Here is a 72,089-nt window from a genome sequence, read left to right as displayed (position 1 = left end):
TATAGATATATATCATAACTTGTTGAAGGTATTAGACACCAAAAAAGAAAAAAAAAGTAGGTAGAAACTGGTAGAAACCCTTGAAAAAAGGGAAGAATTCTAGGTGAGACCCATATTTAACTAGCTTTTCCCTCTGAAGGTATTCCCAGTTTGCTCACAGCATCTGGATAGAGCCCAAGCAGAAAGCGGCAGTCTTACTGGATTGACAAGCTGAGGTAAGAGTTCTGGGTTGCCAAAGCAGTTGGAAATTGAGGGAGAAATTCCCCAAAAGGAAGCAATTACAAGGGGAAGCTCTCAAATCTGTATCCTCACAATCCTTAGGTGAGTCCTAAGCTGCAAAGGAATCTAATAGAAAACAAGAGCTTGGAGGCTAAAAGAGTTAAACATAGATTTCAGTAACTGCCCAGTACTAGGGAGAAAAAAGTTTACTCAAGTTACAGAGGGTTGGTAAGAACCTTGTGTTTTCATTGAAACTCCAGGAGGACCACATTAGGGATAAGGACCACGTCCCCAGACTAAGAGTTATGCTGTAGAACAAGAGCAAAACTGAAATAGATCTGCTCTCACAAAGCCTAAAACCAAGTCTCCACAGAATCAAGATGATTCACCAATAATTAAACTACTGCTAGAAGAAAACATATACTGATTCTCTACATCACACAGTATATAATAAAAAATTAACAGACATGCCAACAAGCAGGAAATGTGTCCCATAACTAATAAGAATCAAAATCTGTTAAGAGAAGATCCAAAATTTATCCAGATTAGAAATTAGCATCCAATGAGTTTACAATAACTATTATAAATATGGTAAGTTATAGGTAAAAATAGGAAAAAGTAATGAAAAGAGAAGAAATTTCAGGAAAGATGCCAAAACTCTAAAAAGAAGTAAATGAGAACACTAAAATAGAAAAATACAATGTATGAAAGAAGATTTTTGTAATGGATTAACAACAGACTGGTACTACAGAAGAAATGATCAGATGATTTGAAGAAATAAAAATGGAAATCATGCAAACTGAAGGAAGCATTTCATTTTTTAAAAATGGAAAAGCCAAAATGATAGGTGGAACACTATCAAAAAGTTTAACACACATAACAATTAGTCCCAGAAGTAGAAGAAGAAAAAAGGGAGCATAAAAATATTCAAAGAAATATTGGTTGAAATTTTTCCAAATTTGACTTAAACTATCAGCCTATAGATCTGAGATCCTCAGTAAACCTAACATAGGATTTATGCAGAAAAAATAGCACCTCAGTATATAATAGAAATAATGACTGATTACTCATCAGAACCAGTTGAGACCAGAAGACAACAAAATGACATCTTTAAGTGATAGAAGAAAAATCTGTCAATGCAGAACTCTCTATTGAGCAAAAATACCTTTCAAAATAAAGGCACATAGATAAAAGCTGCAATCGTGTTCATCAGCAAGAAATACCAAAGTAATTTCTTTAAGCTGAAGGAAAATGTCTGGTGAAAATACAGATCTACAGCATGGAATGAAGATCATTGGAAATGATAAATAGGTAAATGTAATATATTGTTGGTTTTCTTTTTTTTACTTTCAATTCCTTTAAAAGGCAATTGACTGTTTAAAGTAAAAATAAAAACAATGTGTTGTGTTATTAATAACATAAAGAAGTAAGATGTATGACAGTAAGAGCAGAACAGACTTACACTGTTGAAAGTTGTATATTCAAGTAGACTGGGATCAATTAAGAAGGCATATTATAATTCCCTTGCCACCCATTAATAGAAAAAGGTATATCTAAAAATCTACTAAATGTGATAAAATGGAACACTAAAACTAACCAATTACCACAAAAGAAAACAAGATAAAATAAAGGAACAAAAAACAGAATGAAATAACAGAAAGCAAATAGCAAGAAGGTAGGCTGAAAGCCAGCTAAATTAATAATTATATTAAATATAAATAGAACTACTAAAAAGCAGAGATTTTTTGACTTGATTAAACAAAAAGCAAGATTCAACTATATGGAATTTATTTTATTTTATTTTTTTCAATATATGAAGTTTATTGTCAAATTGGTTTCCATACAACAACCAGTGCTCATCCCAAAAGGTGCCCTCCTCAATATCCATCACCCACCCTCCCCTCCCTCCCACCCCCATCAACCCTCAGTTTGTTCTCAGTTTTTAAGAGTCTCTTATGCTTTGGCTCTCTCCCACTCTAACCTCTTTTTTTTTTCTTCCCCTCCCCCATGGGTTTCTGTTAAGTTTCTCAGGATCCACATAAGAGTGAAAACATATGGTATCTGTCTTTCTCTGTATGGCTTATTTCACTTAGCATCACACTCTCCAGTTCCATCCACGTTGCTACAAAGGGCCATATTTCATTCTTTCTCATTGCCACGTAGTACTCCATTGTGTATATAAACCACAATTTCTTTATCCATTCATCAGTTGATGGACATTTAGGCTCTTTCCATAATTTGCCTATTGTTGAGAGTGCTGCTATAAACATTGGGGTACAAGTGCCCCTATGCATCAGCACTCCTGTATCCCTTGGGTAAATTCCTAGCAGTGCTATTGCTGGGTCATAGGGTAGGTCTATTTTTAATTTTTTGAGGAACCTCCACACTGTTTTCCAGAGTGGCTGCACCAATTTGCATTCCCACTAACAGTGCAAGAGGGTTCCCGTTTCTCCACATCCTCTCCAGCATCTATAGTCTCCTGATTTCTTCATTTTGTCCACTCTGACTGGCGTGAGGTGATATCTGAGTGTGGTTTTGATTTGTATTTCCCTGATGAGGAGCGACGTTGGGCATATTTTCATGTGCCTGTTGGCCATCAGGATGTCTTCTTTAGATAAGTGTCTATTCATGTCTTCTGCCCATTTCTTCACTGGGTTATTTGTTTTTTGGGTGTGGAGTTTGGTGAGTTCTTTATAGATTTTGGATACTAGCCCTTTGTCCGATATGTCATTTGCAAATATCTTTTCCCATTCTGTTGGTTGCCTTTTAGTTTTGTTGTTTCCTTTGCTGTGCAGAAGCTTTTTATCTTCATGATGTCTCAGTAGTTCATTTTTGCTTTTAATTCCCTTGCCTTTGGGGATGTGTCAAGTAAGAAATTGCTACAGCTGAGGTCAGAGAGGTCTTTTCCTGCTTTCTCCTCTAGGGTTTTGATGGTTTCCTGTCTCACATTCAGGTCCTTTATCTATTTTAAGTTTATTTTTGTGAATGGTGTGAGAAAGGGGTCTCTTTCAATCTTCTGCATGTTGCTGTCCAGTTCTCCCAGCACCATTTGTTAAAGAGACTGTCTTTTTTCCATTGGATATTCTTTCCTGCTTTGTCAAAGACTAGTTGGCCATATGTTTGTGGGTCTAGTTCTGGGGTTTCTATTCCATTCCATTGGTCTATGTGTCTGTTTTTGGGACAATACCATGCTGTCTTGATGATGACAGCTTTGTAGTAGAGGCTAAAGTCTGGGATTGTGATGCCTCCTGCTTTGGTCTTCTTCAAAATTATTTTGGCTATTTGGGGCCTTTTGTGGTTCCATATGAATTTTAGGATTGCTTGTTCTAGTTTCGAGAAGAATGCTGGTGCAATTTTGATTGGGATTGCATTGAATGCGTAGATAGCTTTGGGTAGTATTGACATTTTGACAATATTTATTCTTCCAATCCATGAGCATGGAATGTTTTTCCATTTCTTTATATCTTCTTCAATTTCCTTCATAAGCTTTCTATAGTTTTCAGCATACAGATCTTTTACATCTTTGGTTAGGTTTATTCCTAGGTATTTTATGCTTCTTGGTGCAATTGTGAATGGGATCAGTTTCTTTATTTGTCTTTCTGATGCTTCATTATTAGTGTATAAGACTGCAACTGATTTCTGTACATTGATTTTGTATCCTGCAACTTTGCTAAATTCATGTATCAGTTCTAGCAGACTTCTGGTGGAGTCTATCAGATTATCCATGTATAATATCATGTCATCTGCAAAAAGTGAAAGCTTAACTTCATCTTTGCCAATTTTGATGCCTTTGATTTCCTTTTGTTGTCTGATTGCTGATGCTAGAACTTCCAACATTATGGTAAACAACAGCGGTGAGAGTGGACATCCCTGTCATGTTCCTGGTCTCAGGGGAAAAGCTCTGTTTTTCCCCATTGAGGATGATGTTAGCTGTGGGCTTTTCATAAATGGCTTTTATGATCTTTAAGTATGTTCCTTCTATCCCGACTTTCTCAAGGGTTTTTATTAAGAAAGTTTGCTGGATTTTGTCAAAGGCCTTTTATGCATCGATTGACAGGATCATATGGTTCTTATCTTTTCTTTTATTAATGTGATGTATCATGTTGATTGATTTGCAAATGTTGAACCAGCCCTGCATCCCAGGAATGAATCCCACTGGATCATGGTGAATAATTCTTTTTATATGCTGTTGAATTCGTTTTGCTAGTATCTTATTGAGAATTTTTGCATCCATATTCATCAGGGATATTGGCCTGTAGTTCTCTTTTTTTACTGGGTCTCTGTCTGGTTTAGGAATCAAAGTAATACTGGCTTCATAGAATGAGTCTGGAAGTTTTCCATCCCTTTCGATTTCTTGGAATAGCTTGAGAAGGATAGGTATTATCTCTGCTTTAAATGTCTTGTAGAACTCCCCGGGAAGCCATCTGGTCCTGGACTCTTATTTGTTGGGAGATTTTTGATAACCGATTCAATTTCTTCGCTGGTTATGGGTCTGTTCAAGCTTTCTATTTCCTCCTGATTGAGTTTTGGAAGCGTGTGGGTGTTTAGGAATTTGTCCATTTCTTCCAGGTTGTCCAGTTTGTTGGCATATAATTTTTCATAATATTCCCTGATAATTGCTTGTATCTCTGAGGGGTTGGTTGTAATAATTCCATTTTCATTCATGATTTTATCTATTTGGGTCATCTCCCTTTTCTTTTTGAGAAGTGTGGCTAGAGGTTTATCAATTTTGTTTATTTTTTCAAAAAACCAACTCTTGGTTTTGTTGAAATGCTCTAGAGTTTTTTTATATTCTATATTGTTTATTTCTGCTCTGATCTTTATTATTTCTCTTCTTCTGCCGGGTTTGGGGTGTCTTTGCTATTCTGCTTCTATTTCCCTTAGGTGTGCTATTAGATTTTGTATTTGGGATTTTTCTTGTTTCTTGAGATAGGCTTGGATTGCAATGTATTTTCCTCTCAGGCCTGCCTTTGCTGCATCCCAAAGTGTTTGGATTGTTGTACTTTCATTTTCATTTGTTTCCATATATTTTTTAATTTCTTCTCTAATTGCCTGGTTGACCCACTCATTCTTTAGTAGGGTGTTCTTTAACCTCCATCCTTTTGGAGGTTTTTCAGACTTTTTCCTGTGGTTGATTTCAGGCTTCATAGCATTGTGGTCTGAAAGTATGCATGGTATAATTTCAATTCTTGTATACTTATGAAGGGCTGTTTTGTGACCCAGTATATGATCTATCTTGGAGAATGTTCCATGTGCACTCGAGAAGAAAGTATATTCTGTTGCTTTGGGATGCAGAGTTCTAAATAGATCTGTCAAGTCCATCTGATCCAATGTATCATTCAGGGCCCTTGTTTCTTTATTGACCGTGTGTCTAGATGATCTATCCATTTCTGTAAGTGGGGTGTTAAAGTCCCCTGCAATTACCACATTCTTATCAATAAGGTTGCTTATGTTTATGAGTAATTGTTTTATATATCTGGGGGCTCCGGTATTCGGCGCATAGACATGTATAATTGTTAGCTCTTCCTGATGGATAGACCCTGTAATTATTATATAATGCCCTTCTTCATCTCTTGTTACAGCCTTTAATTTAAAGTCTAGTTTGTCTGATATAAGTATGGCTACTCCAGCTTTCTTTTGGCTTCCAGTAGCATGATAAATAGTTCTCCATCCCCTCACTCTCAATCTAAAGGTGTCCTCAGATCTAAAATGAGTCTCTTGTAGACAGCAAATAGATGGGTCTTGTTTTTGTATCCATTCTGATACCCTATGTCTTTTGGTTGGCGCATTTAATCCATTTACATTCAGTGTTATTATAGAAAGATACGGGTTTAGAGTCATTGTGATGTCTGTATGTTTTATGCTTGTAGTGATGTCTCTGGTACTTTGTCTCACAGGATCCCCCTTAGGATCTCTTGTAGGGCTGGTTTCGTGGTGACGAATTCCTTCAGTTTTTGTTTGTTTGGGAAGACCTTTATCTCTCCTTCTATTCTAAATGACAGACTTGCTGGATAAAGGATTCTCGGCTGCATATTTTTTCTGTTTAGCACACTGAAGATATCATGCCAAGCCTTTCTGGCCTGCCAAGTTTCAAAGGAGAGATCAGTCATGAGTCTTATAGGTCTCCCTTTATATGTGAGGGCACGTTTATCCCTTGCTGCTTTCAGAATAAGCCGAGAATAAAGGATTCTCGGCTGCATATTTTTTCTGTTCATCACATTGAAGATCTCCTGCCATTCCTTTCTGGGCTGCCAAGTTTCAGTAGAGAGATCGGTCACGAGTCTTAAAGGTCTCCCTTTATATGTTAGAGCACGTTTATCTCTAGCTGCTTTCAGAATTTTCTCTTTATCCTTGTATTTTGCCAGTTTCACTATGATATGTCGTGTAGGAGATCGATTCAAGTTATGTCTGAAGGGAGTTCTCTGTGCCTCTTGGATTTCAATGCCTTTTTCCTTCCCCAGATCCGGGAAGTTCTCAGCTATTATTTCTTCAAGTACCCCTTCAGCACCTTTCCCTCTCTCTTCCTCCTCTGCAATACCTATTATGCGTAGATTATTTCTCTTTAGTGCATCACTTAGTTCTCTAATTTTCCCCTCATACTCCTGGATTTTTTTTATCTCTCTTTTTCTCAGCTTCTTCTTTTTCCATAATTTTATCTTCTAGTTCACCTATTCTCTCCTCTGCTTCTTCAATCCGAGCGGTAGTTGTCTCCATTTTATTTTGCAACTCGTTGATAGCATTTTTTAGCTCCTCTGGCTGTTCCTTAGTCCCTTGATCTCTGTAGCAAGAGATTCTCTGCTGTCCTTTATACTGTTTTCAAGCCCAGCAATTAATTTTATGACTATTATTCTAAATTCACTTTCTGTTATATTGTTTAAATCCTTTTGGATCAGTTCGTTAGCTGTTCGTTAGCAATCAGACCTGATGTCTGCCCCCAGCCCACCGCTGGGGCCACAGTCAGACTGGTGTGTGCCTTCTCTTCCCCTCTCCTAGGGGCGGGATTCACTGTGGGGTGGCGTGGCCCGTCTGGGCTACTTGCACACTGCCAGGCTTGTGGTGCTGGGGATCTGGCGTATTAGCTGGGGTGGATTGGCAAGGTGCACGGGGGCGGGAGGGGCAGGCTCAGCTCACTTTTCCTTCGGTTGTCCACTTCAGGTGGGGCCTTCGGCACCGGGAGGCAGTCAGACCCGCCGCCGGAGGGATGGATCCACAGAAGCACAATGTTGGGTGTTTGCTCGGTGTGAGCAAGTTCCCTGGCAGGAACAGGTTCCCTTTGGGATTTTGGCTGGGGGGTGGGCGAGGGAGATGGTGCTGGCGAGCGCCTTTGTTCCCCACCAGGCTGAGCTCTGTCTTCCGGGGCTCAACAACTCTCTCTCCCGTTGTCCTCCAGCCCTCCCGTTCTCTGTTCTCCGAGAAGAGCTGTTAGCTTATAACCTTCCAGATGTCATGTCCCACTTGCTGTCAGAACACACTCCATCCGGCCCCTCTGCTTTTGCCAGCCAGACTCGGGGGCTCTGCTTGGCCGGCGGGCCGTCCCTCTGCCCCGGCTCCCTCCCACCAGTCCGTGGAGCGCGCACCGCCTCGCCGCCCTTCCTACCCTCTTCTGTGGGCCTCTCGTCTGAGCTTGGCTCTGGAGACTCTGTTCTGCTAATCCTCTGGCGGTTTTCTGGGTTATTTAGGCAGGTGTAGGTGGAATCTAAGTGATCAGCAGGATACGCGGTGAGCCCAGCGTCCTCCTGCACTGCCATCTTCCCAGGATCCCCCAACTATATGGAATTTATAACAGATACATTTTAAATTTAAAGACATAGAAGTCAAAAGTGAGAAGAGGAAATGGTGTATCATGCAAACATTAAGCATAAGATAGTTGGTGTTATTATATTACCATAATACAAAATAAGCCTTGAGAAAGGAGAAAAAAGAGGGTCATTTTATAATGATAAAAAACAAATTTACTGATAAGATATAGCAATCCTAAATTTGTATTTACCTGTAAACAAAACTTCAAAATACAGCAACAAAAATTTCCAGAACTAAAGGGAGAAATAGACAAACCAATAATCAAACTTGGAGGCATAAATATCCCACTGTCAAAAACTGTGGCAACTAGATAGGAAAACTCAATATTATGGAACAGTATTCAACAATGGAACAAGAATTTGAACAACATTATCAACCAATTATGACATTATAAAACACTACAACCAACTAGTGCAGAGTACAAATTCTTTTTAAGTGTCTAATAATAGTCACCAAGTTAGATCATGTGCTATACCATAAAACATATCCCAGAATATAGAGTCCAGAAATAGACCTGCACACATATGGTCAACAGGTTTTCTACAAAGGCAATCAATGGGGGCAAATCAATGGGGGAAGGCAACTCAATGGATAAAGGAGATTTCTTTTCAATAAATGATGATGGAACAAGTAAACATATGTTTGGGAAAGTGATTTTACTCCTACCTTATAAAAATATGAATTCACAATGAATCATAGGTATAAAAATGAATTAAGACATATATTTGTAGAAAAAATATAATATCTTCATAAGTATAGTGTAGAAAGATTTCTTATAACAGAGATAACAATAAGCATAAAAGGAAAAAAAATAAGCTGGACTGCATCAACACTAAATATTTGTGCTCATCAAAGGGCACTGTTAATAATGAAAAGGCAAGCCACAGAGTGGAAGAAACACTCACAACACATATGTCTGACAAAGAAGTCAGATCTAGAATATGTAAAAATGTTACAAATCAGTGACAAAAGATAAAGAACCCAATAAAAATGGGGAAAATATTTTTTTTAAATTTTTTAATGTTTATTTATTTTTGAGAGAGAGAGTAAGTGAGGGAGGGGCAGAGAGAGAGGGAGACACAGAATTCAAAGCAGGCTCCAGGCTCTGAGCCATCAGCACAGAGCCCGATGCGGGGCTCAAACTCACGAACTGTGAGATCATGACCTGAGCTGAAGTCGGACACTCAACCAACTGAGCCACCCAGGTGCCTCAAAAAATGGGCAAAAGATTTAAGCAGACACTTGACAAAGAGGATATATAAATGGCCAATAAGCACATACATACCAAGGCTATCAACACCATTAGCCACCAACAAATTAAAATGATAAATATCACAATATAGTTCTTCATTCCCACCAGCAAGGGTATAAAGATTGACAAGAAAATGTCCACAAGGATGTGGAACAATGGGAAGTTTCCGATATTGGTGAGTGTGCACGCACTTTGGAATACTGTTGGCAGTTTCTTAAAAGTTATGCATATATCTAACCTTTTACCCAGCAGTTCCACCTCAAAAGAGATGAAACGATGTCCACCAAAAGACTTCCTCAAGAATTTTATAGCCACTTTATTCATAATAACCCCAAACTGGAAACAACCAAGTTTTTATTAACAGAATGGATAAAACAAATGTTTCTATTTGTATGACTTCACAAGAGAATACCATTCAGCAACAAAAAGAAACAAACAACTGACACATGCAACAATGTGCATGAATCTAAAAAGCATTATCTTGAGTTAACTAAGTCAGACTCAAAAGAACACATACTGTATAATTCCACTTATTAAAAAGTTCAAGAATAAGAATATTCTCTGGATATGGAAATCATAACAGTGGTTGGTTGTCTCAGAACAGAAGGGTTGGAGGTGACTGGAAGGGGCACAAGGAGGCTTTCTGGAGCAATGAAAATTTATATACATTCATTGGGATGGTGGTTACATGGGTATACGCATTTGTCAACATTCATTTTTCTGTGTACACTTGATCTGTGCATTTTATCATACATAAACTTTACCTCGAGAGAAACTTAATATGAATGAATTTATTATATCCTTACCTGTTAGCAATCTTTACAGCAATGCTTCTCAAACAGAGGTAACTTTACCCTTCCAGGGGACATTTGGCAATATCTGTGGACATTTTTGATTATCACAGGTAAGGAGTTCTCTAGTGAGTAGAGGCCAGGGATACCGCTTAAACAACCTATAATGCACAGGACAGCCCCCACAACAAAGAATTACTCAGCCAAAAATGTCAATAGTCCCAAGGTTGAGAAACCTTGCTTTATAGACAGAAGTGAAAGGGGTCATTTGTAGGGATATTCCATACATGAATATAAGAAAAAGTGACTTTAGTGAAGGGGAAAGGGGCAACACAAAACTGTGAGGCAGGGGTGCCTGGGTGGCTCAGTCAGCTAAGTGTCTAACTCTTGATCTCAGCTCAAGTCATGATCTCATGGGTCATGAGACTGAGCCATGAGTTAGGCTTTGTGCTGACAGCATGGAGCCTGCTTGGGATTCTCTCTCTCCCTCAATCTCTCCCACTTCCCTGCTCCCGCACGTGCTCACTCTCTCACTCTCTCTCTCTCTTTCTCCCTCAAAACAAATAAACTTAAAAAAACAAACAAACAAACCTGTGAGTCAGATTTAAATGAGGTTGAGAAGACAAGAATGAAGAGAAAAAATATTTTAAATAAAGATGGTCCGTGATAGAGGATACAAATTCAAAAGGTTGATAAAAATCCAATTGATGAAAAATTATAAGGAGGAATGAATATAAAGTAGGAGTGTGTTTTATTACATATTAAGATATGTGTGGTCATTTATGAATGTAAAATATAGGGAAACAGGGAATAGAAGCAGCGGGGAAGCCAGATGAGAAGTGGGCGCTAAGGAAATGAGAATCTGATTTATTGTGTATCAGAGGAAACACAAAAGGCACAGATCAGGCCCAAATAAAGAGACAAAATAAGATATGAAAGTTAAGGATACTGATTATATAGTACATAATGATAGAGAGAGGAGCACTCAAGGACATAGAAACATATGTTCATACCCATGGAGGTAATTAGAGCCTGATCCCCAAGGCTCAAAAGAATGCCTCCCTCTTGCACTTAGAATATATCTAACTCTTATCAGCAGGATGATTTCTGGGTAGGGTGGAGAGTGACCCAGCTGGCGGCCAATTTTATTTCCCACTCCCTCTCATCTACAGGCTGCTGAGTCTTATCAAAAAAAGCTGTTTCTGAAAACAATTGCCTCAAGGGCACAAGGAGAAGGAAGCTATCCAGTACAGTGGGTAATTACTTTCCTACCTCCTTGGCTCTGTGGAGCAGGAGCAGTATAAATTAAGAAACAGCCAAGAGGAACTTTTCTAAAATTGACATGACCTCACTTCATGCCAAGATAGGAAACAAGAAGCAAGAGCATGAAAAAGATAAAAGGAAAAGAAAGAGTGGGATAAAAAATAGAAAAGTAAAGAAAAAAATTAGAAATTTAGAGTAAAGAAGAGAGGACTCTTATGTCAATATGTTAAGTATTTCAAAAGGATGGTCTTTAATCCAAAATTTTTATTTTTATGTATAAACTTGTTTCAATTACAAAAGTAATACATGCTATTATAAAAAGTACAGATGGTTAAGTAGGATGTGATAAAGTAGACTTGAAATAAATAAGCTTATTCCTTTATTAAAAGAAATTTGAGTAGTTCAGTTTCTTGCTATTATAAAGTAGACTTTTAGGGACAGTTCATATTAACCTTGTGCATATAATCTTATGAGTTTGTCCCTTTCAAGTGTAATCCCATGCACCTGTGTGAGTATATTTGTAGGGTAAATTCCTAGGAGTGGAATTGTTATGTTGAAAGATACACACACTTAAATTTTGATCAACATTTCCCTTCAAAGCAGTTATACCAATTTTACTTGCATCAACAGTATATGAATACCTGTTTCTTGATGGTCTTATTATTACCATTACTAAAAGAGGTAATGAACTAGGAGTTGGAGGCAGGAGTCATATTGGGGTCCTATATGGCAAACACCTTAAAACTGACTCTTAAGTTCCATATCCTTACAATATACTTTGGTCATTCTTACTTGATACAATCTAATTTAATGCTCCAGCTTTCTCTATCCTGTTAGTTTCTCTCCTATCTCTCCCCACAAGGCTAAATTTGGGGTAAGTGGGAGAGAAGGTGAAGTGTAAATAGACTTTGTTTATTAAACAAATTTTATGTGCCAGGCATTGTACTAGCTGTGCGAGCTAGTGTTGTGTTTATTTTGCTTTTATTTTCAGTATTCAAAATACCAGTATACCATAGCAATGTCATTTAAAAAAGTAGATTTGATGCAAGAGATAATATTAGAGAAAATTTAGGTACTACAGAAAAGACATTTTATGATAATGATATAACAACCCTAAACTTATATTCATCAAATAACAGCTTTCAAATATATAAAGCAAAAATTGACTGAACTAAAAAAGAAGAAGAAGAAGAAGAAGAAGAAGAAGAAGAAGAGAAAAGAGAAAGAAGAAAATAAATAGACAAATTCACAATCATAATTAGAGATCTTAATACAACTCTATCAATAACTGAAAGAATAGACAAGAAATTGATAAGAATAAAGAAGATCTGAATAATGTGGTTAACCAACTTGGCCTAACATATTTAGAATGCTATACCTAACCACAGAATGCCCATTTTTCTCAAGTGCCCATGGAAGATTTTACCACAATAAACCATAATCTGATTCAAAAAAGAAGTCTCAACAAATTTCAAGTATTTAAATTTTAGAGTATATTTTCTGACTACAGTGAAATTAAGCTAGAAATCAATAATAGCTTAATTATAGAATTTCCAAAGGTCTGGGAAATTAAGCAACATATTTCTACTTGGCTCATATGTTAAAAAAGAACTTAAAAGTTAGAAAATATTTGGAACTGAATGATAATTAAAATACAACACATCAAAATTTCTTACATGATGAAATGAAAGCAATAGAAGGAAATTTAAGAAAGAAATACTATCGGTTTTAGACAAACTATTCTGGAGAATAGAAAAAAAGAGGAAATTTGTTCCAACTCATTTTTTGAGGCAGATAGCTTTGATACTAATACCTGGCAAGGACATTACAAGAAAGGAAAAGTATAGACCAATCTTTGTCTTGAACATAGATGCAAAAATCCTAAACAAAATATTAGCAAATTAAAAGGATACCACATCATGATCAAATAGAATTTATACTACAAATATAAGGTTGATTTAACATTGAAAAATCATTGTAAGTCACCATGTTACCATAACAAAGAAGAAAAATCAATCACCTCAATAGATGCATAAAAAGCATTTGATAAAATTCAGCACCTATTCATAATTTTAAAAAAGAAAACTCAGGGAACACCTGGGTGGCTCAGTCAATTGAGCATATGACTCTTGATTTCGGCTCAGGTCATGATCTCACAGTTCGTGAGATTGAGCCCTGCAATGGGCTCTGTGCTGCCAGCATGGAGCCTGCTTAGGATTCTCTCTCTCCCTCTCTCTGCTCTTCCCCTGCTTGTGTGCTCTCTCCCTCTCTCAAAATAAATAAGTAAATGTTAAAAAAGAAGAAAGAAAACTCAGAGCAAACTGGGAATAGGAAACTTTCTTAATCTGATAAAGATATCTATAAAATATCTCTAGATAATGGCATACTTTATGGTGAAATATAGAATGCTTTGCCACCTAGGATTGGGAACAGAAGAAAAGATATCCATTCTCTCCATCTGTATTCAACATTATACTGGAAATCCTAGCAAGTGTAATAAGTGAAGGAAACAAAGTAAAAGACCTAAGTTGAAAAGAAAGAAACAGGTTCTTATTCATAGGTGGCATAATTGTACATAAAATCCAAAAGAGTCTAGAAATTATTAAAAATGAGAATTTAGCAAACTCACTGAATATAAGGTCAATACATAAAAATCTCTTGTATTTCTATACACCAGCAATAAACAAGTAGGAAATGAAAATTTATAAAAATACCATTTAGGATAGCTCACCCCCCAAAACAACCTAGGAGTAGATCTAATGAAAGATTAACAAGACCTCCACCCCGAAAACAATAAGATATTGTTGAGATCAATTAAATAAAACTTAAAATGAGACATGCCATGCCCATGGATTGAAAGTCTCAGCATTATAAAGATGTCAATTCTCCTCAAGCTGATGTATAAATTCAGTGCAATCCTATCAGACCCAACAGATTGTTTTTTCATGGAATGGAAAAGCTGATGCTAAATTTTGTATTGCAATGCAAAGGACTTGCAGGAGAAGTTAAGATGGCAGAGTATTAAGGGGATCCTAGGCTCCTTTCATCCCTCTCACACAGCTAGATCAGCATCAAATCCTTTTGAACACCTAGGAAATCAATCTGGAGATTAACAGAACAATCTGCATAATTATTATTTTTTTATTTTTTTTAACGTTTATTTATTTTTGAGAGAGACAGAGTGTGAGCCAGGGAGGGGCAGAGAGAGAAAGGGAGACACAGAACCCAAAGCAGGCTTCAGGCTCTGAGCTGTCAGCACAGAGCCCTGTGCAGCCCGAAACCAAAAACCATGGGATCATGACCCGAGCCGAAGTCGGTCGCTTAACTGACTGAGCCACTCAGGCACCCCAATCTGCATAATTTGAAAGAGAGACTATTGCAGCTATGTGGTTTGAAGAGGTGAATTAGGGGACAGAAGAGCCACGGTGTCAAAGAAGAGAAGGAGCAGTTTTTGTGGAGGAGAAAGATGAGAGAGAGAGAGAGAGAGAGAGAGAGTGAGAGAGAGCAGCACATTGGGTTTGTATAAGAAAGCACTCCTCCTGAAAGCAGCTAGAGAAAGAATGAAAACACCACAGGGGACTGCATAAGAAAACTGTTCCCCATACCATTAATAGGGAAAAAGGAGAGGGTTTCAATACCAGCAGTTTTTTATAAACAACAGAGTACAGTCTCAAGTTTCAGAGGTCAGCCCCTGGTGGTGCTCTAGTGAGGAAATAGGGTGGAGCCCTGGGAACAGGTAGCAGTCCAGTTGGAGGATCCCTTGGGTCTCCCAGGGAGAAGTAGCTCCCCTGCGTGGAGTGCATCTGGTAGAGGTGATACAGCCTCTCTACAGGCAAAAGACCCTTTGGGCAACATCAAGCCTCCACATTCACTCATATAGAAATAAAGATCCCAGCTGAGGGCAGCAAACCCTGGCACCATCTATGTGTTTCAATTTACCATAAACTCTGAGCCACTGCCACTGCATGGTGGGATAGCTGTTTCCTGGGACAAGCTAGCCACAGCGTGGTGAGAACCTCCCCCATAAAATCACTGCAGGTCCAAATCGTGGGGGTCTCTGAAGTGCGGGGTTTTAAAACACAGCCACCCAAGATAAAACTCTGGAGAGAGGCACTGTCTGGTAGGCTGACAGCTCGGACACAGATGGGAAATGTAGGGAGCTGATGGAACTGGGGGACACAGGAGGGGTGACTGATCACACATCAATAAGGATGTGAATTTCCTCCTCTGGAGACTAAAGAGTGGGGTAAAGCCATTTTCACCACAGCCTGCCAACACTGATTGACCCCAGTGTGCTAAGGAGTGCCACCAAGTAGAGATGGAGCTGTTAAACCAAGCCCCTTCAGGCACATCTCCAGTAGGGTTAATGGACCTGAGAATTAGAGCAGCAGGCTCCTCCCCCAGAAATCCAACACAAACCCCTTGAAGGCATTAAGTCTACTGATCATAGAGTACTACAAAATTGCAGCTCTAGGGGAAACTGGATGTAGCTTCCTTTGGGTTTTTTTGTTTGTTCATTTGATTGTTCAAATTTTTGTTGTTGTTGTTGTTGTTGCTTCTGTTTTTGTTGTTGTTTTCTTTTCTTTTGTTTCTCAGATACAGAAATGGCAAAATTTTTTATTTCTTTAATTTTTAATTTGTTTTTCTTCTTTTCTCTTTTCTCCTTTTTCTATCACGCTTCTTTTAACAAGCAGACCAAAACACACCTAAGATCTAGCTTCCTTTATGTGATTTTTTTAATTTAAAAATTTTTATTTTATTCTATTATTATTGTTGTTGTTGTTTCCTCCTCCAAAATGACAAGACATAGGAATTCACCTCAAAAGAAAGAACATGAAGAAATGATGCCTAGGGATTTAGTCAAGGCAGATATAAGTAAGACATATGAACTAAAATTTAAAACAAGCATACTAGTTGGGTTTGAAAAAAAGGCATAGAAGACACTAGAGAATCCCTTTTTGCAGAGATTAAAGAACTAAAATCTAGTGAGGACAAAACTAAAAATGCTATAACAAAGATGAAAACCCAAATGGAAGTCATAAAAAAGAAGATGGACAAAGCAGAAGAGCAAATTAGTGATACAGAAGATAAAATTATGAAAAATAATGAAGCTGGAAAGAAGACAGAAACAAAGATCAGGGACCATGAAGGCAGACTTAGAGAACTCAAGGACTTATTAAAATGGACTAATGTTCATATAGGAGTCCCAGAAGATAAAGAGAGAGAAAAAGGGGCCAAAGGTTTATGTGAGCATATTAGAGCTTAAAATTTCCCTAATCTGGGGAAGAACACAGACATCAAAATCCAAGAAGCACAGAGACCTTCCATTAAATTTAACAAAAGCCAGCCATCGCCAAGACATATTATAGTCAAATTTCACAAAATACACAGAAAAAGAAAGAATCCTAAAAGCAGCAAGGGAAAAAAGTCCTTAACCTACAAGGGAAGAAAGGTTCATAGCAGCTGTGTCCACAGAAACTTGGCAGGCCAGAAAGGAGTGGCAAGATATATTCAACATGCTGAATGGAAAAAAAAATATGCAGTCAAGAATACTCTATCTGACAAAGCTGCCATTCAAAATGGGAGAGACAAAGAATTTCCCAGAAAAAGAAACCAAAGGAGTTTGTGGCCATTAAACTACCCCTAAAAGAAATTTTAAGGGGGACGCTTTGAGTGTAGATAAAAAAAAAAAAAAAAAAAAAAAAAAAAAAACACAAAGGCAACAGAGACTAATAAGGACCAGACAGCATCACCAGAAACACCAACTCTACAGGTAACTCAATGGCACTAAATTTATCTTTCAGTAATCACTCTGAATGTAAAGGGACTAAATGCTCCAATCAAAAGACACAGGGTACCAAAGGGATAAAAACAACAACAAGAAGATCCATCTAAATGCTACATATAAGAGACTCACTTTAGACCTAAAGTCACCTACAGATTGAAAGTGAGGGGATGAAGAACCATTTATCATGCTAATGGATGTCAAAAGAAAACCAGAGTAGCCATACTTACATCAGACAAACTAGATTTTAAAACAAAGACAGTCACAAGAGATGAAGAAGGGCATTATATCATAATTAAGGGAGTCTGTCTATCAAGAAAATTTAACAATTGTAATTATGTGTGCCCCCAACTTGGAAACACCTAAATATATAAACCAATTAATAACAAACATACAGAAACTCATTGATAATAATACAATAGTAATAGGGGACTTTAACCCCTCTTCCCCCTTACATCAATGGACAGATACCCTAAGCAGAAAATCAACAAGGAAACAATGGCTTTGAATGACAGACTGAACTAGATGGACTCAACTGATATATTCAGAACATTTCATCCTTAAGCTGCAGAATACACATTCTTCTCGCATGCTCATGGAACATTCTCCAGAACACATCACAGGTCACAAATCAACCCTCCACAAGTACAAAAAGATCAAGATCATACCATGCATATTTTCAGATTACAACACTATGAAACTTGAAGTCAACAATAGGAAAAAATTTGGAAAGCCCTCAAATACATGGAGGTTAAAGAATATCCTACTGAAGAATGAATGGTTAACCAAGAAATTAGAGAGAAAAAAATTTTACATACATGGAAGCAAATGAAAATGAAAACACAATAGTCCAAAACATTTGTGATGCAGCAGTCCTAAGAGGGAAGTATATTGCAATTCAAACTTATCTCAAGAAACAACAAAATTCCCAAATATAAAACCTAACCTTACACCTAAAGGAGCTAAAAAAGGAAAAGCAAATAAAGCCTAAAGCCAGCAGAAGAAGGGAAATAATAATGAAACTAAAAGCTGGTTCTTTGAAAGAATTAACAAAATTGATAAGCCCCAAGTCAAACTTTACAAAAAGAAAAAAGAAAGGACCTAAGTAGATAAAATCATGAATGAAACAGGAGAGATCACAACCAGCATCATGGAAATACAAACAGTTATAAGAGAATACTATGAAAAATTATACAGGAACAATCTAGGCAATCTGGAAGAAATGGACAAATTCCTAGAAACTCACAAACTACCAAAACTGAAACAGGAAGAAATAGAAAATTTGAACAGACCCATAATCAGCAAAGAAATTGAATCAATAATCAAAAATCTCCCAACAAACAAGAGTCCTGGGTAAGATGGCTTCCCAAGGGAATCCTACCAGACATTTAAAGAATAGTTAATACTTATTATTCTCAAATTATTTCAAAAATAGAAACAGAATAAAAACTTCCAAACTCATTCTACAAAGCCAGCATTACCTTGATTCCAAAACCAGACAAAGACTCCACTAAAAAGGAGAATTTGAGCCAATATCCCTGGTTACATAGATGTGAAAACTCCCAAGAAGATATTAGCAAATTGAATTCAACAGCACATTAAAAAACTTATTCACCATGATCAAGTGGGATTTATTCCTGGGCTGCAAGGCTGGTTCAATATTCGCACATCAATCAACATGATATATACCACATCAATAAAAGAAAGGATAATAACCATATGTGATCTTATCAACAGATGCAGAAAAAGAATTTACAAAATACAGCATCCATTCTTGATTAAAAACCCTCAACAAAGTAGGAACAGATGGAACATACCTCAACATCATATAGGCCATATATCAAAAAGACACAGCTAACATCATCCTCAATGGGGAAGAAAGGAGAGCCTTTCCTCTACAGTCAGGAAGAAGACAAGAATGCCCACTCTCACCATTACTATTTAACATGGTACTAGAAGGCTTAACCTCAGCAATCAGACAACAAAAAGAAATAAAATGTATACAAACTGGCAAGGAAGAAGTCAAACACTAGTTGCAGATGATCCAAATAGAAAACCCAAAAGATTCCACAAATACATGAATACAGCAAAGTCACAGGATGTGAAATCAACTTGAAGAAATCTGTTTAAAAATTTGTTTAACGTTTATTTATTTTTAAGAGACAAAGAGAGACGAAGTGTGAGCGGGGGAGGGGCAGAAAGAAAAGGAGACACCAAATCCAAATCCGAAGAAAGCTCCAGACTTTGAGCTGTCAGCACAGAGCCCGATGCGGGGCTTGAACCCATGAATGGTGAGATCGTGACCTGAGCCAAAGTCACATGCTCAACTAACTGAGCCACACAGGCACCCCAAAATCTGTTGCATTTCTATACACCAAGAACAAAGCAGCAGAAAAAGAAATCAAGGAATCGATCCCACCTGCAATTGCACCACAAACAAAATATACCTAGGAATAAACCTAACTAAAGAGGTAAAAGATCTATACTCTGAAAACTATAGAACACTTATGAAAGAAATCAAAGATGACACAAAGAAATGGAAAAGCATTCCATGCTCATAGATTGGAAGAACAAACATTATTAAAATGACTATGCTACTCAAAGCAATCTACACATTTAATGTAATCCCTCCCAAAATACCACCAGCATTTTTTGCAGAGCTACAACAGACAATTCTAATACTTGTATGGAAACACAAAAGACACCTCATAACCAAAGCAATCCTGAAAAAGAAAAACAAAACAGGAGGCAACATGATTCTGGATTTCAAACTATATTACAAAGCTGTAGTCATCCAGACAGTATGGTACTGGAACAAAAACAGACACATAGATCAATGGAACAGGACAGAAAACCCAGAAATGGACCCACAACTACATGTTCAACCAACCTTTGACAAAGTAGGAAAGAATATCCAATGCAAAAGACAGTAACTTCAACTAATGGTACTGAGAAAACTGAATGGTGACATGCAGAAGAATTGGACCACTTTCTTACGCCGTACACAAAAATAAATTCAAAATGGATCAAAGACCTAAATGTGAGGCAGGAAACCATCAAAACACTACAGGGAATCACACTCATAAATCTCTTTGACTTTGGCTGGAGCAACTTCTTACTAGACACATCACTGAAGTCAAGGGAAACAAAAGCAAAATGAACTATTGGGACTTCATCAAGATTAAAAGCTTGTTCACAGTGAAGGTAACAATCAACAAAGCTAAAAGGCAGATTTCAGAATGGGAGGAGATATTTGCAAAAGACATAAGGATTAGTGTCCAAAATCTATAAAGAACTTATCAAACTCAACACCCAAAAAACAAATAACCCAGTTAAGAAATGGGCAGAAGACAGGAATACTTTTCCAAAGAAGACATCCAGATGGCTAACAGTCACATGAAAAGATGCTTAACGTCACTCATCATCAGGGAAATACAAATCAAAACCACAGTGAGATACCACCTCACACCTGTCAGAATAGCTAAAATTAACAACACAAGAAACAACAGGTGTTGGTGACGATGCAGAGAAAGGGGAACCCTCTTGCACTGTGGGTGGGAATACAAACTGGTGCAGCCACTCTGGAGAACAGTATAGAGGTTCCTCAAGAAACTAAAAATAGAATTACCTTACAATCCAGCAATTGCACTATTAGGTATTTACCCAAAGGATACAAAAATACAGATTTGAAGAGGTACATGCACCCAATGTTTATAGCAGCATTATCAACAGTAACCAAACTGTAGACAGCAATAACTCTCTATAGAGAGTAACCAAACTATAGAGAGCAGTAACTCTCTCTATAGAGAGTCAATGGACATTGACTGTTGAGTGGACAAAGAAGATGTGGTGTGTGTGTGTGTGTGTGTATACATATACATATATATACGTTTGGGCTCTCTATAGTGTGTGTGTGTGTGTGTGTGTGTGTGTGTGTGTGTGTATTTATATGTAATGGAGTATTACTCAGACATCAAAATAATGAAATTTTGCCATCTGCAATTGATGTGGATGGAGCTAGAATGTATTATGTTGAGTGAAATAAGTCAACCAGAGAAAGACAAATACAATATGATCTCACTGATATGTGGAATTTAAGAAACAGCCAGATGAACATATGGAAAGGGGGTAGGGAAGGGAAGAGAGGGAAATAAACTACAAGAGATTCTTAATGACAGAGAGCAAACTATGTGTTGATGGGGTGAGGTGGGTGGGAGATGGGCTAGATCAGTGATAGGTACTAAGGAAGACACTTGTAATAAGTACTGGATGTTGTACATAAGTGATGAACCACTGAATTCTACTCCTGAAACCAATATTACACTGTATGTTAACTAACTAAAATTTAAATTTAAAAAAGGAAAAGAAAAAAAAAGAAAGAAAGAAATGTAAAGGACTTAAAATAGCCAAAATAATCTTAAAGAAAAACAAATCTGGAGTGTTTACACGACCAGGTATCAAGACATACAAAGCAGCAGTAACTAAGACTATATGCTACTGAGGTAAAGATAACTACATAGACCCATGAAATGGAAAAGAGAGTCCAGAAACAGACCTGCACATTTTCAGGCACCTCATTCAGAATAAAAGCACAACTACAATTCAATGGGGGAAAGTATGGTCTTTTCCATAAATGATCTGGGCCTCTTGGCTATCCATAAAGGAAAACAAAACAAAACAAGACAAAACTTATGAATCTTACCTTACACTATATACAAAAAACACCTTGAGATAGATCACACACCTAAACATGAAAGGTAGAACAATAAAACATAACAGAATACTGTATAATATTTTCATGAACTTGAAAAAGCTGTCTTAAATATGATGCAAAAAACACTACCCATAAAACAAAAGATTAAATTAGAGTCCATTAAAATTAAGACCCTCTGTTCATCCAAGGGCACCATTAAGGCAAGCCACAAACTGGAAAAAGCAATTTACAATACATATATCCAACAAAGGACCTAGAACATGTAAAGAACTACTATAAATCAATAAGACAACCTAATTAAAAATTGGGCAAAAAAATTTGAACAGGCACTTTACAACAGATGACATCCAAATGACCAAAAACATAGGAAAAGGTACTTAAAAACATTAGTCATCAGGGAAAAATGCAAATTAAAACCACAGTACAATATGATTACATTCCTCTTAGAGTAGCTAAAATCATAAGGACTGACAGTACTACATACTGGTAGAAAAGCAGAGCAATCAGTATAACTACTTTGAAAAGTGTTTGGCAGGTCAACTAAAGCTAGACATATGTATACCCTGTGACCTAACAATTCTACTCTTGGAATCTACCCATGAAATCGATGCTTACGGAAGTTTTACTTACAATGGTCCCAAACAGGAAATAATCCAAGTGTTCATCAACAGCAGTTGGTAAGTAAATAGTGTTATATTCTTAAAACGCAATACAATGGATAAAGAACATATTACTATTGCATGCAACCTGGCTGAATTTCATGCAGTGAATGTTATGTGACAGTAGCCAGATACAAGAGGATGTACTGTATATTTCTATTATTTGAAGTTCAAAAGTAAGAATAATTAATCTATGTGGCAATGGAGGTCAGAATAGTGATGGCCATTTGGGGGTTTCTGACTGAAAAGGAACACAAAAGAGATTTCTGGGTGCTGGAAATACTCTACACCTTTGTCAAAAGTTTGTCTCTCAGGGTGTTAACTCCCTGTACCTCTGGTTTGTGCACCTCTGGCCCACCTGCCCTGCCTCTGACAAAGCCAGATCCCACTTGCCATGGTGCAATGCTTTATCTGAGCCAAAGCCTCTGTGAATCAGTTTAGACCAGACTTGGGCACCAGAGAGAGTGGAGCTGCCACTCCAGCCCAAAAGAGGCCATGCTAAACTAGGCCCTCTCCCTGGAGAAGTAGACAAGATGAGGAGGACATGAGGAGGTGAGGTGGTCATGGCAGCAGCACAGACTCTCAATTGAGCAAGCAGCCAAGGCCCAGTAAGCAGGAAAGGCCAAGCAAATCTGGGGAAGCACCTAAACTGAGTTTCTCACAACTTTGTCATAGATAACTGCAAAAGCCACAATTCAATAAGGGCAGGGCAACTAAAGGCTCACACCCCTCAGGAATGAAGGCTCTGGTTACACCAACAGGCGAACAAACAATACAGATCAGCCAAAATGCTGGCTAAAAGTGAAGGAAATTGGTGATAAAGGAAGGAGATAAATATGCATACTGGCTGTGAAAATTAATATAGGGAAGCCTCACTAAAAATGGAATCAGGAGGGGGCGCCTGGGTGGCTCAGTCGGTTGAGCGCCGACTTCGGCTCAGGTCATGATCTCGCGGTCCGTGAGTTCGAGCCCCGCATCGGGCCCCTGTGCTGACAGCTCAGAGCCCGGAGCCTGTTTCAGATTCTGTGTCTTCCTCTCTCTGACCCTCCCCCATTCATGCTCTGTCTCTCTCTGTCTCAAAAATAAATAAAAACGTTAAAAAAAAAATTTAAAAATGGAATCAGGAGGGTAGAAGCAGAGGCTGAAAGGGGGGACCATACCACTCAATGTCAATTACAGGAAGAATTGTTAATTACAGTCCCCAGTAGAGAATCATCAACAGGAAAGAATCATCCATTACAGGCCTCAACAGGGAAAGATTTACATGGCATCTCCTATAAGAAATCAACCGTACCTGCAACTCAGCCAATTTCTCCAATGGACTTTCCTTTGAAACAAACCCTCTCAATCTTCATAAAATACTGTTTCCTTCCTTTTTTTTTTTCTTTGACTTGCCTATGGTTTTGCTATAGCTTGCATGCCCCAAATTAAAATTCTCGGTTATGGAGCACCTGGGTGGCTCAGTCGGTTAAGCATCCGACTTTGGCTCAGGTCATGATCATCTCATGGTTCGTGGGTTCGAGCCCCACATCAGGCTCTGTGTTGACAGCTTGCTCAGAGCCTGAAGCCTGCTTCAGATTCTGTGTCTCCTTCTCACTCTCTGCCCCTCCCCTGCTCATGCTCTGTCTCTCAAAAATAAATAAATGTTAAAAAATAAATAAATAAAGTAAAATAAAATTCTCAGTTACTCCTGAATAAACCCATTTTTGCTAGCAAAATGACTGACTTTTATTTTAAGATTAACATGGTCTTGAGACAAGTCCTAGCAGCAGACACTGATTTATTCAATAACTCTCTTGCTTTAGGTCTTTTAGAAGATTGCAATTGGCCACCACTTTGTAGGAGATCCTATGAATGATTGGACTTGTACATTCTCTTAAAGAAAAAGCAAAATAGCATGGGCTCGCACACACAAAAAAATGCCACCTCTACATTATAATATTAGAGCTAAATATTATGGAAGGAGAAGGGTGGATATGAGCAGTTCAAGGGGTAAATTGTGTTGGATTAATCTTACAGAACCCCCTTAAGATTTTCTTGGCCCCATCCATGCACTGGGCCCTCAGTTACTCACTCCTTCTCAGTACCTACTTGCTCCTTGAGGGCCCAAGTGGTTCCACTGCCTGAGGTCAACCAGGCACCACTTGGAATATAGCTCCTTATACACCACAAGGCATGGAATCGCTCTTTCCAAGCTACTGCTGAATGGGCTGGACAACAAAGCCAGTAAGTTCAGGGGAGCTGATCACCTATAGGAGATGAAAAGCCAAATACTTCCTCTTCCTCCTTCCCATGGACTGTTCCAAGGCATGGTTTCATTCTAGAGCCCATTAGTAGACATCCCAAATGTCAGGGCAAGTACAACTGCAGGGTGGCCCGCTGGGTCTCTTCATTGTACCACAGTGGCCAGTTTAGTAACATTTCACCTTTTATTGCTTCCCAGCCATCCCTGACTATTTCCCCCTTTCCCTCACTCTCACTGCTCTGCTCTGGGATTAAACTCTCCAATTATTAACACATAAGCTTGCCCTAGACTTTGTTTTTTAGGGAACCCCGAAAGACATATGTAGTTGGGGGTGTGAGATGTTTAAGAATCAAAAATTTTGATGTATGATAAACGCATACATTTTTTCAGTACACATTAAATAAATTACTTTTGCACCAAAGCATATTTAGATCATCTGGACAACCACTTTATAATTAGATATTCCCACTACTTCAATGCTTTACTTTCAATCGCTTAAAGACATGTACTTGAGCAATAAATTCTATTTAGTAGCTGTAAGTACTAACCTAACTTTTATGAGCCAACGTCAAAGAAAGGGGATAAACAAGGTGAAATTGATGCTTATCACAAATGAAGTCTTGGGATGAAGGGATATTTCAAGTAATTTGAATACAGTAAATTGGTAGACCAACTTGAGTTTCCATCTGAGGTTTGACAAATTTAAAAGAGTTTATGAAGTAGGTGGAAGTCCATAATTCATACTGAGAGAAATTTAGCTTCAAAAAATAATTTAATGTTGTTAATTTGAATTATATTGACCCATGAGCTGTGGAATAGAAAAATAGAGGTCTGATGAGGGAACTGGAGGGAATTTGCTTTGCACAGTGATATATAAATTTTATCTTTTCTCTCCATTATAAAACATTCAATAATATCTATGTTGCTTTCTAATTTTGTTGTTGTTGTTGCAAGTGGATTGTGTAAGAGAGCATCAAGAGGTGATGAGGTTATGTCAAGATCAATGAGGATTAAAAAAAAAAAAAAGACCACCATCATAGATAACTGGGTATATGACTTACACTTAATAGTGCTCACTGAATATGCAGAATAGTCAGGCCTCCATGGGGAGGTGAGGGTTGGACGGTGGTGTTGGGTGGGTCAGTGTCCCTGGATCAGCAAACATTTGTAATAAGTAAACATCTTTTAATGGCCGAGCTGCTTGTCACCTGTGAATTCCTCCAAGGAACAGGATGTGGGCTCCCCACCCTCATTCCCAGCATCTGGCACAGGTGTAGACAAGGCTAATAATCCTTTCAAAATGAAATATTTGAAAGTACACAGAATTTGAGACTAAGCTATATGTATGGTTCCTTATATTGGAGACAAATGTAATGGTGAAAGAATTTTGGGTCAAAGGGTTAAACACTGTGATAAACCACCTCTGATAACTTGGAAAAATGTGTGTCTATATATTCATATATATATATATAGAGAGAGAGAGGTAAAGAAAGATACCTCTAAATGCAGCATTCTCCAAAGAGAGAAATCAAAGTGCAATGTGCAGCAATGGGGTCATTTAAGTGTTCTGTTTTCATCTTGGTCCTTCATCTCCTGGAAGGTGCTGTGAGCAAGTCACTCATTCAGCTGAATAATAATGGTTATGAAGGCATTGTCATTGCAATCAACCCTAATGTGCCAGAAGATGAAACACTCATTCAACAAATAAAGGTAGGTTCAAAATGATAATTATCCATGCTTTGAAAACATTTTTTATCCAATTATTTTTATTTTTATTTTTTGATGTTATTTTTGAAAGAGAGGGAGACAGAGCACGAGTGGGGGAGGGGCAGACAGAGAGGGAGACACAGGACCCGAAGCAGCCTCCAGGCTCTGAGTTGTCAGCACAGAGCCCAACACAGGGCCTGAAACCCACGAGCCATGAGATCGCGACCACAGCCGAAATTGGACACTTAGCTGACTGAGCCACCCAGGCGCCTCTATGCTTTAAAAAAAAATAAGTGTAATATTGTCGTAGAGCAAACATGAGTTCTCTAACTCCAGCTGTGTGACATTGCCACATTATTTTCAGGTCTGAGTATGTTTCTTCAGCTGTAAAATGTAAATAATAACACTAAACTATTAGGATTCTCGTGACAGATGAGACCATAAATGCAGTGCACATAACTCAGAGTTTGATACATCATTGGTGCTTAATAAATGATGTCTACACTGACTGGATTTTACCATTGGTTTATATCAGATTCTCCTTTTATTCTCCTAATTGTAATCCCCTTCTCTGTGATCCTATTTAATACAGGAGCCCAGGATGCAAATCTCTGACTTAAGAACAATCCTGACCCTTCCAATGAGAGGAAACTATGCATTTTACCGGCTCCAATGCAAGGGACCCTCTCAGGGCTGCTGGGCAGGCTCACCTCACTTGTTACTTCTCCCATGGGGGAAGGAAAAACTAGGGAAGCATCTAACTGCTAAAAGGTGGAGGGATTAGAGAGGTTGCATACAACAGCAAACTTTAAGAAGGAAATGCATTATAAAAGGCAAAAGTGTAGGTCTGTAAAATGGGAATAATAGTAAGCACCTTCCTCATAGGACTTTGTCATGATTAAGTTTAGCAATGCATGCATATAAGGGAAGCTGAGTTAAGGGTATATGGGAACTCTGTACAATTTTTTGCATGTCTTCTGTAAGTCTAAAATTATCTCAAAAATTTTTTTAAAAACTTCAAAAATGTATGCATAATGCCTGATACATAATAAGAGCTCAGTAAATGTTAGGTATAGCCATCAATCATCAATCCCACTTTTAATCCTTCTAGATCAAAAGAGTTCCTCCCTCTTAACCAAGCCAAAGGGACTGAAGCTTGTTTCTAGGCAAAGTTCCTAAGTGTGAGTTCAGAAGTTAATAGTGTAAGGGCCCCAAAGGTCGTCCCCAAAGTTTCTTTGCTCTGAGCAAAAGCAAGGCCAGAAATATGGAGTTTGGAAAAAGGGCCATCTCTACCACCAAGAGAAGGTTGGGGTTGGAGAAGTGCAGCAGTTGATGGGGGAGGAGAAGCTTACCTGTTTAAGTGGAAGACTATGAGGTCTACCACCATTGGTGAAAGAGAAATTTACATCTTTTGAAATCCCTCAAATCAGATACCTTGGGTAGGTTTTTGATTACCTCTAAATTTAGGCATGAGCAAAAATGAAGTAGCCACTTAAAGTAACAGACAAAGTATGGAAGAAAAAATGTGGCTGTCAATGTTTCTGTCTCTTGCTGGATAGTCAGTAGGGCTCAGGAAATACCAGGAGGAGGACACAGATGCCTTATCTTGAATGACAATGGTCATTTGTATTTATATTGTGCTTCAAAGCTTTCAAAGCTCTTTCATCTCACTATCTTAGGGGGATTTTCTTCCTGAGAAATGTACTTCTCACTACAATGATTAAATCTGCTTCCTGGTAGGAGTCCTAAATGAGTTGGGTATAAGTTGGTTTCTACATCTTCTCTGTAACAGGAACACTTTTAAGGACAATAGTGTACTCTGTGTCCCTGAGTAGTTAACAAAAGTGGGTTCCTCACTATTTGATGTTCCAGATCTGCAGAGTTGAGGGAGCTCACTGTTGGCTTTGCTGCCTTTCCTGGCCATCTCTCACTCTCTGCTTTCTAAGGGGATTCTCTTCCTCAAGCCCTTGTGGGGCAGAAGCTTCTAAGTCAGCTCTTAAATACTGGCTTTAGCAGGACAGTCCCTAACATTTTTTCCATATATAGGACCGGCAGAAGGCGCTGCAGCAGTTCTATCCACAGCACCTACATTCTAGTCCGTTTTAGTTGTAGAAACAACAGAACACACATGACAGAGTGAGAGAGACTAAGGGAGAAACTCGCTCTCTGCTTGTGTGAGAGCTCTCTGTCTCTCTCTCTCTCTCTCTCTGTCTCTCTCTGTCTCTCTCTGTCTGTCTGTCTGTCTCTCTCTCTCTCTCTCTCTCTCTCACACACACACACACACACACACACACACACACACACACACACTTACACACACATTAAAGATATTGAATGGGAGCAGTTTGGGGTGTTCTCAATGCGTGGGAGCCCAGGCACGCCCTGACTTGGTACTCCTGGACAGTTTGCCACTCGTGAAACCGCTTCGTTCATTCATTCTTTGTTCATCCATCCAACAAATATTCATAGAGCATTTACAAAATGTCAGTACCAGGAATCCACTGGTGAATAGTATACTATCCCTGCCCTTAAGGCATTACCAGCCCATCCTATAAACTGTTATCCTCAACCTTCTCCAAACCTCTTAAGTTTAAATGTCTATTTGGATATGAAGCCGCCTTCTCAAAATCTGGAACAGATGATGAAGCAAAGGTTCCTTATTAATGTTTCTATTAAAACATGGAAGACAAGAAAATTTCATGCTGCTCATTCTTCCTGGAGATAATGAAAATTCACATTTCACAAGTCAAATTGTAATATAATACTCTAATGTAGGAAGTTTTATATCTACTTTTCAACTTTTTGGTGATCGTGACTCAGTGTTTCTATTTTTCATTTTATTTTAAAAAAAATTTTTAATGCTTATTTATTTTTGAGAGAGACAGAGTATGAGTGGGGGAGGGAGCATAGAGAAAGAAGAGACACAGAATCTGAAGCAGGCTCCAGGCTCTGAGCTGTCAGCACAGAGCCTGATGCGGGGCTCAAACTTGAGCACCAGGAGATCATGACCTGAGCCGAAGTCAATGCTCAACCGACTGAGCCACCCAGGTGCCCCCAGTGTTTTTATTTTTTTAAATGAGACAATATTATATTATCCTAGTAACTTAAAAATCTGGCTTTGGGGGAAGAAGGAAATGCAAATTACAAGAACTTTAATAAAACTGTCCAGGCAGCCATTACTGCCACTATCTGAAGGGAGGGAATCTAAGGCTCATAGAGATAAATTCCCAAGTTTATCCTGTTAGGAAGTGGCAGAGTAGGAGTCACTTCTGCATCAACGGGCAAGTACTTCCCCATGTAATGATGACCTGTTTCTGCCCCTAAGGCCAACCCTGCCAGGCACTGGACTCTAGTCATTCTGGTCTGCTCCAGCAAGGACATTCCTCCTGCAATGACCCATTTTTCTCTTAAATTATCAGTTCTTTTCCATTAGCATATACCTATGTTATAATAGTTTCCATTTTTAAAAAAAAACCACTAAACCAAACAAAACTCCCTTGTCCTGAAGTCCTCTTTCAGCTAATGTTTCATTTCTCCATTCCACTTTAATCTACAGAAAAACTTGACCTGTTGTCTGTATTCACCGTCTCTGCTTCCTCATCCCCTAGTGTGTTGAACTCATTCATATGGAGCTATCATCTCTGTTCCACTAAAATGGATCACTCAGGTAGCCAAATTCATTGCTCAGTTCTTAGTCCTCATCATACTTGATTGCTCAAGAGCATTAGACACCGATGAGGAATCTCTCCTTCCTTAAACACTCTCGCCACTTAAACGCAGTTCCTTCTGATTTCCTCCCCATGCACCTGCTGCTCCCTCCGGATCTCCTTTGCTGGCTTCTCCTCACCTCACCCCTAAATGCTGGGGGCCTGAGGGCTCAGTCTTCAGCCCTCTTCTCTCCTCTGTCTATACTTGCTTTTGTACCTTTCAGTGTTTTTCAGTCCTAGTAGACCCAATACTCCTTTCTGTAATAAATTTCTTATAATACCCTCTCTACCACCTTGCCATGAAGCAGCTCAGGGAATGTGCAGAGGCATTAATAATTTAACACTACAGCTCTTTTCATTTTAGAGAAATAAAGTCAGGCGTAACTTGAAGAGAAATTAATTACGCCACTTCCTTATATTGAACACTTAGTACTATACTAAAAATAAATACTCTCATATCATTTAGTTAACCCCAAAATTATTACAGGAGCCAGCAGTGCTACAGTTGCATTCATTTTAATTTGAGTTTCTCTCCCAGTACTACTTGGTGTGGGACTTTGAGACCTATACTCTCGAACTGTCAGTTTCTCCCTTAAAGGTTTATTGATCCTCAAAAGATCAAATGAAATGAAACCAATAACTAACATTTCATAATGTTAACACAATGTTGAAATGTTAACATTTCATGTTGCTAAGTAAACATGGTTCTAAGTGCTTCCTTGACTTCATTTGCTCCTCACAACAAATTTATGAGCTAGTCGTTAGAATATTTTCTACTCTACACGTGGAGAAACTGAGGTTCAGGGGAGCTTGAGGAAATTGCCTGATGTCCTGCCATAAGTGGTGGAACCACAATTAGTGTCTGCCTCTGGAGTCTGCATTGTCAACCATTATACTGAAATACACAGCATGTGGTAAGTACTCAGAAAAGATCAGCTATTATTATTAATAAAAGCTATTTCCACATTTCCCCTTCCCATCTTGATAAATAACTAGTCTTTGGAAATGTGAAATATGGATATAAATTTGAATGATTGACAGTTTTGCCTATTTTCTGTCATAAATGTGCTGGTTATATGTGTTTTCTTTTTTCCCAGGACATGGTGACCCAGGCATCTCCATATCTGTTTGAAGCTACAGAAAGAAGATTCTATTTCAAAAAGGTTGCCATTTTGATTCCTGAAAAATGGAAGACAAAACCTGAGTATGTGAGACCAAAACTCGAGACCTACAAAAATGTGAGAATATCAAGTTTTTTTTCACATTCAATTTCCTTCTCTAATTCAGATTTTTTTTCATCAAAATATTCTAGAATCAAATGAAATTGTTTCAAAATACTCTTGCATGAAAAAGGTCAATTCATTTGCGGAATTTTGTAATAATGACTATTTGTTAAATTTCAGGCTGATGTTCTAGTTGCTGAACCAACTGCTCCAGGTAATGATGAACCCTACACGGAGCAGATGGGCAACTGTGGAGAAAAAGGGGAAAGGATTCATTTCACTCCTGACTTCCTAGCGGGAAAAAAGCTTGCTCAATATGGACCACAAGGTAGGGCTAGAGATAAAATAATCTGGTATATTTCTCACAATTTAATTATTTTATTCTCAAAGTAGATCAATAATAGCATTATATGAGTAAGCATATACAAGCAAAATAAATTATTATAACTTTTTTCACTTAAAATAGAGATTCAGTGCAAATTGGTGCAGCCACTCTGGAAAACAGTGTGGAGGTTCCTCAAAAAATTAAAAATAGATCTACCCTATGACCCAGCAATAGCACTGCTAGGAATTTACCCAAGGGATACAGGAGTACTGATGCATAGGGGCACTTGTACCCCAATGTTTATAGCAGCACTCTCAACAATAGCCAAATTATGGAAAGAGCCTAAATGTCCATCAACTGATGAATGGATAAAGAAATTGTGGTTTATATATACAATGGAGTACTACGTGGCAATGAGAAAGAATGAAATATGGCCCTTTGTAGCAACGTGGATGGAACTGGAGAGTGTGATGCTAAGTGAAATAAGCCATACAGAGAAAGACAGATACCATATGTTTTCACTCTTATGTGGGTTCTGAGAAACTTAACAGAAACCCATGGGGGAGGGGAAGGAAAAAAAAAAAAAAGAGGTTAGAGTGGGAGAGAGCCAAAGCATAAGAGACTCTTAAAAACTGAGAACAAACTGAGGGTTGATGGGGGGTGGGAGGGGGGGGAGGGTGGGTGATGGGTATTGAGGAGGGCACCTTTTGGGATGAGCACTGGGTGTTGTATGGAAACCAATTCGACAATAAATTTCATATACTGGAAAAAAAAATAGAGATTCAGAATAGTGTATTTCCCAGTTAAAATTTAAATTCTTCATGTTTAGCACACGTGTGTAAGTACAGAATTTTTAATTTTTAGAAATTGTTATCAGATAGTATTATAATATACTTTCCAAGTATAATCAAATGCAATAAGTTTTAGATAATTAAGGTAACTAATAACTAGTACTAGGTTTCTTCTCTATCTTGAAAAGATTAGGACCCATTTGATTTTCTTCATTTAAATAGGGAAGGCAGAGAAAACAAACAAAAGAGTACTAGCACCTCAATACCCCACCCCCAAATACACGAATGCACTTATGGACCTTATCAGAAAGAGGTGTCAAACAAATGTACCTCTCTCTTGTTCCTTTACAACATTCCATCTCTGCTCCATAACAGGAACAGAAAATTCCCAACCTATGGCTCAATATGTGTTGAACTGATTTACCTAAGTGCCCATCCCACTCCTGAGCCCACCTCAGCCATCATGGTCACCACATTTATAATCCCTTCTTTCTGTACTGTGCCTCCATGCCTGCTCTCCTACAACCTTCCCTTCCCTTTAAGAGGTCATCAGTTGTTCCCCAGCACTGACAAAATAGTCTAAATCTTTAATGTGAGATTCTAGGTCTTCCTTAGCATACATCCCTTCATATAACTGTCCAAATTCAGCCTACCTAGGAATTTACATTCCAGAAAAACTGAGCTGAGTGTAAGCTCAAATACTCACTGAGCGCCTATTAAGTTCTAGGCACTATTTGCCAAGGCACGGCAATGAAGTCATGGTGTCTATTCTCATGGAGATGTGTCTAGTGTGACAGACTAGCATTAAAGAGTAATGAAAATATAACATGATAAAGTATCATAATGGGATATAATGAAAGTGCAAAGGAGGGGTATATGGACAGGTTTAGGATGTCAGAGAAGGCTTCTAGGTGGAGATAAGCCTGATTTTGAAAGAGGAGTAGGAGTTATTCAGAGAAAGAGGGAAAGAGTATTCTGAGTCAGAGGAAAACTATGTGAAAAGAACAAGAGATGAGCAAGAACATGGTGTGACTCTAGACAGCAAAAGGAGTTTAGAAATTCACTGTGATTTTAGAGTTTTGGTAGTGGATGAAGAACAGCAAGAGATATGGCTTCAGAGAGGAGCAGAGCCTGGATCAGGAATCTTGTATGCCATGTTGAGATGCTGGACTTAACCTGAGCACCATAGGGGAGCCATCTAAGACTAGAGATATAGTGGCCAGTGGGTGGCCATTGCAGTGATTCAGGAGTAGGCAGCAGTAAGATTGGAAAGAGGAGACTAGGTCGAAGCAAAAAGCCAGAGGTGTAGTAGGCAGATCTTGAGGGTTAACCAGATATGAACCATGAGGGAGAAGGACATACTGGGGATGCTGGTCTGGCTGCCCTATGAATGCCTCTGGCTCCCACAACAGCCTGCACTGGGCTCCATCGTTATACTTGAACCACTAGGGATTTTAGTTATCTGATCATTTGTGTCATCTGCTAGACTGTGAGCTGTGCAAGGACAAGGCAGTTGTTTCGTCTTTGTATGAATAACTGCCTGGCACCTACTAGTGCCTGATTAACATTTGGTGAGGCAAAATAAGTAGTTATATTTTAAAGAAATGTGCAGTTGTCATTAGATTTTTTTTTCCCTGAGGAAATCAAACCTTTAACTGAAAAAAATTAACATAGCAATGCATAATGATGTTCAGAAAAATTACCTTCTCCTAGTGTGAGAAGATAGTTTTGTCATTCTTATTGTAATCCGGTGTTTAAACTATTTTCTCACAGGAAGGGTCTTTGTCCATGAATGGGCTCATCTGCGGTGGGGGGTATATGATGAATACAATAATAACCAGAAATTCTACTTTTCCAATGGAAAAAGACAAGCAGTTAGGTATGTGTATTTTAATTTAATTTTTCCCAACCTATTTTTAAGCTTATTTATTTATTTTGAGAGACAGAGAGAGCATGTGCACACATGGGCACTTGTGTGTGTGAATGGGGGAGGGGCAGAGAGCGAGGCAAAGAGAGACTCCCAAGCCGTTTCCACACTGTCAGTGCAGAGCCCAAGGGGGGCACAGAGAGCTCGATCTCACAAGCCTTGAGATCGTGACCTGAGCTGAAATCAAGAATCAGATGCTCAACTGACTGAGCCACCTTCCCAAACTATTATAAAATTGCAATCATTTTTTTCCATGAATTGACTTCAAAAATACCAGTTTTTTTATATTTTTTATCTTTCATTCTCTTAGCGCCCTCTTCTTCAGCTTCCCACAAAACTACTTCTTTTGTTCCCTTTATAAGTGCTTCAATTAGTTGAATTGTCTACTCTGCAGCTACAAATCATTTGCCTCTGTGTGTGTGTGTGTGTGTGTGTGTGTGTGCAACGATAAGAAATCCACAGGTACCATGTTCAGTGTCTCCATCTCCCTATATCAGAATCAGGGACATAAGCCAGCCTAATGGGATTCTTTAGTGCCTTGAGGGCAGAATGGTATCTATGTGGACTTGATCAGTACAAATGGGCCTGGGAGGGACTGTGGAACTTACATAAATGACAACCCAAATATTAAAACAAAACAAAATTTATCCCAATTTAAATTAAACTTTCTGTACTGTCAATAGAAAGCAAAACGAATACTTGAAAAGTACTCTTGGCTGCCATTATTTTATGGGTGAGTTCAATTTCAGTGAATATAAACTGCTTTAGCACTAACATAAAAGGCAGGGAACTTCCAATTTACTTTAAAGAGGTAGCATCATTTAGACACTAAAACCTGACAGATGGCATGAAAAATAATTCTGTAGATACAGTTTTCTAAAAAGATTTTAAATTAATGGATAGTAAATTATATCTGGTAGAATTAAGGGGATAACAAACATACTAAGGCCAAGTAGGATATCTTCCAGAAATTTGAAAATATTGTGATATTAGGTAACTAATTAATATGGTATATTGAGTACGGAAGAAAAATAATGATGCCAATAGATTCTCAAAGGAGTTTGATAACCTTGCACACATATGCCCGAGTTTAAAAACAACAACTCCTTTTTAAAGACTAAAATTTGGTACAACACTCCTCTCCACTTCTGCTTCCAGTTCTGTTTGCCTGATGCTGTTCAAGGACGGGAGCTAGGATTGGGTTCAGTTACTGTCCTACGTGGTGCAACTGTTTCCAAGGGGAGCTGCACTTGGCTCAGCACTCAATCTTGGCTTCCCATTTCTCCCACGGGAGCATTACTACTCACCATTTCGCCTTTCTTTACTACATTCAAACTCTGTTAGCTAGGTCCACTTCTGTTGTATCTTCCCTCATTGTTACATAACCTCAGGCATAAATAGACATTACGTGCCTCCTAGAACCAGGCACAGTCCACCAGATTCCTTTAGCTTATTCCCTCTGCACCTCACAGACCACACCCAGGGGCCCTTCCCTGATGTGATCATACATTGGACCGACCCCTACAGTCTCAGCCAATGCATGCCATCCCAAACCTAACACCTGCCTTCCACACTTCTCTTTTCTAAGCTTCTACATAGTTGAATGCTGTATATTCCCTCAAGAGAAAAACTTATTAGTAAGCTTATTAGTCCTTCCTAGAGATATTCTAGACATATTTACATATACAGCATGTTCTTCCACAGATAACATTAGCAAAGCTGACATGATCACCATGTCCTCTTAACAAAAATGTAATTATAGTGTATTAATAATGCTTATTGCTTCTTATCTTCCAAATATTTTTATTGCTTTGAAGGGCTAGGAGCAATTTTAAAAAATGATGGTAGTGACCACAACAGAAAGTTACTTCTTTAATAAGATACAGAACATTCACTGAAAACTGATAGCCTTTCATATTTAATAGGGAAATGCTAGAGACATTCCTAGGAATAAGGATGACCACTATTAGCACATTCTAACTTTGTTTAGAAAGTTGGAGCCAATGCAATAACACCTTAAACTGAAGAGGTTAAAAACAGTGGGGCAGTAGGAGCTGCTACTCAAAGGGAAGAGAGAAAATTGCTTTTAAGCAGATGAGACATAGTCCACTCAGAAAACCCAAGGAAATAAATAGAAATTAAAACTGACAAAGGAAGTCAATAAGGTGACCAGATACAAAATGAATATTCAAATTACCTTTCCATAGATTAACAATAACGAGTTCAAAAATATAATGGAAAATTTCTTCTCCACTTAAGATAGCAATTAAAAGTGTAATAAAAGTAGGGGAGAGGTATCACCTCGCAGTGTCAGAATACCTGAACTCAACAACACAAGAAACAACAGGTGTTGGTGAGGATATGGAGAAAAAGGAGCCCTCTTGAACTGTTAGTGGAAGCGCAAACTGGTTCAGCTGCTCTGGAAAACAGCATGGAAGTTCCTCAAAAAGTCAAAACTAGAACTACCCTATGATCCAGCAATAGTACCACTGGGTATTTACTCGAAGAATACAAAAACACTAATTCAAAGGGATACATGCACCCCTATGTTTATAGCAGCATTATGTACAAATTATGGAAGCAATCTAAGTGTCCATCAATAGATGAAGGAATAAAGAATATTGGAACAATGGAATATTGTTCAGCCATAAAAAAGAATGAAATCTTGTCATTTGCAACATCATGAATGGATCAAGACCGTATAATGCTAAGTAAAATAAGTCAGAGAAAGACAAATGCCATATGATTTCTGTCATATGTAGAATTTAAGAAACAGAACAAATGAGCAAAGAGGAAGAGAGAGAGAGAAGGAAACCAAGAAACAGATTCTTAATTAACTGAACAAACTGATGGCTACTAGAGAGGAGGTGGGTGGAGGGAATGGGTGAAATAGGTGATGAAGATTAAGGAATGAGTGCACACACTTGTTGTGATAAGCACCAGGTAACTAAAATAAAAACTTAAAAAATAAATAAAATAATTTTTTTTAAGTAGGGTCAACTCTAAGAAATGTGAAAGTCTTATTAGAATAAAACAGTGAGATCCTTCTAAGGAATTTAAAAGAATATCAAGATAAGTTGAGAGACTTTGAATTCATGGAAGATGTAAATTCAACACAAATCAATACATAGATTTTATGAAACTAGTTAAAATACATCTATTTTTACCTCATTTTTAAAATCCTAGAGATTATTCAGTAGATAGTAGCTAAGAAGAGTTTTGAAAAGAATAGTAATAAGTGGTCATTTTACTTATTGAATTTTAAATATACTCTAAGGCTACATTAATTAAAACAATGGGGTCTAATAGACACATATATAATAATTTATTATTTAATACAGCCAGAATTACATATCTATGAGGAAAGGCAGAATTTCTTAAGATATCAGAGCAATTTTTAACTGTGTGGGGAAAAAATTAACAGACCCTCTTTCCAGTTGGATAGGCTCATTAAGTATAATGAGTAAGAAACTAGATAAATATTAATAAATATTGAATTGTTATTTGGTGAAGTTCTTTCTATGCATTCAGGAATCGGAAAAAGACGTAAATAAAGGAATAATAAATTTGGCGACATATGAATTAAAATTTTGGTTGTACACAAATCAAACGTAAATTAAAGAAAAAGGTAACAACAGAAAAACATATCTATGAACATTAAGAAACCAGACTTTTAAGAGCTTAGTATTATAACACACAAAGAACTTTTTAAAACCAAAAACAAAACGGTAACTCCCTAATAGAAAAATAGACACTGGAGAAGAATAAATAACTCACAAATGAGGGAATAAAAATGGCCAATAAACATATAATAAATGCTCAGACTTACTAGTAATCAAAGAGGTACAAATGTGACTAGGATGAGAATCACTTATTACCTAGTAAGTAAAGCTACTTTCGGCGGGATGAGCACTCCCACAGATGGTTGTTGGAGGCATAAACTGGCATAACTTTCCTTAGAAAGCAATTTGATGGCACATATCAAATCTGTTAAACTTTTCCTATTTTTTGATCCAGTAATTTCATGCTTAAAAATCCATTTTAAGGGAAATGACAGAATGGGTTGTATCCACAGACTTTAAAATGTTCAAACTTTTACTCTGGGAATCAATCATGTAGCAAACTTGGAAACAGAGCCAAAACTTCATGTGAAACTTTATTTATTCATTGAAGTTTTACTTTTAGTACTGAAAAATCAGTACCAAATTTCTACTAATTGGGGGGGGGGCAAATTAAATAAATTAGGCTAGATTCATTTTATAGTATCAAAACATACAGCTATTAAAGTCACATTTTAAAAGGATATTATGAATTATAATAATACATTAAAATCTTAAGTATACTAACATACCAAGTTTTTTTTTTTTTAAAGCAGGAAGCAAAGCTATATGTGCAATGCTATGTTGATATATAGAGAAGAAAATGCTTCAATATGTTAACAGTAGCTTATTTCTAATGGTGGGACATGATTTTTTTATATTCTTCTTTATGCTCCTTTGCTATTTTCCAAATTTTCTGTGGTGTTGATACATTACTTATATGTTTAAAAAATAAAATGTAGGGGCGAAGGGTACCAGGGTGGTCCAGTCAGTTAAACATCCGACTTTGCTCAGGTCATGATCTTGTGGTTTGTGAGTTTGAGCCGCTCTGCGAGCCCCACTGGGTTTGAGCCCTGTGCTGATGGCGCAGAGCCTGAAACCTGCTTCCAGTTCTGTGTCTCCCTCTCTCTCTCTGCCCCTCCCCTGCTCACGCTCTCTCTCTCTCTCTCTCTCTCTCTCAAAAATAAATAAACATCAAAAAATTTTTAATAAATAAAATTTGGGGGAAAGTCGTCCATTTATAATAGCCACAAACTCATAAGCATATAAAGAAAAATCTAAAATACCTACGAACATATAAGAAATATCAAAAATTGTATAACTAGAAAAACAGGAAATGTCTGTAAGCCTTTTGAGGGAAACAAAAGAGAGTTCCTGATTTTCTAGCAATGAGGGTCCTAGATTAGGAGGTAGCTAAGGACTTGGAAGTTTATTAATTCTGACAACAGCCATAAGCCAGAGTTAGCTTTTCTGCTGCAAAGAAACAAATTCTGATACCGTTTGGGGAACTCTTCAGATACTTTCTGGCAAATAAAAATGACTCTGATGAGAATTTAATAATTTTGCTATTTAAGGTGATCTATTTGTTTATAAGAGGAAATTGTAGACATCAGAACAACCTGGCCACAGTCTAATAACCCTTCAAAATGATTACAGCACCTAAACGTATTAATGTATTTTCAGATGTTCGGCAGATATTACTGGCAAAAATGTAATAAACAAGTGTCAGGGAGGCAGCTGTGTCACCAAATCGTGCAAACTCGACAAAGTAACAGGGCTGTATGAACAAGGATGTGAGTTCATACCTCATAGCCTGCAGACTGTGAAGGCTTCCATAATGTTTGCACAAAGTATTGATTCTGTAAGTATTCTGTTCTTGTATTTTTGTCTTCTTGACACTTATGAATTTAGTGAAGTATCTTATCCCTGATTGCTGCAAGAAAGGATCAAATTTTAGGAAATCACCAGTGAGCAGCTGATTCTCTGTGGGAGAAACTGGGAGTACAAAATCAGCGATAAATTCATTATCTCCCCCCCGCACCCCGCACCCCCTCTTTAGGTCCATTAGTGAGACTCCCATCATCTCCCTCCCATGAGCCTGTGGTTTCACTGCTTAGAATCATCTCAAATATCCTTAAAGGCAGACAAGCACAACAATTTTTGGTTAACTAAGAAATTTACCCAAGAGAATTAGACACTTCTTTTTATTCATTAATAAAAAGTAGCCTTAAATTTAATTTGCAGAGATCTCTTTTCAGTCTGCATATTTGCTTTTGGTTGTTAACTGAAATTTTCAATCCTTTAAGAGTGTTGCTGCCTATAAGGGGTTTGAACATAGTTTTAATAGTTTTAAGTAGTTTTTAAATGTGTCCTAATGTTTTTTTAAATGACCAACTGGTATATAATAAATTTGACAAATTATCCTTATTAGTGTTAAATATATATATCAGCAAATTTGCATAAACTAAAACTAAATGCATCAGTTTATCACTAACTAAAATCAGTGGAGAGACTTTGTGGGGAGATTCTCCTGTCTTTCAGTCTCATATAAAATTATGTTTTCCTTTTGAAATAGAAGGCGACGTAACTTGCAAGATTCTGTCAATAAAAATGTGGTGTAAGTTTTAAAAATGTGATGTACCATGGTCCAAAAGGCCCATCCTTCACTCTGGCTTTGCAGTCTATTTCTAGACTTATTCAGAAACTTTCAAGAGAGGGCCCTCATTATGTTTTAGATTAACCACAAAGTTAAATTTAATGCATGATCAGGTTTAGGAACCTCTGCCTGGAGTTCACATACAAGTTTTTCAGAACACCTGCTAATATGTAGCCATAATGATATTATGGAAACACTACCAAAATGACCTGGAGAATGAAAACAAAAAAAAAATAAGTGCTTTACACCTAATTATTACTTTCTATATTACTAGAATCCTGGATATTTAGGATTTTTAATTGAATGATAATACTGCGAATAATAGTCTGAGAGGAGGAATGAGGTTACACATTCTTTGCATACCAGGCCACCTTTTTTAATCCCCCCAAATGCTAGCAATGTAAATACTTAAGAAAGGGGAGGAAACTTTCATTTACTGACTGTGTTAGTATGGACCCTATTCCGTATGTTCTCATATAATTCTTGCATAATAACTATTACCCTTTTGCAGATTAAAAAAAAAACCTGACACGCAGATTTTAGAGTTACTCAAAAAACAACAAACTTATATTGAGCTTTTATTATGTATCAGACACTGAACCAAGTTTTGAGGAAGCAAAATTTAATGAGTCAGTTTTCTGCTATATTCGGTTTATAGCCGAATAAGTGTACTAACGATGTTAAAGGGATCTTTAACATCCCTTTAACATCCACGGGGTATTGGAAAGCCAAAGGGCTGAGTAGAAATTCTCTGGAAGGAAGGTAGGAAATGAAAAAACAATTTGAAAATGACCTTTTGGCTGAAAATGAAGGTAAAGTTCACAATGCAGAAGACAGAGGAAAAGGAATTCCTTGACAAAGTGGGAACCATGAGCAAAGGCATAGAGATATAAAACAAGGCAAGTTTGAGAATTTATGGATCACAGTGGGGGGAAATTAAAAGACTTGGGATGCACAGGCAGAGTGAGGATGTAGAGTGATGCAAAAATCTAAACACAGATTGCTCCTTGTTCTGTGAAATAGTCCAAATTACAGTGTATGAACAATGATTAGCCACCAAAGGGTCTTGAGTACAGAAATAAGAAAGAAGATGTTTCTAAAAGCTGCGCAGTGGACCAACTGGAGGGCAAACAAGATGGAAAAGTCAGATAGGAGACCAAAATAGTCTGAGTCACGGACCATGAGGGCTTGAATGAGGGAGATTCCAATGGAGAAGGAGAAAAATGATGAACTGGAGAGAGAGTGAAATATATGGATCTTGGTTATTTGGTAGAGGGAAGACGATAGGATTTCCTGACTTAGGTGGTTGTGTGGATAGTGGTGACTTAAGTTAGAAAATGCAGGGGCGCCTGGGTGGTTCAGTCGGTTAAGGGCCGACTTCGGCTCAGGTCATGATCTCGCGGTCCGTGAGTTCGAGCCCCACGTCGGGTTCTGTGCTGACAGCTCAGAGCCTGGAGCCTGTTTCAGATTCTGTGTCTCCCTCTCTCTGACCCTCCCCTGTTCATGCTCTGTCTCTCCCTGTCTCAAAAATAAATAAACGGTTAAAAAAAATTTTTTTTTTAAAGTTAGAAAATGCAAGAGGAGGAGGAGCAGAGTTAAAGGAAAGGGCATAGGTTCAATTATGAACACACGAAGGTTGAGGAGCCTGTGGAACATCTTAGTGGAAAGAGCTGGGATGTAGGGTGTTGGTAAGTGAGTGGGAAGTAAGAGGATGGAGAGATAGGATGGTACCAGCAGAGAAATGTTAAGAAATGGGTGGCTTGTAGATAGTGGTGATGGCTTGAAATGGCAAATTTTAGAAGTAGGAAGGAAGCCAAGAGCAGATCTAGATTGCTGATGAACACTAAGGATCCAATAAGGTTGAAGACATGGTATAAGATTGGAACTCTGAATTATGACTGTGAACTTCCCCAGCAGTGTTCTGGAGTGACTGTGGGATTAAGCCAAGTTGATGGGTTAGCCGGGCAGACTAGGAAGGAGGGCAAGGGATTTAAATACCCTTCTCTATTATTTATCTCTATAATTTTATTGACAATTTCAGGTGGTTGAATTCTGTACAGAAAAAAACCACAATAAAGAAGCCCCAAACCTGCAAAACCAAAAATGCAATCTCCGAAGCACATGGGAAGTGATTAGCAATTCTGAGGACTTTAAGAAAACCACTCCTATGACGACACAGCCACCCACGCCCACATTTTCATTGCTGCAGATAGGACAAAGAATTGTGTGCTTAGTCCTTGATAAGTCTGGAAGCATGGCGGTATGTTCACTGGGTCTTGCTCTTCTGGACTCTGGTCTCACATTTGCATATGCTATGATCTGGACTGCAATTTGTAACAGGTTGGGAATAAACACAACCCTTAGGGTCAGAACAGTTACAACAATAACATGACCATCAAACACACCCACCTCAACTCTATTCAACAGAAATTTCAGCATCAAGTGTCTCATTTGCCAAATTAAATTAGCTTTCAATTTATGAGCACTGATCTGATAAAGTGCATAGCCTTAACATTTTTTATGTTTCACTGATAATATGTAGATCTATAGAACTGTTACTAAAGCAGTGATCTAATGATCAAACTAAAGCCAAATCTGATTTGCTCTTTTAGGGCCACTTATACAAAGGCCCTAAAATTCTACCCAAAGATGTTACTAAATATAAAGGAGAAATTTAATACAGAAATCTAATTTAATATAAAGGCCTTGAATAAGCTTGTTGTCATTTACTCTGTGTTGAGGGAGCTACTTCCAAATTTCCTCTAGACCGTTCTGTTATTAGTCCGCTCATCTAAACCCAACTGACTGCCTTTCTTCTACTTCTTCGTTCAGAATGGTGACCGTCTTAATCGACTGAACCAAGCCGGCAAACTTTTCCTTCTGCAGACGGTTGAGCAAGGGTCCTGGGTTGGGATGGTGACATTTGACAGTGTTGCCCATGTACAAAGTGAACTCATACAGATAAACAGTGATGTGGAAAGGAATGCACTCACCAAAAGCTTACCAACCGTGGCCACAGGAGGAACGTCCATCTGCTCTGGGCTTCGATCGGCATTTGCTGTAAGACAAGTTCCCTATAATCTGTCAATGTTTACAATTTGTTTCCTAAACGTCTCTCTGTTTTCAACAAATTAAGTCAAATTTCCTCTAATATTAAGTTCTATCATAATATGGGGCCTACCTACCTTTCTGTGTTTACGTGGCAGGGATTCTCTTCCAGGTGTCCTATGTTTAAGCAAATTGGATCACCTGTCCTTCAGCACTTCCACACCTTTGCTAGGCTCCCCACTTGGGATACTTTCTCCTCCCTCTCCTGTAATTCAAATCCCATTCATTCTTCAAAGATCCATCACAGACGCCACCTACTTCTTGACATCTTTCCTGATTCCTTCAACTGTAGAGAATCTCTCTAAACACTGTGAACTTAAAAAAAAAAATCTCTTACGACTTCTAGGTCTTCTGTCTTACTTTCTAATCATGCACTTCACTCAAGCAAAATTTCTTTAGGAACAGGACTTATCTCTTTACCTCCCAGGCTGCTGGCACAATATCTTTTATACAGAAGGTTCTCAATAAATAAAATTGAACTGAGTTATCTGATGGCACCTGATTCTTAATTGCTCCAAATATATCAATCAATATTGAATATTTCTTTAGAAGGTATTTAGCCCCATGAAACAAAGAATAAGAGGCTGAGAGAAGCTGGCTGGCTAAGGTCTCAGAATATCTGTGGCATCTTGGGCAGGTCGGCCTTCTGCCTGCTGTGGAGCACAATACATCATTGGGGCTGTTCCAGATTCCCAAGCAGCAGCAGGAATAGTTAGTACCCAGCTCACACTGTTGCATGTGGACAACAGACACTGTTGCATGTGGACAATTTCCTCACATTCGGTCTGTCCCTCTAGACCTTTTATTCCACCTTGAAGTTTAGTTCTTTAAAAGTGGTTTCCATTGTTTGTACAGTCAGCTGCAGATCCCTTCTCCAGATGCCTGTGTGCATCTGGATTCTCTGGCCTCTACCACTCACCCAAGCTTTGACTAAAGAACCAAATGAAGGAGGGGAACTGACATTGAAATCGCTGATGTGTTAGACTAAACTCCTGCTATGCAAAACCTTAGGGGAGATGACTAATGCCAGATGGCCTGGTGGTGAAGACAGAACTTCTGGTTCTGCATTTTCCTCTCAGATGGGTGAGAGAGAGTGTGAGAGACACAACTGGAATTTACATGCTCCTCTTGCCCAATGGAGTCCAGATGTGGGGTGGGAGGAGCTTATATGTGACTTTACAGTGATGAGGTAAAGGGCTTTGGGTCCTACGCTGTCCTTAAGTTCCCCATTGTTTCCTGCTGCAGGACCCATGTCAGGTCTGTTCTGGGCTCTTGTATCTGCTGAAGTGCCCACTGGACTTTGCTCTCCAGGTTTGATCAGGGCCCGGTGATCCTTCCTGGCTGACTCAGCCCCACTCTGGCTCTCACTATTGGAGCAGAGCCCTGAGCACCCCATGTCCTCCATTCAGCCCCTGAGCAGACTGTACACCCCTCAGCCTGTCTGGCAAGATGACCTGTTCTCTTATCTGCCAACTTCTGTCTTCCCTACGGTGTATGTGGGAACTTCTGCATGTTTTCCATGGCATGTAGCAGTGATGGGGAGTAGGACACAAGAATCCAAATGAAGCCCTTTCCCTGGCCTCTCAGGCTCTGCAACTTGGTCAAATCAAGGCCACAGCCATGGCTGAGAGGATCGTGAGCTCTGGACTCCTACATGCAGCAGCAGTCGTAGTTCTTCCCTCTTTCCTTGTGTGGCAGCCCTCTCTCAGAGTCCAAACAGAGTGGGGCAGAAGTCCCCTCTGTTCTTAGCTTTCATTTCAAGCTACTTAAGGTGGCTTCCCTTTCTGACAGTCTGGTCCAGAGAAGATTGCTTAGGCTTGATTGCTTGTCTCCCCTACTTCTGGGTCTCCCTTCTACTCTTCTTAGGGGAAGAGTGGCCTCTTGCCTTCCTCTTCTGAAATGAACATCGCTATTTTCTAATCTAATTTTCCTTCTATCATAACTTATCCAACATTGGTAAAAGGTTGGTTCTATACAATGTAAAAAGCTATAATCTGTGTCATAAGGAATGGTTGAAACGTAGATGTCATAAGACAACTAGGAACTGTGGGTTAATAGTAATGAAATTATTTGTTTTTATTAGAGGGAATATTAAAAACTATTAACAACTCACGTGACCCGGGTACTTACCAGTCAGAACCAATGCCAACCATTTTATAAGCTAAAATCTGCCCTGAGTCTCATATCTCCAAAATATTATTCTCATTCAGTGAAGGTAGTTTCTGAGAATATCTGGGGACCTCTGAAAGCCTGTCAAGGAGAGATCATGTGAAAGAAACTAGAAAAACCTTTGCTGCTTCCACAGTGGTGTCCATCCCTAGAACTGTCTTGTATCTCTCTTAACGGAGCCTGCTCCATAGCAGGGTAACCAAGAGAAAACACTACTGTCAAGTTCCATGAAAGTTGTTGATTTAAAATTAATCATTTCAAGATAGAAAGATATGTGACCATTCTCAGGCACTTGTTTATTGCCTCTGGAATTTCTCTTCTCATTCCCTTTAAATGCAGTTTTCCCAACACCTTGGGCACCCTGATAACTCATGCCCTGAATTATGTTCTCAGGTTATTAGGAAGAAATACTCAACAGATGGATCTGAAATCGTGCTACTGACTGATGGGGAGGATAACACGATAAGCTCATGCTTTAACGAGGTGAAACAAAGCGGAGCCATCATCCACACAGTCGCCCTAGGACCCTCTGCAGCAAAAGAACTAGAGGAGCTGTCTAAAATGACAGGTGAAGAGTGGCCTGCTGCATCCCACTGAATTGCCGCTTCTACTGCACTGCAAGCTCCAGTGAACTGAGGAGAAGGAGAAGGGTGGGATATATAGAGAGAGGGATAATCTTATTAACCAACTACCTGCCCTTCCTCCCAAATGACCATTAGAACTAACTCTACCCATTTATTTTAAGGCCTTGGTTCTACGATTAGGGCAGTCTGGAGGAAGATGGGAATCAGCACAGCACTCTAGTTAGGATGCAGGTCTCTCCTCCCAGACACTTTGTGAGGACTGGATAGAATCTAATAGGTTACCCAGGAACCACTCTCTTCCAGTTTTCAGCTGGCTAAGAGACCCAGGGGGGACAGATGACAAGCCACTAACCACATAATACCATGATACAAGTACCATATTAGCGGTAGAAAGCACTTGAATAAAAAGAAAGAATAGAAAGCCTTGACTTTATTGAGGGAAGAAGGTTCCAGGAGGATGATCTCCAAGCAGAGACTTTAATAAGGAGTAGCAGAGGTGGAGCAAAGGGTCTACTGAACCACACAGAGAGATTACTCTGAAAATGTAGAAAACAATGCAGTTTCTCCATAAGACATTAATATTTTGTGCTTCTAACTCACATACAGAGACAGATGGTTAACATAGATTCCATATATGCCTGGCTTCTTTAGCAGAGTAAATGGGCACATTTTTTTTTAACTTAGGGCCAGGATTATGCATATCAATTATTATGTGAGTTGCCTTCCGAGGCAGGTAAAATGATAGGACTGCTTGCTCCTATCTGCTTAAGACTGCTTACTTGTCTTAAGTTGGGTTTCCTAGAAACAGAGCCTGAGACAGGGAGTTATAGAAGGAGAGCCCTCAGGAGAACAGGAGAATTGGAAGTAGGATAGGGCAGGGGAAAGACGTAAGCACAGAAATGGATTTAGAGTCTAGCTGAAGTCTAAGCCCACAGTGGGCTTTCGATCTGGAATTGCATCACACACCTGGTGCAATCTTGAGGTAAAAGGGCTGACCTTTTGTAGCACTGTGTCCATCAGTCAGTGGCTATGAAGAGTTGAGGCAAGTTGGAGGTGAAGGGGCATGTTATTTCTCTGGCAAGTATAGCCCCTTTGGGTAAGCCAACTCTCTGGACAAAGGGGTAGCTATCTGCCATTAGCAGCTAACACTCAGAGCAGCTGGGGAGAGATTCACTTGTCTAGGTAAGGGTATCTGAGTGAGGTTCCAAGAACATTACCAAAATACTGACCTTAAACTTTGGATGGCATTAATTGTTTAAAAGTACTTTCACATCAACTATCTTAGTTACATATGTTCTAAATAGCCCAAGACTGCGAGACCTGGTTTATAATCTTTTTTTTTTTTTTACTACATATTACACTTTTCTATAACTCTTCTTTGTCAGCTGTTATTTCTTGCTGTTGCTACATATACATGTTTTATGATTTAGGGGAAAACTCAAAATTGAAGCTTGTTAGGATTATGTCTAAAATAAGAATAAATTAATAGGCTTGGAATAAGGCTTAATGAATTCTCTTTATGAAAGTGCATGACTTTTAAAACATGAAATTTTATGATATTATTTTTGACCTATCAGAGATCCATGGCTGCTTTACAAATAATTGACATAGTTGGGCAACTGAGATGTTGCTAAAGCTATTATTTAGTATGATTAAAAAATTAGTAGCAGCTTCTGAGTTCATCTGGATGCCTATTTGATATTGATCAATTAATACCTTAATAATGCAACAAAATATTTCACATATTCTGCTGTCTTAACAATAGCTAAAATGCTGCAAATACTTGCTTTCTAGAAAACAACTTCTGATAATGTAATTGCATTTTAGGAGGTTTACAGACATATGCTTCAGATCAGGCTCAGAACAACGGCCTCATTGATGCTTTTGGAGCCCTTTCATCTGGAAATGGAGCTGACTCCCAGCGCTCTATCCAGGTCAGAATTTTTACTCTTTGGTTTTTCATGTTTATAAATAATCATAGCCAAGATGGAGAGTTTAATGGTTAAAACTCCTAAGTACTATATTCTTCTAGTAGTAGATTAAAATTAAAAATAGAAGTTTCAGCCTGACATTAGACATTATTCCTAAAATAAAACACTACTTATTTAAACAAAGCAATTAGTGTTTACTTGTTTGGAAACAATGCTAACTGACTTCCTCATGGAAACCAGCAACATAAAATATAATAGGTCCAAGAATTCATTTTTAACATCTGCTAACAAGCACCCGTAGCAATATAATTGGGTCAGAATTTTCTTCACAGTAGATCATCTTAAAACAAATTTTCTGGAACAAGTAAGTGTTCGGGGATTACTTGCTCTATTTTTCCATTACCTCAAACCCCTTATATTTGCCAAGAGTTTCTTATAATGGGTGGAAAGTGTTTTGTTCTGTGAAAAGCCCATGATGTCAGTCAAGACACCTGGATCCTGGGCCTGGGCCTGCCATTGACTCTATAACTGTGGGTTAAGAACTTCATCTTTCTGGACCTCAGCCAGGTATGAACCAGAAAACATTCTTGGACCCTTCTGGTTCTAAAATTTCAAGAAAACCAAATTTTCTTTCAAAAGTCTTGAGGCTATTTTTTACGAAAAGAACAAATGTATTTTAAATGTTTTCCTTGAATAGTTTCAAAAGCTACTCCTATGAATTTTTAACCTCAGAGTGAAAAATCAGAACTCATGTGTGTGAATTATGAGTTTTATTGTGATAATTTCATCGTGATTTCACAATTTTATTGTGAAAATTTGGACAAACGTAAAGGAATACTATAATGTCAAAACCAAATAATGACAAATTTTGAAGCAACAGGCTTTCTGGGCTACCAGTGTAGCATTTATTCAATTAGAGAAGACTATACTCATTTGGGTAATCCTAGCTCATATTCAAAAAATTAAACTCAGGAGTCCAGTCTGGAAATTGGAGGATGGTGTCTGAAAAAAAAGTAATTAAACTGATGAAAGGACAAGTTCATAATCAGGCAGTTTCTGACCATTATTTTTGTATTTTGGAAACCTAACGGGGAGAGAGATAGAGAAATGAGCAGAACTCATTTACCTACCTGCCATAAAAATCAGATCTAAGAGCCCTTCAATTTCTCCACATCCAAGATCAAAACTACCTATGAAATTAGAAAATCTGATCCCATCACAGGTCACCCTGCCTTCTCATAGATATCAGTTTAAGGATGAGAAATAATTATCTGGGAGACAATCCTTGAGGTCACATTCTCTGTAAAAGTCCCGTTAAGTCTTCCCCACCTCAGTTCCTGCTCTACCATTCCTTCATTCTGCTCCAAACAGCAAATCTGCCTTGGCCCTTGACTTACTTCATTTATCTTCACAGGGCCTACAATAACACTTGACCTAGTAATTGATTATTTGCAATCCAAATGATCCATATGTGGATGGAAAAAAAAGTCCCAGTCAGTCCCCTTAAGAGTTTATAGTCTAGTAAACAAGATGAGGTATAAACACTAGTAGGTATAAAGCAAAACGCACTCTGAGAATATCAAAGGACTGATAGAATCAAGATTCTATGGGAACTCACAAGAGGGAGAGATTATTCTCAGCTAGTAAGTCAGATGGACGTCAGAAAAAGTTTCACAGAGAAAGTGACATTTGAACCAAATTTTGGAGGATTGATAAAGCTTGAACAAAAGGAGATTGACATACAGATTTCCAGGAAAAGCAGAGTATAATAAAGTCAGAGTCATGGATTCATGAGTGTCATTTGGGGAAGTAGTCTGGTTTGGGTATAGGAATATACATCTTGGAAGCTAAGATTGGAAGAAAGGTAATTTAAAATTCAATCATGACTAGGCCTAAGTACCAAACCAAGAACTCAGGCATCACTGAAAGCTTTTAATGGGGCAACTGAGAGCTGGAAGCAGAGTGGAAGAGACTGTGTGATGCGGGCTCTATTCTCCAGTATGTAAAGAGTTATTTTTCTTAACAGCTTGAGAGTAAGGGATTAACCCTCCAGAACAATCAGTGGATGAACGGCACAGTGCTTGTGGACAGCACTGTGGGGAAAGACACTTTATTTCTCATCACCTGGACAAAACAGCCTCCCAAAATCCTTCTCTGGGATCCTAGTAAAAAGAAACAGGATGGCTTTGTAGTGGACGCAAACACCAAAATGGCCTACCTCCAAATCCCAGGCACTGCCAAGGTATGGGGCCAGGTTTTATCCTTCTCACATTTGGACAAAATAATCATAGCTTTTTATTTATTTTTTTTATTTTTATTTTTTGAAATACATTCTCATTTTTATTTATTTATTTATTTATTTATTTTCAATATATGAAGTTTATTGTCGGATTGGTTTGCATACAACACCCAGTGCTCATCCCAAAATGTGCCCTCCTCAATACCCATCACCCACCCTCCCCTCCCTCCCACCCCCCATCAACCCTCAGTTTGTTCTCAGTTTTTAAGAGGGGAAGGAAAAAAAAAGAGGTTAGAGTGGAAGAGAGCCAAATCATAAGAGACTCTTAAAAATCATAGCTTTTTAAATGTGCATGGTTGCTAAAAGGAGAGTTAGTATTGAATGAAAGGGAGAACACGGAAAATTCTCCATCTAATTCTCTGTCTCATTAGTATGACAGCAAATCAAGAGAAAGGAAATTGGTGATGTTTTCTCCATGTACTAAAAGGAGAACTTTCAAATTACGTAGGAGTCAAGATGCAAAATGGTCCTTGAAACTATGGGATCATGAAAAACATTTTCTCTACTTCAGGAACCCAATTATTTGATACTGCTTTTTAGAAACCAAGCAATGATAAGGACACAGCTTTCTGACCTCATTTTCCCAAATTACAATTTTCTTGACGATAAGAACCATGTAGTCATTCCAAATGTACCTAAGTTTCCCTTGGCTGACAGAATATCAAAGATCTTCTTCGATATGCTTGTAAAATGCTTGTATCAGATAAGCTTTTCCTATAGGTGGCATTGAAGTCAGGTCTGTGTCACCTATGGTTATTAATTGGAAATGTCTCCATTTGTTTTGATTAGGTTGGCATTTGGAGTTACAGTCTGCAAGCAAGCTCACAAACCCTGACTCTGACTGTCACTTCCCGTCCATCAAGTGCTACTGTGCCTCCAATTACAGTGACCTCTAAAATTAACAAAAACACAGGAAAATTCCCTAGCGCTATGACAGTTTATGCAAAGATTCATCAAGGAGCCTCACCGATCCTCAGGGCCACTGTCACAGCCATAATAGAATCAGTGAATGGTAAAACAGTTACCCTGGAATTATTGGACAATGGAGCAGGTAACCATTCAAAAAATTGGAAAATACATCTTTCTTTTCCAAAAAGCAACCAAGAAAACAGAAAGAGGGCATGGTCTGATGAGGATAGTTAGAAGCGGGGAGTCCACTACTGGGGGTCTGGTTGGGAGAGCTCTCTGCTTCCCCACAATTCCTATATTTTAAAATGTTGGACAACATGAAGACAGGCCTACCTTTTGCTTCCACAAAGGCCAAACACATTAGTGGCTTAAGCTCAATAAACTCAGAGACTCTAGGGAGTTGTCAGAGGATATTGCACACTCCCTAAAAGGGAAGGAGGAAAAGTAATAACTATCTTACGTTATCTTCATTTTTATCTTCATCACACACTTTTGAGATATAAACCATACATTACAGATGAAGAAACTGAGGCTTTCGTATTTAGAAAACAGCAGATATAAATTCAAATGCAGTCATATGTTACTTCTCTGTGTATGTAGACTCTGTATTAGCTTGCCCCCAAAGTGAAATTATTGTCCATTATTTTTTAAAGAATCTAACACAGAAAGTGAGAGAAAGAGAATTCCACATTTCTTTTTAGAAGGAACATGACTATGCTGCAAGTAATCTTACTAGAACAAATTCTGTAAATGAATTGCCTACCTAAATCTACCCTAGTGAGAAGTCATGAATTAAAAAAAAATAATCATATAACATTTTTTTCTCCCCAGTAATGTACAGCAATTCAATTCAGTTCAAAAGATACTTATTGAATAGTTACCTGGTGCTATGTTGGATGTAGCAGAGACACGCGGCATGATGTCAGATTTCAAAAGGAAAGATAACAATTCAGGAAGACAAAATATACACACATAAAGCTACACACACACACACACACACACACACACACACAAAGAAAAAGTAGATCTCATTCTTAACACAGTCAAATCCTAAACTCTCTTGGAGATAGTGTGACATTATCCTTGCTTTGAAAAATTTTAACCTTCATATAAGTTGGAAATATACAAATGCCCAGCTGCCTTTAGGATATTCATTAATCCCTTCATTTCCCTGTCAAGGTGCTGATGCTACTAAGGATGATGGCGTCTATTCAAGGTATTTTACAGCTTACGATGCAAATGGTAGATACAGTGTGAAAGTGTGGGCTCTTGGAGGAATAAACGCAGCCAGTCAGAGGTTGATACCCCAGCAGAATGGAGCCATGTACATACCTGGCTGGATTGAGAATGGTAAGAAGTTTGTAATAACACATCTGACGTGAGTAAAAGGCTTGAGATCAAGAGAAAACCATTAAGCCTGTGAGGAGAATGGTGTAATTTAATTTCAGGGTTTCTCAGTATTAAAACTACTGACATTTTGGGACACATAATTCTTTGTTGTGAGGGCTGTCATTTGCATTGTAGGATGTTTACTAGCATTTCTGCCCTCTACTCACTAGTTATCAGAAGCAACCCCCACAGTCATGGCAATCAAAAATGTCTCCAGACATCATCCACTGTCCTCTAAGAGGCAAAATAACCTCCACTTGAAAACCAATAGATTGAAAGTAGCTTTCAACTGCCTGGGTTCATATTAGAGCCCTCTAGCAAATAAAGTATTTTAGTTAATCTCTTTGTGCTTCATTTTCCTCACTTGTAAAATAGGAATAATAATGGTAACCACCTCATGTGGTGGCTGTGAGGAACAAACAAGGAAATACATCTAATAAGCTGTTGCTGGTAAATAGTAATGTTCAATAAATGTTTGCTATTATTTTTAATAAATTTTAAAACATTTGTTTTTAATTTTTTAACATTTATTTATTATTAAGAGACAGAGAGAGATAGAGCATGAGCATGGGAGGGGCAGAGAGAGGAGGAGACACAGTATCTGAAGCAGGGTCCAGGCTCTGAGCTGTCAGCACAGAGCCCGACGCAGGGCTCGAATTCACAAACCCTGAGATCATGACCTAAGCTGAAGTGGGATGCTCAACCAACTAAGCCACCCAGGCGCCCCATTTTTAAATATTTTTTAATGAAGGTCTTTCCACTGATATTGGCCTTTCCATAGAATAAGGAAATTTAGGGCTTATTATATATATCAGTATCTCAAGTCCACTGTCTCCTTTCTCTTGCTGAGACCAGGGAGACTAGTAGATGAATCTACAACCAACCAGCACACAGAGCCCACATGCAAGCATGCGGGGAAATTATGTACCAAGAAACAGACATTCCTATACCACCTTTGGTAATAAACACATCCTCTAGACTAGAGCTGGAACTGGGACCAAGACTAGTCCTCATGGGTTCCAGGACCTGTTTTCCATCAATTTCTACTCTGTCTTGGGCAGAGTGTGTTGGTGCTGGTGTATTATAAGAACAGCTCCTCCGAGTAGCTTCCCACTGTCCTCTTTACTTGGTTGGGTGTGTGCTCAGTAAAAGGAGGATTCTAGGACATGTGGTATCTGATGCAAAGGCGATCACAGAAAAGAAAAAAAAAAAAACACTTTAAAAGACACTATTGCTTCCAAAGCTCTTTTATATATTTCACCTGAGTTTATTTTCATTTGTTCGTCTTTCTGAGTTAGGGGAAGAAGGCAAGGGGAGATCGGTGTGGTGGCTATATCTAGCCTCATGCTCAGTGTTTTACTCACATTAGGACATTACTTTCTCCTAATTATTCCATTCTATAGATGGAGAAACAGAGGCTAGGGAGACTATTGGTCTAACTGTGATAGAACTAACTGTGGCAGGACCTGGATTGGCATTGGAAAGTCAGTGTTTTTCCCTCTATCCTTTGATGAATCTTAATACCAAGAGAGATAGTCTCTATTGTTAAATTGAATACTAACTCTGAACTTGCTATCGTATACAGTTCATCTTTGCCCAAGACGAGATTGATGGGTATGAAAATCAATCTGTCTCTACAGACAAAAATTTTAAGGACTAAGGAAGTAGAGTTTATAAGAGAGTAAATTCTGACTAATGCCATGTTAGGGTATTATGGAATATTTTTATTGAAAAGACAGTCTGAGAACCCTACTGACTGAGCAGGGCAGGGTATTTGTTGAATTCCAGGATTACTTTTATAAAACCTTTCAACAACAATGTGACAAAAATTGAGATTGCTTCAGGCACTAATTTCCCATGCATTCAATGAGAAAATAAGAAGTCTTCCAAAAGCATAACGTTTTAGAACCCCAACATAAAACAGTTCATGAGAATCTGCAATCTAATAAGGAAGATAAAACATGAACATGGAGAAAAGAAAAATGTATAGAAGAAATAATCAAGGCAATTCTTGATAGTCCAGATGATTACCAAATAAATAGGAAAAATAATAAAAACAACAGTATTACCTAGGTGCAAGAGATTTATTAAAATCTTAAAACAGAGGTAGGATTTAAACTGACTGAGGAAGAGTAAAATCAGGATAGACAAAGAGATGGGAAGAGAAACAATTCCAGGACAAATGTCATGAAAATAAATTATGAGAATTGTTATTCCTGAAAATGTCTGATTCTCTGTTTTTTTTCCCCAGATGCAACCTGATTTGGGATCTTTATACCAAATAGTTAAAATTAATTTTGTGTATGGGAGGAAACAAGGCAAAGAGGAGAGTAGCAAGAGGGCATTCTGATAACCAAAGAGAAGGAAGTATAGTCATACAATGCTTACAATGTAATGTAACATAACATAACATAATGTAATATAATGCAGGTGAAGTAAAATGGAATCCACCCAGACCGGAAATTAATAAGAATGATCCTCAAAGCAAGCAAGTGTGTTTCAGCAGAACATCCTCAGGAGGTTCATTTGTGGCCTCTGGTGTCCCACAGGCTCCCATACCTGATCTCTTCCCACCTTGCCAAATCACTGACCTTAAGGCAAAAATCCACGGGTACAAATTTATTAATCTGACTTGGACAGCTCCTGGAGACGATTATGATCATGGAAGAGGTAAGCAGAATGTGGTATGCACCCTGTAAAGGAGTTTAGCAGCCACGCAGGGGTGCAAAAGAAGGTGAGGCAGGCGGGTGTGTTGTGATGCATGTGGAAGGCAGAAGGCAAGAGGGCTCTTGAATGTCCTCTGAAATGAAAGGTTAGGATTTTTAAATATGATTGGTTTGGAACCGAAAAAACTGGCGTACTTTAAGTTTTAAAAGGCTTCAACCAGTAACAGGCAATCCTTAGGGTTTTGTTTTTTGTTTTGTTTTGTTTTTGAAATATTGCCAAGCTGTCCTTTAATAAACCCCATTTTTAGAAACAACTCCTGGAAAGGATTGGGAGTGGAGCATAGATTACTAAGGAACAGAACTGGCCTTTGGAAGAAACCTACTAGATTTTTGCTGCAGCGTGTAGTCTTTGGATTGCAGCATGGGCATCACATGAATCTTGTTAGAAATGTAGAACCCCAGCCCCCAACCAGACCTACTGAACCATAATCTGCATTTTAAGATCCCTGGGTGTTCTGTATGCACATTAAAGTCTGAGAACCACCACTACCAAAATCTCCTCTATAAGTAATAAAGCAATAAGCAGTAATTTTAAAACTTCCTTTCTCAGTCAGGTGCATGCAGCATGCACAGAAATACGGACCAAGGCTTTAGGTCATGCCTGATCCAGTTTTATATTTATCACTCTGTCAAGATACACAAACGAGAATGTAAAAAGTATATTAATACTTATAAATATGGACCATCAATTACATTTATTCATTGGAACATAGGGGATGGTGATATAGTTCCTAATAGACTTTTAAACTTCTTTACAACTTGAGAATCACATGCCACAAACTTTTTTTCTTTTCAGCTCACAAGTATATCATTAGAATAAGTGCAAATATTCTTGATCTGAGAGACAAGTTCAATGATTCTATTCAAGTGAACACATCTGATCTCATCCCGAAGGAGGCCAACTCTGAGGAAGTCTTTGTGTTTACACCAGAAAACATCACTTTTGAAAATGGCACAGATCTCTTCATTGCTGTTCAGGCTGTTGATAAGGCCAACCTGAAGTCAGAAATCTCTAACATTGCACGAGTGTCTTTGTTTATCCCCCCCGAGATTCCTCCAGAGATACCTAGTCCTTCTCTTCCTTGTCCTGAAATTAATGTCAACAGCACCATTCCTGGCCTTCACATTTTAAAAATTATGTGGAAGTGGCTAGGAGAATTGCAGCTGTCAGTAGCCTTGGGCTGAGTTTTCATGAAATGAATAAATCATCCATCCTTTCTTTGATTATAAAATTTTCCAAAATGTATTTTAAACTTTCCTGTAGAGGGCGACATAATGAAATAAAATGTTAAACAACTGGCTATGCATGAATAAAAACTATCCGTTCAAATCCAAAAGTTTTATCATTGCTCAGGCATTTATTAATGAAAGTATGTTTTAGTTCATTTTAAGGAGCTTTTCCAATTAAGAAGAACATGTAATTTCATGTGAAAGATGCCAGAAATGGCCAACTAGGTTAGTACCAACATTACCAGGAATGTGTATTCTTTTCCCTAAATTTTGGAAAGGATGCATTTCAGGAAGAGATTGCATTGTAGAAAGAAATAGTAGAATGATGAAATCTCCACAGGCATAGAAATGTATGTTATGTGCATGAAATTACAAGTCAGTGATGCTTAAAGCCACAGCGGTGGGACGTGAAGTGGGAAAAGTGGGTTCAAGCCTGATATGAAGGGAAAGTGATTGAGAAATGAATTATACTGTGTATGCTTTGTACCAAATGCTCTACTAATGGCTTATATGCATTATCTTATGTAATATAATTCATTCAACAAATGTTCATCAGCTGCCTATTATATTCTAGGCCCATTCTAAGTCCTGAGTACAAACAAATGAGTTGGCCTCTTTCCTGTAAGCAATAAAAAATATCTGAGGATTTGTTTTTAATGAAGAGGCAGATATCATCAGAGCTACACTTCAGAAGAGGGACTTTGAGGACCACGTGAAGAACTGGATAAAGTCGGGAAAGTTATGACAGATGAAAGGAAAAGGAGAGGAAAAGGAAAAGGAGCCAAATAAACTTAGCAGTATGGCAGCCGCCATACAACTAATCACAAATTCCAGGGCCTTCAAGGGGAAGTATCCTTGTAAAAGGTATTTCAAGTTCTCAGTTCATTAGCATGACGAGTTCAAGATGTGGGTGGCTCTCTGACTGAAGGCCCCAAATTTATTTCTATATAGATCTTCCTTCTTTCAAAATAGGATTTCAGGCACTTCAGAGACACATTCAATAAACATAATAGAAAGATTAAGGAAATTTTTAAATGAAGTGAAATAAGTATATAATAAAAACAAGTAGAAGGTTCAGTACATCCAACACCTAATATAACATTCTACACAATCGATACAATCAGATCACACATTTCATTTTGAACCTCCAAGCAGGCAGAACAAAGGAGCCCTGCAGAGTAACAAAATTAACAGAGTCTACAATGGAAAACACACCAGAGGCTCAGGAGGAGCCATGTGAAGTTTCATCAATGGATGCTTAATAAATTAGGGTACCGTGATATTAAGGGCTGTGCCCTCAGCAGCATCCATATGATAATTGCAACAAGTTTAATATAGTGTTGGTCACAACATCCTGCACTGTGATCACACTTCACTGTGGTGTTACAATAGAGTGATACCCCAGCATTGTTTAGGAAAGACAACTCTACATTGACCCAAACAACCCAAATCTAGCAAGTAGCTCTTGAGTTTGCTCCAAAGATAAATTTCGGAGACATGGATTGTATGTCCTTTAGGCCATTTTCTATGCCAAATTGTTCTTATATGCAAGTTTGTTATAGTAATTGAATGGCAGAGCGTTCTGAGGCTAGAGGCACACCAATGTCCTAGAGTTCAGTACTGTTGATTAAGGGCACTTTCAGGTACTCTGCCAAGCAAATGGACAGAAGGTCAATTCGAAGGTTTCTTTGAACAGTTATAAAACCAAACTGGGACACGTGCCTGACCAGAGGGCCACTCACCTGCCCCATGTGAGAAAGTGGGTCTGAAGTCTTCAACGCAGCCTCATGGAACATGGCTACCAAGGGTTTAGCTTGGAAAATGTCTAAGTCACTCACTGAGATTTTAATTTCCCATTTGGACAAACTCAATGGAATATACTGTGGAATATAGAAGGGAACTTCATAGGGATATATAATGTTACTTAAGGAAAGGAGGTAAATGCCAGCATGTAAATAAGGCAGAAAGTAGAGAAGAGCAAAGGAAAACATGCTTATGTACTCTGGGAATGTAGGGAAGCTTGTTGCAAAATAGATCTGGAGTCATACGTGGTAAAATGTACCAAAATTTTGCCTTATGCCATCATTACCCCAAAATGACCTTAGTGTTTTTAGTTTCTCCTAGGCCACTTAAGTGAGTGGGTAAATCTGGTGAATATATCCAAGACACTGGTAACATAGAACTTTCAAATAAAGGCCTGTGTCCTACATAGATTTTTTTTCATGTAGAGCCACAGCTTCATTCTGCTTCCTTTGTGAATGCTTTCTCCGCCTTTGTTACTTAACTGAGCTTGAACTCTTCTTGGAAGACTCCCTTTCTTCTAGAAGAGACTTCTCCCAGTACCCAAGAACTAGGGATGGGTGGGGAGAAGTATTCTCTAAGCTCCCTTTGCAACTTCCAAACTAGGCCATTACTCCTCTGGTCTCATGTTTTTTTTTGTTGTTGTTGTTTTTTAAAGCCTTCATCCATTTCTGTTCCTTCACTGTCACCTACCAATCCCAAGACAGGTGCCTGGGTAACAATCTTTCTTCCCCTTGCCTCCTAAAATCTCTCTGTCTGATATCATAATCTATATGAATGAGTCAATCAATATCTTAACCTCAAAATTCCTTGATCTTCACCTGATCTCCACTAAACTTTAACAAATTGTTAGTCTGAATCATGAAAGTGCCTTTTTATAAATTAAAAAATGATTGGCAATTCCATGTGGTGTGACCTAATACTTCTAAGGTCCAATCTGGACCTAATAATTGCATAGAACAACCCCACCTATGAAATCTTAAAATACAATAGCCTATTCTGGGACAAGCTCTTAACCCTCTTCCTCACTTCCTATCCTCCTAAACTGTCTCTGCAATTTCATGATGCTCTCTCATTACTTGACTGCCTCTTTTTACCCAGCCCATTATCTCCTTTGCTGTACAGCCCCTATATGGTGTGTCACTTCAAGTCCTTCCTTGACAACCCCTTCAATTCCCTCATCTACTTCTACTTATCTTGTTATCACACCTGCCTGGAAAATCTCTAGCTTTGCATTAAAAATACTGTCTGTGTGCTTGAGGCATTCATTTACCCATTCAACAAATATTTTTTTTAAGTATCTACATTATGTCCCTAGCACTGCATTAAATGCCAAGGATACAACCAGTGAACAAACCAGGTGGGGTTTCTGCTCTCAAGGAGTTTATAGGCAGCTGGCAATAAACAAGCAAGTGGGAAATTAACAATGCACAATATGTAGTTGCTATGGGGGCAGGGGAAGCATCTATTTTAAGAACCCATGATGTGGTAGCCAGTCCACATGTGGTGTGGTATCTGCCAAAGGAAGTGATACTTCTACTTTCATAATGTCTGGCTAGAAGCATAAAATAAGGAGGGAAAACCAAGAGAAAGATAAGCATAATAATCCTAATCAAACTTTCATTTCTACAAGTATTATTCCATCTTTCATGTTGGGCAAACTCTACTGCCACACGCAATCTGGAGTGACTCTGGGGATCAAATTCTTCTCATTTACTCAATGAATTACTTGGTGATATCAAGATCAGCAAAAGAATAAGGACAAGAATATAAGCACTATGTTTTTAAAATTATACTTAAAAAAAACTACCTGACGTGTGGCCTCAGTGAATTAATTCTACATGCTCTCAAATAATTCTACAAGGCTTCAGACTTTTGAGCAAATGCCAAAACCTTTCCAAAGAACATGCTGTCCAAGCATTTTCAACATTGAGGGATTGATTAAAACTAAGAAAGAGAAGACAAATCTATAAAACAGTGTTCAAGGAAGCTTACGGTAAAATTTCACCAAAATAGTCAAAGATGAAAATCCAGGTAAGAACCAAATAATGAGGACAGGAAATTCATTGAATTAGAAAGCCTAAGCAAAACATAGTTATTGTAATTTAGAAAATCTATTTAACCCAGTTCTTGGCACTCAATATGAAAAGGGGAAAATGTTAAATCGATCTTCTTAGCCTATTCAATTATTACTAGAGATAAGTTTTTCCTAAATTTCAAAAATAATTTCAAATCCATTAGAAAAAGAAAAAACCAAAACACATGTGAAGAGCTGCAGAATGTATAGCACAATCTATACTGTTAGTGGCCATAGCAAGCTCATGCGTGATTCCAGCGGGCATAGGACTGTAGTTAGTCCTACTCATAGGGCATAGCTATGGGACCCAGAGCAATACTTTGAGGAGCCAGACAATCAGGCTATTTAGAGGAAGGTTTCATTTAGTATTTGGGGGTTGGAAAGCAGAGTACTAGCATTACCACCATCACCCCCACTGGCTTAGGGGGTGAGGAAGAAGCGCTGATGGAGGGAGAGATGATAGGGTTTCAAGGCCATGGCCAAGAAGAGGGAAGGCATTACATTATCCCCATCATCATTTGGTATATTACCTAATATTGATAACAACCATAATTTATTAGGATTTTACTAAGTGTCAGGCACTAAGTGTTTTGCATATTCACATCCAGGTCCTGACCTAATATTAAGCACAAACTGAGGACCCACCTAAAATATGTCTAAATATGCAAATATTACAAATTGGGCTAACAAGCTATAAAAAAATGTGTTTATCCCCTATCTTAACAAATATACCTTCATTATGACTTCAAAACCCAGATTCAGAGTTAACATTCTTGGACCCTCACAATGTCATCCTGGAACATGGCAGCCCAGGAACAGATGGGCCATGAAGCAACCCTTTTTTTTCCTACTCTTCCCAACTCCAGTCCTCACCCTGAGGGACCTCACATTCACGGGTATGGCCTCTTTAAGCCCATGCACAATATCAATAGCTGCTCTTTATCCGTCTCTTTAGCCTGGAAGTGCACACACCTTTGATGCAATCTCTGCCCTAGGGAGAACTGATCCTTGCACCCAAGTCAGTTCTGGGCCATAAAGACCATGAAAGGAGGGCCATTAACTAATCAGAGAATTTCAGGTTTCAGGCATGAGTAGCATGTTTTAGAAGTGGGGAAGGGGGGTCATTCACTGGATGGGTATAATTCCTTGGCCCTCTGGACTCTTTACCCCAGAAAAAGAGGACAGGCCAGTTTCATAATTATGGGGACTCAGTACAACATGAAAATGCAATACCCCTTGTTCAAGCAGCAGTAAAAAATAATGTTATTAAAGCTACTAAGGGGCACCTGGGTGACTCAGTCACTTAAGCGCCCAATTTTTTATTTTGGCTTAGGCCATGATCTCCCAGTTTGTGAGGTCAAGCTCCACATCAGCCCATGCTGTCAGTGTGGAGCCTGCTTGGGATTCTCTCTCTCTTTCTTTCTCTCTGCTCTGTGCATACATGTGAACGCACACACTCTCTCAAAATAAATAAATAAACTTTTAAAAAGTTCCTAAAATATAAAGCTTTTTCCTTTCTTCCATAGTCTTTCTCAGCTTTCTGTGATATTTTTGTTATTTAAAGTTATTCCAAGTAAAGATAAACCACTATTTGAAAGTACATATATGAATTTTACTATTCATTTTCATATTGTACAATGCGAGGTCTAAATGCAAATGTAAGAACACTTAACTTGTATGTGGAACACACAATTTGTATTTTGTAGCTTGTACATGCATGTATATTTCATTCTTGCCGGAACAGTGAAAACACTGAACAAAACTGACTCAAGTCAGTTTTTATTTCACATCTTGTTATATATATGTTCTCCACCTTTCGCTTACCTGTGAGTAAGCAGGACAAAAAGAAAAAGGAACTACGGTTACCCTATTTTTCCCTTTCCTTCTATCTCACCATTTTCAACATAAGTAGTTGGCTAATAAAGGGAAGTAACAAGAATAAGAAAAAAATACAATACAATTTCTTGGTTGTTTATGTTTCTTAGAATATCATTGCCTTCTTTCTGTGTTCAAAGAAAAGTTCTGGATTGAACTGAAAGTACAGACTCTCAGGACTGTCAGGGCACCACCTACTCAATTGCAGACGTAACATGCTCACCTGGTACTCACTTTGAGTCTCACTGAACTCCAATGCATTGTGGGTCCAGCCAAGTTCTATGCTTACGAGACATCGTGAGTGCTTTATGCAAATTGGGTGGCAAGGAATGTTGGATACACATAGTGCATGTATTTCCTCTACTTAAATGCATGAACCATTGTCCCAGCAGATTTCACTTACAAAACATAAGCTCAAAGACAAAATTAATAAGGATTTCAAGACAACTACAGCAAAGCATTAAACCAAGCACAGGACCTTTCTGAGTAGAGGGCCCTGATATGTGACTACACAGATCTTGCCTGTGATGCCAGACCTGAGAGAGACACAGCCATCAAAGAGCCAGAGCAAGGTCCTCTAAAGGGAAGAAATGTCATATCAAAAGGCTATATAGATGGGCAACTAAGGCTCAGAATTAAGTAAGTTTCCTGCAACAACTGATAAGTGACAAGTAGTATTTAAGCAGAGTTAGTTGAAATCTAGAGACCAACCTCTTTAATCAGTTTACCATAGTTCCTCATGAAACAGAAGCTTAGTTGTGTGAACTGGATCAACACTGTAAAGCCTCATATCTTCACAGAGTTCTTTTCCCCATAGCCAAGAACTTCCAGGCTGATTCATTGGCAGGCTGGCTTCAGCAACATAGTTGCAATTACACTATTGCTAAGCATAAAACATTAGCTTGATGAAGAGAGAGGAGGCAAGTGACTTTCCTTCTAGTAATAATTAGAATACACACACAAAAAAAAAAACAAGAATACTTATTATTTATAGTAATAATGAGGATAGCAAACATTTATTTAGCACTTACTATGTGCCAGATACTGCTCTAAGAGCTTCTGCTCTATTATCTCATTTTTCTTCACAGAAACTTTACGAGGTTGGTAATATTATTATCCACATTTTATAAATGAGGAAGCAGAGGCAAAGAGTAGTCCAGCAAATTCAGTAAGTTCACACAGCTAGTTAGTGACAAAGTCACCATTTAGAACTCAGGCAGTTCTATTCCTTTGAATCATCTTTCTATTTTCATAGATCTGTCCCTATATTATTGAAGACAGTTGGAACTAAAGCAACTGACCCAGACAAGATGAGTAAATATTCCTAGAATAATAGTACAAGGAACTTTAACAGCATTTTAGTTTATCTGACATAACTAAAACCACACATTAACCAGTTTTTCATGCATTTTACTTTTCAGAAAATAATTTTTAAATGTTCCCTTTATAGACCTAACTTTTTAATCCTATAGCCAATGCTCCATAAACAGGAAACATTTTATATTTAATTCAATGTTTTATGTACCTTCCTTATCTACACTTACAACATATCCAGGAACCAGGAAATAAGGGGAAACCCCTGCAGACTCACAAAACTGTTACAAGAAACTGTTCTCAACATAACTATTAACTTTAAAATTGACTGTCAATCACAGCTCAGAACCTGGAGCCTGCTTCGGATTCTGTGTCCCCCTCTCTCTCCACCCCACCCCTGCTTGTGCTCTGTCTCTCTGTCTTTCAGAAATGAATAAACATTTAAAAAAACTTAGAATTGACTGCCAATCAAATTTGCTAATAACTTAAAGTACAGAGATCATTGCCTGGCTTGCTTGTTTTGTTTTTCTGTTTTAACACTGGACAGTATGTGGATCAAATTTGCTAATATAACATAACCTAGTTGTCCAGTACTTTGAACTGTTTCTATGTTTCACTGGATATTTGTAGGAACTCATGTACCAAATGTGCATATCTGATAGTGAACTAGCAGTTCTGAATAATAAGCTGTGACAAAGGTAACCAAGAACAACAAAGATCCTAAGTACTAGGATGGATTGGTTCATTCAATTTCCTCAATGGGAATAAGGGTATCTTCTAGTCCTAGTTTTCTGTGTGCTATGAGCAATCCCATTGATTGGTAACAACAAAATCCATACTACTAAATTAAAAGCATATATGGAGCACTATTCGTACTTTTCAAACTAACAAAGATATCTTTAAATGTTAATGCTTATAAAGTACAATGAGGTGTTTACTCTCATGTACCACCTCATGAACTATAAATGGGCACTATTTTCCTAGAAAGCAACTGGCAACGCCAAGGGCCATAAATATCTTCACCCCTTTGAAACATCAGTTTATGTCCAGATATATATCATGAGGAAAGAACTAAAATTGCCAACAAAGATGTTCATAGAAGCATTATCTGAATGATACCCAAACTGGAAACAATTGCAATGTCTAACAATAATAGTAAAGTATGAGCTATTCATGTGGTGGAATTCTACTCAATCACTTCAAGTGGGATTTATGAAAGAATTTACTGACATAAAAAATGCTTTAAAATATATAACCATTCACTTATGGAATACTGGGTAAGTTACTTATGTCTCTGTACTACAGCTTCTCTATCTGAAATGTAGGAATAATAATCTTATCATAGGATTGATGTGGAGATTAATTGAACGAATACAAGTAGAGTAGTTAGAACAGGGTCTGGCACAGAAGAATCACTAAGTCAGTATTAGTTATCACCTCCATCATCAACTTCATCCTCATTCCAAGAAAGTCTTTTGGTAGAATGTTTATAATATATACAGTTGTTGTTTTTTTTATTTTGTTAATATTTATTTATTTTTGAAGGAGAGAGAGACAGACCATGAGTGGGGAAGGGGCAGAGAGGGAGACACAGAATCTGAAGCAGGCTCCAGGCTCTGACCTGTCAGCACAGAGCCTGACGCGGGGCTTGAACCCACTAGCTGTGAGATCATGACCTGAGCCGAAGTCGGCTGCTTAACTGACTGAGCCACCCAGGTGCCCCTAATATGCCCAGTTTAAAAATGTTTACAAAATTGAATGCACAGTATAGTCTTAATAGTTTAAGAAAAAAAGTGTATGTATATATAAAATAATAGGTAATTAAAATTTCCTTCTTGAAACCTTGTAATGTTTTCCAATTTATATAATAAATATTATTTATAATCACAACAAAGATTTTACACATAAAAAGGAAACAATCTACATAGTACAAAAGCCAAAGCATATTGAGAAACAAAAATCAGAAGAGTGATGCCAGAAATTCAAAGTGGCAACAAAGAATGAGCACTGGGAAGACAGAACAGAGCCAGAAATGAGGAAAATGGAGAACTTACAGCTCTGCAGCACAGGACAACATCTCTGCCTTCGGGGGCCCCTGTTGCATGTTAAAGATACACAGGACACCACACACCTCCACAGAGATTAGCAAACTTCCCAGAACATTTGTAGAACAAATCAATCCCAAGGTTGATTTGGAGCATGATGACCCCAGGTTTGCAGCTGAAGTAATTCTAACATTAAATAGAGGATGCCACAGAGAGGCAAGTCCAAGAAACACTCAGAGAAGATGCCAAGTAAATGAGATTTCTCCACTCCATTGCCCCATCACTGATTACCATATGCATTTATTTGATATTGATCACTACAAATAATTGAAAATATGGCACTTACCTCTGTGAAAATATGTGTGTGCCTCAATAAAATCTGACTCTTTGGATAAAGACTTAGACTATATGAACCTGGTGTCTACGGGAGGGCATTCATAAAGACTTTTGCCACATGCATTCACTCAGGTCCCATTACATCACCTAAGCTATCATCAGTACATCCTACATAATATATTCTCTTTTAGAAAGATAGGCATGAAAACAGTTAAAATTAAGTTTCAAACTCTATGGATTAGGTTTCAGTTATCTGGAAATTTCAGTGACATTATTTATTCCTGATCGATTACAGACAATCAAGGCTATCATATACTCTGCAAATAATAAGAAGAAATAGCAGATTGGCTGGCACTGCCTATACCACAGCCTAAAGCATCTGCCAACTAGGGTGTTTTCACCTGACACCATTCCAGACTTTAGGAAATCATCCCCCAGATAGTTTCAGAATCTGATCTGGATTGAAAATTTTGCCAGCAAAACTAATTATATACTGGTTCCTTAATTTGCATTGCATTTTGCACTTTACAAATATTAGTCCTGTATTGTCCTTAATCTGAAGTTGGGCTGATTCCAACCAAGTTCTCTCAGGGACTTACTTCCTGAGCAAAAAAAAAAAAAAAAAAAAAAAAAAAAATCAGTTGCCTTTCAGTAAATCTTTGAACCAAATGGAGAGGGCTCTTGGCTACTCTAGTTTCAATATAAATCAAATGGAGAGTTGCTGCTTTGGAACATTATCTTTCAGAAAAATGAAAAAGAAATGATTTCACATAGACAGAACCAGCCACATTCCTTAAAATTACTGTACCAGTGGAATAATCCAGGCCAATGAGATTTCAGGTCATATAATAATTCAACCAAGCTCAATGATATCTATTTCTTTAGTCTTTAGACCTCATCTAGAATGCTCTAGAAGATTGGTAAATTCAACAACCTGTTATTAGCTTGATGTACAAATGAATTCTTCCATTTTATTCCTTCCAGAAGGAGCCTCTACATCACTAGACACAGCCCTGAGTACTGAGGACCCAGAGTCTCATATTTGTTGACTGGTTGACATAGGTTACTGTTATACAAGCTCAGAAAGTGTGTTGATACCACCATAGGGCCACTCTAGGAGTTATCATGGTCAATGTCCAACTGTTTAATTAGGACCATCTGGCAAAAACATAATAAGAGTGGGGCCCAAGGAGAAACCAGGTCACTGGTATAGAAATGGGGATTTCCAGGAGCCAATAATTAGTCTTTGGGCTATGCAATAAGAGTAGGTAAGTTTACTATAAAAACAATGGGACAGTAAAGGAAGTTGAAATGTCTATTTCTTTACAAATATGACAAACTGTACCAGAAAAAATAGTGAATAATATTTCTCTGTAAAATTTGCTTCAAAAGAAAATTCCAAAACTTTTCAAAATACTGTATTTTATGTGAAAATACTCAGGATGATCTTGCAGGCATGTCCTTGAAACATCTCCTACAACTTAAAACCAGTGCTACTATTCCCAACCTCAAAAGAAATAGAGAGCAGTTATTCCCAGTCAATGTGTCCTGTGTTTCTCAAATTTAAGTAATCAGTTAGGGAGCTAGCTAAAATGCAGATTATGGTTCAGTAGATTCAGAGCCCAAGATTCTTCATTTCTAATGATACCAGAGGACCTCACTTCGAGTGGCAAGGATTGAGAATGCCCCTCTTCTCATATCATTGCTATCTGACCCTGCTCTCCTTGCTATTGTTGATTTGCTCAGGGTAAGTACTTGTCATAACAAACTTATCAGAACTCTTCTCTAGGGCTTTTTGAACCAGAACTAGGGAAGATGATCAGTGTCTCTCTGGCAGCAAAGCTATGTATTGTGAGGCTCAGGACTAGTCTCTGTACATTTTCCCTGCTGAAAGGGGTAAGTTGCTATGGGGTTATGAGGCCAATAGACCAAGAGATGGGCAAAAACCTGGCTACATTCGCATCCCTAGTTTCCCCAGTTCCCACAGAACCTGAACTCTAGGTGACAACCTCACCTTTGCAGCACAATGTGCCTAGTATCCTTCCATATATAAAAATATATGACTAACTTATTTGAGTTGGTTTTATTTGAGTTGTCACATGCAGCCAAAGAGTATGCCTAACACACTCAAACAATACAATTAATATTTCAGAAAATAATTTATCTCAATCCTCTTTTTTGAATTGAATAAACCGTTCATTGTAACCTTTATACACAGAACCTATTTCCTAATTTTTGATTCTCACCTACTGGTCCGAGTCTAGCACCATCTAGCATCTGACATATTTGCTGACTTGAATTCATTTATCCATCCAAGCACAATTTATACCGTATGGCAGGTACCATGCTGGAAGCTGGGACCGCATGGTCCCTGCTCTTCCAGTGGCTTACAGTTTAGTTAGGGAGGGACACAAAGTAATTTCATGTGATATGATATAATGTCATACAATTATAGGAGCATAAAGGAGAAAGATCACAGAAAAGGTGGCACCTCATATAAGTCTTGAAGGACAAATAGAAGGAGAAAAAGGAAATTCCAGTCAGAAAGAGCCAAATAGGCAAAGACATAAAAATGAGAGACAGAGTGTTCCATTTAGAAATGTAAACGTTTCTGTATGCCCAAAGCAGAAAGAAGAAAGGGCAGGGAGCTGTAAAGTAGGGAGGCAATGAGGAAGTAACTAAGCTACAAATCAAGGAAGGCCTTAAATAAAATGCCAAAGATCTTGAGCTTTTTCTTGTAGGCAACTGGGGAATGATAGTAAAATAGCTACAGCAGGACAAAATCATGTTTTGTTTAGAAAGATTATGCTGTAGAATATATTGAGAGAAGATAGAGACAGGAGTTCTGTTGGGAAAGAGGTTGCAATCTTGGAGCTAGTGAGCTACTATGCAAAATTATAATGAGGCAAAATAAAATCAGGGTCAACTGATTTTGTCTTTTTTGGAATTGTTATAAAATATAACATTATGATTTAAAATGTGGCTCTGTGGACAGCATGTTACTACATCTTTTCACAAATCTGAGAGTCCCTGTCTTACTAAAAGTGAATTTAGTGAATTCACATGAGGTTTATTTGTTAAAAATTATTTCTGGCATCTTCTTTCATATTTTCTATCTCAGGTATTTCCTTTTTGTTTCTTCTGTTCCCCTTCTTTCCTGACGTCCATTAGGTTGACTGAATTTTACTCTGCTGGTTTGAAAATGATACATTGTGCTTTTAGACTTCTGGTGGTCATCTCTACTGATTAAGACCCATTATTATACTTAGTATTCATGTATGTATTCCTATAGTAATAGAATTCAAAAGCTTATCAATATCTATTGTTCCCTCATCTCCTCACTTCCAACAAAAATGCCTTAGCAGCCTCTTATCTCTCTCTGCACTCCAATACCAACCTCCCTTTTGTTGATATTTTCTAGAGTTTAAATTATAAATAGATAGATTTTTTTCGTTGTTGTTCATTGCTTATTTAGACAGGAAATTTTACTATTTACCAGCATTTAGTTACCAAAACTTATTGTTTTTAATGTTCCAAGTTTTTGTTTAAATTCTAGGTAGTTAACGTACAATGCTATATTAGTTTCAGGTATAGAATTTAGTGACTCATCACTCACATACAGCACCCAGTGTTCATCACAACAAGTGTCCTCCTTAATCCCCACCACCCATATCTTTTTGATTCATCTTTATTTATTTTGCTTGCTGGAGAATTTCCTCCAAAAGTGTTTTTAAAGTGTGTATTAGGTAATCTAATATTTCTGACATTATTTTTACTTCACCCTATGCATCAGTACTCCTGTGTCCCTTGGGTAAATTCCTAGCAGTGCTATTGCTGGGTCATAGGGTAGGTCTATTTTTAATTTTCTGAGGAACCTCCACACTGTTTTCCAGAGTGGCTGCACCAATTTGCTTTCCCACCAACAGTGCAAGAGGGTTCCCGTTTCTCCACATCCTCGCCAGCATCTATAGTCTCCTGATTTGTTCATTTTGGCCACTCTGACTGGCGTGAGGTGATATCTGAGTGTGGTTTTGATTTGTATTTCCCTGATGAGGAGCGACGTTGAGCATCTTTTCATGTGCCTGTTGGCCATCCGGATGTCTTCTTTAGAGAAGTGTCTAAGAGCAAAATCTTGTCATGAGCAGCCCTCTGGCACCAGCAGCAGGACACTCCAGCCACTGCCTGGCCCACCCTCTCTCTCTCCCAGAGATCTACCTATCAGTACACTCTAACCAGGTCAAAGCTTTCCTTAAAAGTTTTCAGGGTTCTTCATCAACTCCCTGGTTAACCCCATGAAGCCTAACCCCTTTACATGGCATTTCAGGTCTCTCACATAATCTCCCCGGGGGGGGGGGGGGGGGGGGAGGTACAATAGTGCCATGGTCACTACTTCATCTCTGACACCTGGCATATTATCAGGCATCTAGTAATGACTAAATAATTTTTTAAATATATACTTCTCTATTTTCTCAGCCTCCATTCAGGCCACTCCCCACTTTATCCTTTACAATACAATACCAGACTTCTTGTTCCCCAGCTGGTCGATGCTATTTCAGCTGCATGGCTACAATTCCGTTCCCTCTGTCAGGAATGCCTGCTCCCCATTATTACAAGGAAAAACACAGTTAACTATCAAAATCCTGTTGAGGCATTACTTCTTGACGTTTTCTCAAACCACCTACCCCACAGGCCTCAAACTCTCTTCTCTGTACTTGTTCTAAACCTCACTTTTCTCATCACGAAATAAAAACATTTCTTAAGCACTTATCATATATCAAGTAATCTAGGCAGTGGAGATTTAGCAGTGAAGAAAAAAGATAAAATCTCTTCCTTACATTCCACTGCTACTGCTTCCCTAGCCATGATTCTGATGCTGGCTAGAGTTAAAAAGAATTCACCATGTTCCAGTCTCTATTCTAAACACTTTGCAGTATGAACTCATTTCACCCTCACAATAAGCCGGTGAGGTAGAAACTGTTACTACTCTCATTTTTCAGATGAGGAAACTGAAGCACTGTTTTAGCAACTTATTTAAGATCATGAACTGGTAAAGATGACTAATCCAGCATTCAAATTCAGGCAATCTTATTCTAGAACCTGCACTCTCAACCACAATGTCATATATATTTGTTACATATTGCACTGCACTAAATTACAATCATTGATTTCCATGTCTCTCTACCATGCTCATCTGTGACTTCATTAAAGCCAAGGACTATATTTAATTTGCTTTTGTATTCCTAAAGCCTACCATAGTGCCTGCTTTATAGTTGGTGGGGACTCAAGAAAAGTTTGTTGAAATATTGGAAACTCCGGTTGCTCTCAAATTGCTGAATAAAGGAAAAAACATTGTGCTGAGTGCTAAATTTATTAACTTAAGTATGTGACATAAAAGAAAAACGTTAAACCTTTATCCTCCTAAGTTCCTAATTTTTTATCCTGCTAAAATATGCATAACTTAAAAATTTATGATTTTAACCACTTTAGATGTACCATTCTGTTGCATTAAGTACATTCATATTGTTGTGCAACTATCACCACCATGTACATCTAGCACTTTTCATCTTCCAAAACTCAAACTCCATATCTATTAAACAACAATTCCCCATTCCCCCCCTTCCTCCTAGCCCCTGG

The 72,089-nt window shown here is 38.2% G+C and overlaps 1 protein-coding gene across 1 annotated transcript; it reads left to right on the top strand.

Moving 5' to 3' along the window:
• Positions 1 to 26,202: 26,202 nt before the first annotated feature.
• On the top strand, positions 26,203 to 57,437 carry CLCA1 (chloride channel accessory 1). The gene is made up of 14 exons (XM_049616877.1): positions 26,203 to 26,438; positions 31,240 to 31,380; positions 31,546 to 31,693; positions 34,255 to 34,360; positions 39,691 to 39,868; positions 42,705 to 42,923; positions 43,496 to 43,723; positions 46,334 to 46,508; positions 48,352 to 48,458; positions 50,482 to 50,697; positions 51,544 to 51,805; positions 52,843 to 53,013; positions 55,483 to 55,722; positions 56,575 to 57,437. The coding sequence occupies exons 1-14, from the start codon at positions 26,232 to 26,234 to the stop codon at positions 56,961 to 56,963; spliced, it is 2,787 nt and encodes a 928-aa protein (XP_049472834.1). The 5' UTR covers positions 26,203 to 26,231; the 3' UTR covers positions 56,964 to 57,437.
• Positions 57,438 to 72,089: the final 14,652 nt, after the last annotated feature.

Source organism: Panthera uncia (genome assembly GCF_023721935.1).
Source record: "Panthera uncia isolate 11264 chromosome C1 unlocalized genomic scaffold, Puncia_PCG_1.0 HiC_scaffold_4, whole genome shotgun sequence".
NCBI lineage: Eukaryota > Metazoa > Chordata > Mammalia > Carnivora > Felidae > Panthera > Panthera uncia.
Note: the sequence above shows the minus strand (reverse complement) of the source record. Positions and strands in the feature narration are given on the sequence as shown.

Bases quoted from the DNA above. Each gene is read 5' to 3' on its own strand.
- CLCA1 (XM_049616877.1), top strand. From the start codon at position 26,232: ATGCAGCATTCTCCAAAGAGAGAAATCAAAGTGCAATGTGCAGCAATG. The intron at 26,439-31,239 runs GTAGGTTCAAAA...CTTTTTTCCCAG, and splicing joins CACTCATTCAACAAATAAAG to GACATGGTGACCCAGGCATC. The intron at 34,361-39,690 runs GTATGTGTATTT...ATGTATTTTCAG, and splicing joins GGAAAAAGACAAGCAGTTAG to ATGTTCGGCAGATATTACTG.